The sequence below is a fragment of the Hyla sarda genome, chromosome 1 (genome assembly GCF_029499605.1).
Source record: "Hyla sarda isolate aHylSar1 chromosome 1, aHylSar1.hap1, whole genome shotgun sequence".
Classification (NCBI taxonomy): domain Eukaryota; kingdom Metazoa; phylum Chordata; class Amphibia; order Anura; family Hylidae; genus Hyla; species Hyla sarda.
In genome coordinates, this window is record NC_079189.1 from 598,512,496 (window position 1) to 598,578,586 (window position 66,091).

Consider the following 66,091-nt stretch of genomic DNA (forward strand, 5'->3'; position numbering starts at 1 on the left):
CTCCTCCTCTGTGTACAATGTATATAGACATAGAAGTGCAGGATCTCCTCCTCTGTGTGTACACTGTATAGAGACATAGAAGTACAGGATCTCCTCCTCTGTGTGTACAGTGTATAGAGACATAGAAGTGCAGGATCTCCTCCTCTGTGTGTACAGTGTATAGAGACATAGAAGTACAGGATCTCCTCCTCTGTGTGTACAGTGTATAGAGATATAGAAGTGCATGATCTCCTCCTCTGTGTCTACAGTGTATAGAGACATAGAAGTGCAGGATCTCCTCCTCTGTGTACAGTGTATAGAGACATAGAAATGCAGGATCTCCTCCTCTGTGTCTACAGTGTATATAGACATAGAAGTACAGGATCTCCTCCTCTGTGTCTACAGTGTATGGAGACATAGAAGTACAGGATCTCCTCCTCTTTGTGTAAAGTGTATAGAGACATAGAAGTACAGGATCTCCTCCCCTGTGTGTACAGTGTATAGAGACATAGAAGTGCAGGATCTCCTCCTCTGTGTGTACACTGTATAGAGACATAGAAGTACAGGATCTCCTCCTCTGTGTGTACAGTGTATGGAGACATAGAAGTGCAGGATCTCCTCCTCTTTGTGTAAAGTGTATAGAGACATAGAAGTACAGGATCTCCTCCTCTGTGTCTACAGTGTATAGAGACATAGAAGTGCAGGATCTCCTCCTCTGTGTACAGTGTATAGAGACATAGAAGTACAGGATCTCCTCCTCTGTGTGTACAGTGTATAGAGACATAGAAGTACAGGATCTCCTCCTCTGTGTGTACAGTGTATAGAGACATAGAAGTACAGGATCTCCTCCTCTGTGTGTACAGTGTATAGAGACATAGAAGTGCAGGATCTCCTCCTCTGTGTCTACAGTGTATAGAGACATAGAAGTACAGGATCTCTGTCACGGTTCGGCTGGCTGGAGGTGGATCCTCTGTGCCAGAGAGGGATTGGCGTGGACCGTGTTGGTGGACCGGTTCTAAGTTGCTACTGGTATTCACCAGAGCCTGCCGCAAAGCGGGATGGTCTTGCAGCGGCGGTAGCAACCAGGTCGTATCCACCAGCAACGGCTCAACCTCTCTGACTGCTGAAGATAGGCGCGGTACAAGGGAGTAGACAAGAGCAAGGTCGGACGTAGCAGAAGGTCAGGGCAGGCAGCAAGGGTCGTAGTCAGGGGCAACGGCAGGAGGTCTGGAACACAGGCTAGGAACATACAAGGAAACGCTTTCACTGGCACAATGGCAACAAGATCCGGCAAGGGAGTGCAGGGGAAGTGATGAATAAATAGGGAGTGCACAGGTGAACACACTAATTAAGCCTGCTGCGCCAATCAGTGGTGCAGTGGCCCTTTAAATTGCAGAGACCCGGCGCGCGCGCGCCCTAAGGAGCGGGGCCGCGCGCGCCGGGACAAGACCAACGGGGAGCGAGTCAGGTACGGGAGCCGGGATGCGCATCGCGAGCGGGCGCCTCCCGCATCGCGAATCGCATCCCGGCTGAGAGAGACATTGCAGCGCACCCGGTCAGCAGGTCTGACCGGGGCGCTGCAAATGCGAGGAAGTTGCGAGCGCTCCGGGGAGGAGCGGGGACCCGGAGCGCTCGGCGTAACAATCTCCTCCTCTTTGTGTAAAGTGTATAGAGACATAGAAGTACAGGATCTCCTCCTCTTTGTGTAAAGTGTATAGAGACATAGAAGTGCAGGATCTCCCCCTCTGCGTGTACAGTGTATGTAGACATAGAAGTACGGGATCTCCTCCTCGGTGTGTACAGTGTATAGAGATATAGAAGTACAGGATCTCCTCCTCTGCGTGTACAGTGTATAGAGATATAGAAGTACAGGATCTCCTCCTCTGTGTATACAGTGTATAGAGACATAGAAGTGCAGGATCTCCTCCTCTGTGTGTACAGTGTATAGAGACATAGAAGTGCAGGATCTCCTCCTCTATGTGTACAGTGTATAGGGCCATAGAAGTGCAGGATTTCCTCTTTGTGTACAGTGTATAGAGACATAGAAGTGCAGGATCTCCTCCTCTGTGTGTACAGTGTATAGAGACATAGAAGTGCAGGATCTCCTCCTCTATGTGTACAGTGTATAGGGCCATAGAAGTGCAGGATTTCCTCTTTGTGTACAGTGTATAGAGACATAGAAGTGCAGGATCTCCTCCTCTGTGTGTACAGTGTATAGAGACATAGTAATGCAGGATCTCCTCCTCTGTGTGTACAGTGTATAGAGACATAGAAGTACAGTTTCTCCTCCTCTGTGTATACAGTGTATAGAGACATAGAAATGCAGGATCTCCTCCTCTGTGTGTACGGTGTATATGGACATAGAAGTGCAGGATCTCCTCCTCTGTGTACAGTGTATAGAGACATAGAAGTGCAGGATCTCCTCCTCTGTGTGTACAGTGTATAGAGACATAGAAGTGCAGGATCTCCTCCTCTGTGTATACAGTGTATAGAGACATAGAAATGCAGGATCTCCTCCTCTGTGTGTATGGTGTATATGGACATAGAAGTGCAGGATTTCCTCCTCTGTGTATAGTGTATAGAGACATAGAAGTGCAGGATCTCTTCCCCTGTGTGTACAGTGTATAGAGATATAGAAGTGCAGGATCTCCTCCTCTGTGTGTACAGTGTATAGAGACATAGAAGTGCAGGATCTCCTCCTCTGTGTGTACAGTGTATAGAGACATAGAAGTGCAGGATCTCCTCCTCTGTGTGTACAGTGTATAGAGATATAGAAGTGCAGGATCTCCTCCTCTGTGTGTACAGTGTATAGAGACATAGAAGTGCAGGATCTCTTCCTCTGTGTGCACAGTCTATAGAGACATAGAAGTGCAGGATCTCCGCCTCTGTGTACAGTGTATAGAGACATAGAAGTGCAGGATCTCCTCCTCTGTGTGTACACTGTATAGAGACATAGAAGTGCAGGATCTCCTCCTCTGTGTGTACAGTATATAGAGACATAGAAGTGCAGGATCTCCTCTTCTGTGTATACAGTGTATAGAGACATAGAAATGCAGGATCTCCTCCTCTGTGTGTACGGTGTATAAGGACATAGAAGTGCAGGATCTTCTCCTCTGTGTATAGTGTATAGAGACATAGAAGTGCAGGATCTCTTCCCCTGTGTGTACAGTGTATAGAGATATAGAAGTGCAGGATCTCCTCCTCTGTGTGTACAGTGTATAGAGATATAGAAGTGCAGGATCTCCTCCTTTGTGTGTAAAGTGTATAGAGACATAGAAGTGAAGGTTCTCCTCCTCTGTGTACAGTGTATAGAGATATAGAAGTGGAGGATCTCCTCCTCTGTGTGTACAGTGTATAGAGACATAGAAGTGCAGGATCTCCTCCTCTGTGTGTACAGTGTATAGAGACATAGAAGTGCAGGATCTCCTCCTCAGCGTGTACAGTGTATAGAGATATAGAAGTGCAGGATCTCCTCCTCTGTGTGTACAGTGTATAGAGACATAGAAGTGCAGGATCTCTTCTTCTGTGTGCACAGTCTATAGAAACATAGAAGTGCAGGATCTCCTCCTCTGTGTACAGTCTATAGAGACATAGAAGTGCAGGATCTCCTCCTCTGTGTATACAGTGTATAGAGACATAGAAGTGCAGGATCCCCTCCTCTGTGTGTACAGTGTATATGGACATAGAAGTGCAGGATCTCCTCCTCTGTTTGTACAGTGTATAGAGACATAGAAGTGCAGGATCTCCTCCTCTGTGTATACAGTGTATAGAGACATAGAAGTGCAGGATCCCCTCCTCTGTGTGTACATTGTATAGAGACATAGAAGTGCAGGATCTCCTCCTCTGAGTACATTGTATAGAGACAAAGAAGTGCAGGATCTCCTCCTCTATATGTACAGTGTATAGAGACGAGGAAGTGCAGGATCTTCTTTCTGGCATATGCATACAGTATATAACTTCGACAATTGATTTGCTTTTTGAGCATTCTGCTTTTCCATGAGAATAAGCAGATATCTCAAGTTGTGCTATCTCCCGCAGGTATCATTAGTTTCTATCCTAATCGCTGATGATACGATTTTGGCTTTTACATTTTTTTTAATTAATAACCGGCTCTGAGCAGCATTTTCCCCTTTTTGGCCGCAGTACAAAGGAGAATTGTTCACTAGATGAGAATATAATCTTCAGGCTGAAACCTGAGCAGCTGCGGCCCCAGCGTTCACCTCACACACCCACGAAGGTAAGCTAAGAAAATAGAAACCCTCTACGAGTAATAAAGGGACGGAGCCAGTGGTGAAATAAGATAACCCTGTTATCGCGTAGTTACATCGCGCCTTTCCTGGCATCGCACATGATGAGGGTTCAACATAAACAACCTGGACGCGAGGATTCCTATTATTCTGCTTTATGGCCGTTTCAGCATGGGAAGGGATTTTAGATGAAATACACAATTACAATGTTATCTCCATGCAGGATATTTGGCTGGAAAAAGAAACTGTTGGTATCTTGTTGGAAAGAGGCGTTCCTGGCATGGGGCCGGTAAGGCCTAGCATCCAACTCTGTTCACACCAGAAATATTTAGCTTACATCTGTATAAGGCTGGGTTCACACCACGTTTTGTTAACTACGGTTCCCGTAAACGGCTGGGAGGAGGGGGCGGGGCTTAATCACGGCACCCGCACTCAGCCGTATTCGGGTACCGTATTTAATGCATGTCTATGAGCCGACCGGAGCGAACCGCAGCCTCCGGTCGGCTTTGTTTTCGGCCGTATGCGGTTTCCCGACCGCAGGCAAAAACGTGATCGACCGTGATTAAGCCCCGCCCCCTCCTCCCAGCCGTATACGGGAACCGTATTTAACGAAACGTGGTGTGAACCCAGCCTAAGGCCCACTGATCTATACTGTGCAGTACATATAGACCTCTATTGTAAGAATGTACAGGTGAAACTCAAAAAAATTAGAATATCTTCCATTGTATTTCATTAATGCAACTTAAAAGTAAATGAGGAATGAAGTGCTCCAAAATCTCCTGGACTTAATGAAGCACAGTGGACCAACACCAGCATGGCTCCCAAAATCATAGTAATTGGGGGGGCTTTGGGGTTTTCATGAGCTGTATCATGGCTTGAACTTGAACTATATTGACAAATCACGGCTTGAACTATCTTGCTTTGCATGTAATGAGTCTCTCATATATATATATATATATATATATATATATATATATATATATATGTATTAGTTTCACCTTTTAAGTTGCATTAGTGAAATAAATTAACTTTGCACGATATTCAAATTTTTCGAGTTTCACCTGTACACTAAAAGTGTGTACTTATGCCGTACATTGGACAAATTTACATTCGACTAAAACATCTTTGACCTTTCTCCGAATTCCTATGATGTTCCTTGTAGTGACTGGCAACAAGATGTTGTGGTGAGGGTGTGATGAGGGCAGATGTTATTACCCAAGGGGCAGATGGCATTAACCCCTTATATTTGTGACGCCAGGGTGTGGTTAACCTCGGCACCACCCGAGGTATGCCCGCTGGTTCCTGGGCTAAGCGCAGGGCAAATAATCACTCCGATGCAAAGTTATAGAACAACGACAGCTTTACTGAGGCAGACGGGTGTTATGGTCTTTACATCTCAGTTAGGCCCAAGGAAATGACCAGTGACTTTAGAGACTTGCGGGCTCGCTGGGACTTGTAGAGGACTTGGATAGAATGCTGCAGACCCATGCTGAATTTAGACAGACTTGACTGACTGGATGACTGACTAGACTTCACCCCTTGTGTAGCTTACCAGGCTTTGATGTTCACCTGTGGGGCACTTGGTGATGGAAACGTGGCTGTGTGACTAGGCCTTGGGTCTTCTCAGGACACCAGACACTCTCAGGTCTTGACCGTACCTCAGCAGAGATTAGACCGAACTAGAACTCCCTAAGCTAGCTCCTCCCTTGGTTTATAAGGGAGTGTTTTAGAGGGGTCCCATAGGTCACCTGATCACTGACACCTTCCCTGGTTACTTGGTAACAACATTTAAAGTCATATAACATTATAAACACAATCTCATACATAACATAAGGCACTTATTAACCATTTCAGATATATTCAATAAGGGTGGACTCAGAGGACACTGAAATAGAGTCCGCCACACAGGACAGAAAGTGTACAGGAGTGCAACTCCTGTACTGGGCCACCACAATGTCAACAGTAGATTCTGTATGTCCTGTAAGTTGTGGGTTGTGGCTATAGATTGGGCTAATGTTCCCAACACAACCCAAAGATGATCGATCAGACTGAGATCTGAAGAATTTGGAGGTCAAGTCACCACCTTGATCTCTTTGTCATGTTCCTCATTCCTGGACAATATCTGCAGTGTGATCGTCCTTATTATTCTGGTTAAAGAGCACATTGCTATAAGGGGATCCCACTGTGATGAAGGGGGGGGGGGGACTTGGTCTTCACAATGTTAAGGGAAGTGCCACGTGTCACAGTAACAACCACATGATGCCAGGAGGAGCCAAGGTTTTCTGGAGACCATTGCCCATCACATTTAGTCTAAGCCTGCAGAGCAGAAATCTGCTGAAAAATGCTATATATTAATTATATAATGGCAAGAAATAGTGCTGCTACTCATGTTCACACACAGGTCACCTTAAATAACAGGATTGCTTTAAGGAACTATCCAGAGAGCTGGAAGGAACTTGCTATGGTGAAGTTAACCAAGCTAAACCTAGTCCTCATCTGAGAGCAGAAAAGGAGAAGAGACAGGAGAAGAGCCAACTTTTGGGTAAGTTGCACAAGGGCCTCCTAGCAGCACACTAGAACCTAAGTGGGCTTCCAGCCAGGCCTTGTACTGTGTATCTATCTAGACACAAGCCATCTTGACCTGCATCCTGCCATAGGGAATTTCAGCACTGGTGGGAATATACATATAGCACTTTCAGCTCTGTTCTCAGGAGTGTGAGGAGTCCTGTGGAAGCCCTCGAGCCAAAGTGACCACTGAGACACAGACCCTGACTAGTGTGAAGACTACAAGCCTCAGCCAGCCCACAGACGTCCTCCTTGTTTTTCTATCTATGCTCCCTCTGACCTTGTCGCAGGTAGATTTTGACAACTGTCTGGTACTGCAGCTCAGCTCCACTGATGTGAATGGGGCTAAGCTGCAATCTACATGCAACCTGAATTGCAGTCTAGACAGTGCTCTGTGAGCTAAACAAGCTGGACTCCAGACTGATACATTGTACATAGCTAGTCCTGCTCTCAGCTGAGAAGTGGAAACAATTGTATCCAGTCTAGACAATGCTCTGTGAGCTAAACAAGCTGGGCCCCAAACTGATACATTGTACATAGCTAGTCCTGCTCTCAGCTGAGAAGTGGAAACAATTGTATCCAGTCTAGACAATGCTCTGTGAGCTAAACAAGCTGGGCCCCAAACTGATACATTGTATATAGCTAGTCCTGTTCTCAGCTGAGAAGTGGAGACACTTGTATCCAGTCTAGACAATGCTCTGTGAGCTAAACAGCCTGGACTCCAGACTGATACATTGTACATAGCTAGTCCTGCTCTCAGCTGAGAAGTGGAGACAATTGTATCCAGTCTAGACAATGCTCTGTGAGCTAAACAGCCTGGACTCCAGACTGATACATTGTACATAGCTAGTCCTGCTCTCAGCTGAGAAGTGATACAATTGTATCCAGTCTAGACAATGCTCTGTGAGCTAAACAGCCTGGACTCCAGACTGATACATTGTACATAGCTAGTCCTGCTCTCAGCTGAGAAGTGATACAATTGTATCCAGTCTAGACAATGCTCTGTGAGCTAAACAGCCTGGACTACAGACTGAAGGTGCTGGATTGCCACATTTCCTTCCTGTGTAGTCACAGTGCTATACATATGGTTGTGCCTGGTACTGCAGCTCAGTCCATTTACTTGAATTGGAATAGGCTGCATTACCTGTGTAAACAATGAAGAGAGTCCCGGGGTTAGACCAGTGTTTTCCCAAACAGTGTGCCTCCAGCTGTTGCAAAACTACAACTCCCAGCATGCCCGGACATGCTGGGAGTTGTAGTTTTGCAACAGCTGGAGGCACACTGTTTGGAAAACACTAGGTTAGACCCCACAATGATGGAGTCATGATGGCCGTGCTTAATTTAAATATATAGCTGTTGCCTGCTGGGTGTGTGTTAGGTGTGGCGCTGTTTTGGGAAAAAAGAAGCCATGTTTTTATAATCCTTAACTGAGTCAAAAGCACAACAAGGCAATTCAGGCATTGGTCTTTACCGATTCTTTGGGTGATTTGGGGTGTATGTGGTCGTGCTACCTATTGATCTAGCCAAAAGTATACAAAAAAAAAAAAAGTGCCTGCATGTTCTATTCTCAGGGTGCGTACGGGAGCAGTCATAGATAATATGACAGATTTTGACTCTCTATAGACTCTCAGCAATAAGGCCGCAACTTGGTGAGTGAAATTTTTACAGGAAACAGCTTGCCCAGCGAGGGTGGGGTGGGGTTTTCTTTTGTTTCTATAAACATGTTGGAAAATATTCGCCAGTGCCAAAATCTTCCATTAACCCTGTGAGTGTACGAGCACAGGTCGCTGGGAGGTCATTCGCAGCTCTCACTCCTCTCGTACATTAGGTTTTGGCTTTGTTCCCCTTTTGTCTGTCGAGGTTTGGATAATTACTTTATTAGAAGAAGAGCAGCCATTATATGTCCCTATAAACAATTGTCTGCAGACGATTTGACCTCCTTAAGGGTTAAACATAGGACTCTGTAATATCCAGCGCTCCTTCTCGCCCTACAAAGTAATTTTAACCCCATGAAAGTTTATCTAGAAGCATTCCCATCACTATTATGGGATATTTATCAATACCTGTGCAGAGTAAAGGTTGCCCAGTTGCCCATAGCAATCAATCAGATTGCTTCTTGAATTTTTCAAAGGCCTTGTTAAAAATGAAAGAAGCGATCTGATTGGTTGCTATGGGCAACTGCACCACTCTTCCTCTACACTGGTTTTGATGAATCTCCCCCATTGTCCTGCAAATCCTGTCTGATCTGATCTCCAAATATTTATAGAAAATACATTTTATCTGGAGAGAACCCAAAGGCAACACACAGGACCTGGATATAGCACCCTCTCAGGTGCCTGGATATAGTGTCCTCTCACAGACTTGTACATAACGTTCTTTCAGGTCCCTGGCTATAGCCTCCATTAGGCCCTGCATATAGCGTCTTCTCATTGACCTGGTCATAGCAACCACTCAGGACCTTGGCTATAAGGTCCTCTCATGGCCCAGGATATAAGGTCCTCGCATGACCCTGGATATAAGGTCCTCTCATGGCCCAGGATATAAGGTCCTCTCATGGCCCAGGATATAAGGTCCTCGCATGACCCTGGATATAAGGTCCTCTCATGGCCCAGGATATAAGGTCCTCGCATGACCCTGGATATAAGGTCCTCTCATGGCCCAGGAAATAAGGTCCTCTCATGGCCCAGGAAATAAGGTCCTCTCATGGCCCAGGATATAAGGTCCTCTCATGGCCCAGGATATAAGGTCCTCGCATGACCCTGGATATAAGGTCCTCTCATGGCCCAGGATATAAGGTCCTCGCATGACCCTGGATATAAGGTCCTCGCATGACCCTGAAAAGAAGGTCCTCTCATGACCCTGGATATAAGGTCCTCGCATGACCCTGGATATAAGGTCCTCTCATGGCCCAGGAAATAAGGTCCTCGCATGACCCTGGATATAAGGTCCTCTCATGACCCTGAATAGAAGGTCCTCTCATGACCCTGGATATAAGGTCCTCGCATGACCCTGGATATAAGGTCCTCTCATGGCCCAGGAAATAAGGTCCTCTCATGGCCCAGGATATAAGGTCCTCTCATGGCCCAGGATATAAGGTCCTCGCATGACCCTGGATATAAGGTCCTCTCATGGCCGAGGATATAAGGTCCTCGCATGACCCTGGATATAAGGTCCTCTCATGGCCCAGGATATAAGGTCCTCTCATGACCCTGGATATAAGGTCCTCTCATGGCCCAGGATATAAGGTCCTCGCATGACGCTGGATATAAGGTCCTCTCATGGCCCAGGATATAAGGTCCTCTCATGGCCCAGGATATAAGGTCCTCGCATGACCCTGGATATAAGGTCCTTTCATGGCCCAGGATATAAGGTGCTCGCATGACCCTGGATATAAGGTCCTCTCATGGCCCAGGATAAAGCATCCTTTTATGACCCTGAATATGATGTCTTCTCACAGCCCTGGATATACCATTCTTTCATGGACCTGAACATAGCGTCTGTGTGGTGCACCACGGCTCTGCAATGAGAGGTGTATGGGGCAGATGTTGTAGCCCAGGGGCAGATGGTGTTAACCTCTAAATGTTTGTGACGCCAGGGCGTGGTTTTAACCGAGAACCACCCGAACGGTAGCAACGCTAGTCCTGGTTAGGCAGGGCAAATTAGAGTCCAAGGCCAGGTCAGGGTTAACCGTAGCTTTACTGAGGTTAGACAGGTGGTACAGTCTTTACAGCTAGGCCAGGATCCCAGAGAGATGATCAGTAACACAGGGGACCTCGCAGCTTGCTGGGACTTGCAGTGACTTGGACAGACTTTAGGACAGCCACGCTGACTATAATAGACTTGACTTGACTGAAGATAGTGACAGCAGACATAGATGACTTGACTTACTTACTTGTGGTTGTAATTTAAGCTTGAGGCCTCCAAATGTGCTGGACACTGGCTCTGAGACATCTGCACTGGACTTGACCTCAGGATCTAAGAGCAATGAATGATCAAAGAGAGAGAATGCAGCTCCTCCCTTCCTTATTAAGGGGGTCTGTGCAAGGAGCCCATAGGTAGTGTTGAGCGGCATAGGCCATATTCGAATTCGCGAATATTCGCGAATATATGGACGAATATTCGTCATATATTCGCGAATATTCGCATATTCGTTATACCCTCGTTTTATTTTCGCATATGCGAATATTCGCGTATGCGAAAATTAACATATGTGAAAAGTTGCATATACAAAATTAACGCATACGAAAATTCGCATATGCGAAAGTTAGCATATGCGAACATTAGCATGTGCTAATTTTCGCATATGCGAATTTCCGCACGTCAGTCTTACACAGTAGTATTAGAGCCTTCTTTACACCACATAAGCTGGAAGCAGAGAGGGATGATCACTGTGATGTGTACTGTGAAGAAAAAAAAAAAAACGAATATTCGTAATTACGAATATATAGCGCTATATTCGCGAAATTCGCGAATATGCGATATTCGCGAATAATATTCGAATTGCGAATATTCGCGAGCAACACTACCCATAGGCTAGCTGCGGGTCACCTGGTGCTCTCTGGGTAATAAAACATATGACTTTAACATGTGACAACTATTATCATGTTATCAATAATCATGTGGCCATATGAAAGGTCCTTTACACATAATATAGAATTATACAGATTATAGGAGTACAGTGCAGGTGAACTCTGGGGACGTGCAGGGACTCAAGCTGATAGGACTGTGAGATACATATCCCGTACTGGGACATCACACCGGCATATAACGTCCCAGGATATAGTGTCCTCTCACAAACCTGGACATATTGTCTTCTCAAAAACCTGGATATAGCGTCCTCTCATGGCCCTGAATATAGTGTCCTCTCATGGCTCTGAATATATCGCCCTCTTACTGCCCTGGATGTAGTGTCCTCTCACGGCCCTGGATATAGAGTCCTCTCATGTCCCTGGATATAGTGTGCTCTCACAGCCCTGGATATAGTGTCCTCTCATGGCCCTGGATATAGTGTCCTCTCACAGCCCTGGATATAGTGTCCTCTCATGGCCCTGGATATAGTGTCCTCTCATGGCCCTGGATATAGTGTCCTCTCATGGCCCTGGATATAGTGTCCTCTCATGGCCCTGGATATAGTGTCCTCTCACAGCCCTGGATATAGTGTCCTCTCATGGCCTTGGATATAGTGTCCTCTCACGGCCCTGGATATAGTGTTCTCTCATGGCCCTGGATATAGAGCCCTCTCACGGCCCTGGATATAGTGTCCTCTCACGGCCCTGGATACAGTGTCCTCTCACGGTCTTGGATATAGTGTCCTCTCACGGTCCTGGATATAGCGTCCTCTCACGGCCCTGGATATAGTGTCCTCTCATGGCCCTGGATATAGTGTCCTCTCACGGTCCTGGATATAGTGTCCTCTCACGGTCCTGGATATAGAGTCCTCTCACGGCCCTGGATATAGTGTTCTCTCATGGCCCTGGATATAGTGTCCTCTTATGGCTCTGGATATAGTGTCCTCTCATGGCCCTGGATATAGTGTCCTCTCACAGCCCTGGATATAGTGTCCTCTCATGGCCCTGGATATAGTGTCCTCTCATGGCCCTGGATATAGTGTCCTCTCATGGCCCTGGATATAGTGTCCTCTCATGGCCCTGGATATAGTGTCCTCTCACGGCCCTGGATATAGTATCCTCTCATGGCCCTGGATATAGTGTCCTCTCATGGCCCTGGATATAGTGTCCTCTCATGGCCCTGGATATAGTATCCTCTCATGGCCCTGGATATAACGTCCTCTCATGGCGCTGGATATAGAGTCCTCTCATGGTGCCGGATATAGAGTCCTCTCATGGCCCTGGATATAACGTCCTCTCAAGGCCCTGGATATAGCGTCCTCTCATGACCCTGGATATTGCGTCCTCTCATGGCCCTGGATATAGCGTCCTCTCATGGCCCTTGATATAGCGTCCTCTCATGGCCCTGGATATAGTGTCCTCTCATGGCCCTGGATATAGTGTCCTCTCACGGCCCTGGATATAGTGTCCTCTCACGGCCCTGGATATAGTGTCTCTCGTGGCCCTGGATACAGTGTCATCTTACTGCCCTGGATATAGTGTCTCTCGTGGCCCTGGATACAGTGTCATCTTACTGCCCTGGATATAGTGTCCTCTTACAGCCCAGGCTATATAGCATCTTCTTACGGCCCTGGATATAGAGTCCTCTCATGGCCCTGGATATAGTGTCCTCTCACGGCCCTGGATATAGTGTCCTCTCACGGCCCTGGATATAGTGTCTCTCGTGGCCCTGGATACAGTGTCATCTTACTGCCCTGGATATAGTGTCCTCTTACAGCCCAGGCTATATAGCATCTTCTTACGGCTCTGGATATAGCATCCTCTCATTGCCCTGGATATAGAGTCCTCTCATGGCCCTGGATATAGAGTCCTCTCATGGCCCTGGATATAGAGTCCTCTCATGGCCCTGGATATAGTGTCCTCTCATGGCCCTGGATATAGAGTCCTCTCATGGCCCTGGATATAACATCCTCTCATGGCCCTGGATATAGAGTCCTCTCATGGCCGTGGATATACCGTCTTCCCACAGCCCAGGATATAGCGCCCTCTCAAGGTCTTGCGAAGGGTTCACTCGTGTTAATGTGCCACCGTGCATGTTCCAGTAGAGTGGCGGCTGTGTACCGCGGTTGAGGAATGCATTAGGAACCATTGGGTGTCAGGTGCGCCGTAGGTTACGTTGAAGTTTAACATGACATTGACTCTGGAAACACTGGCCACATTTTCTGCTATTAGGGAAGAACACAAAGACCTCATTCTGCTCCGCACAATAGAAGCACTTAACTATAACAGGTTGCAAATGTGTAACTTGATTTATCGAAACAAGATATTTGTTAGAGAGGGGAGGGTGTGTAAGGTAAAAAAGAACAGGCTATTCCGGTTACAGTAACTGAAGTTATATCAGGGGCTCTGAAAGGGATTCTTCAGGTTTCTGTAAATAAATCTTAATCTTTATATACATGAAAAGTTCTACAACTACTTGGTGTTCTAAGTCTTCAACCATGACATGCTTGCTGTCGTTGAATGAGGCCTGTACATAGCTACTTCTGCTCTCAGTTGTGGAGACAATTGTATCTATTCTACACAATGCTCTGTGAGCTAAATAGCCTGGACTCCAGACTGATACATTGTACATAGCTAGTCCTGCTCTCAGCTGAGAAGTTATACAATTGCATCCAGTCTAGACAATGCTCTGTGAGCTAAACAACCTGGACTCCAGACTAATACATTGTCCATAGCTAGTCCTGCTCTCAGCTGAGAAGTGATACAATTGTATCCAGTCTAGACAATGCTCTGTGAGCTAAACAGCCTGGTCTCCAGACTGATACATTGTACATAGCTAGTCCTGCTCTAGGCTGAAACGTGGAGACAACTGTAAACAGTCTAGACAATGCTCTGTGAGCTAAACATCCTGGACTCCAGACTGATACATTGTACATAGCTAGTCCTGCTCTCAGCTGAGAAGTGGAGACAGTTGTATCCAGTCTAGACAATGCTCTATGAGCTAATGAGCCTGGACTCCAGACTGATACATTGTACATAGCTAGTCCTGCTCATGGCTGAAACATGGAGACAATTGTATCCAGTCTAGACAATGCTCTGTGAGCTAAACAGCCTGGACTCAAGACTGATACATTGTACATAGCCAGTCCTGCTCTCAGCTGAGAAGTGGAGACAATAGTATCCAGTCTAGACAATGCTCTGTGAGCTAAACAGCCTGGACTCCAGACTGATACATTGTACATAGCTAGTCCTCCTCCAGGCTGAAACGTGGAGACAATTGTATCCAATCTAGACAATGCTCTATGAGCTAATGAGCCTGGACTCCAGACTGATACATTGTACATAGCTAGTCCTGCTCTAGGCTGAAATGAGGAGACAATTGTAAACAGTCTACACAATGCTCTGTGAGCTTAACAGCCTGGACTCCAGACTGATACATTGTACATAGCTAGTCCTGCTCCAGGCTGAAACGTGGAGACAATTTTATCCAATATAGACAATGCTCTGTGAGCTAAACAGCCTGGACTCAAGACTGATGCATTGTACATAGCTAGTCCTGCTCATGGCTGAAACGTGAAGACAATTGTTAACAGTCTAGACAATGCTCTGTGAGCTAAACAGCCTGGACTACAGACTGAAGGTGCTAAATTGCCACGTTCCCTTCTTGTGTAGTCATAGTGCCATACATATGGGCGTGGTCATGCCTGGTACTACAGCTCAGTCCATTTACTTGAATTGGAATATGCTGCATTACCTGTGTAAACAATGAAGAGGGTCTTGGGGTAGGACCAGTGTTTTCCAAACAGTGTGCCTCCAGCTGTGCGCCTCCAGCCTTCGGCTGTCTGGGCATGCTGGGAATTGTAGTTTTGGAACAGCTGGAGGCACGCTGTTTGGAAAACACTAGGTTAGACCCCACAACGATGCAGTCATGATGGACGTGCCTAATGTAAATGTATAGCTGCTGCCTGCTGGGATTGCTATAGGCCATGAGTCAGTACATGAACCTGTGTATTGAGTGATTTGTTTTCCATTGCAATTATTCTGATTACATTTTCCATTGCGAATTTCATTTATTCTGGTCTATGACTATGGAAACTGACTGTGAATGTAATGTACTCCTATCCTGAACTCCTGTCCCTGTGTAACCCTATAATTCACCAGAACGAAAACACAGAGAAGTAAAGCAGCAACATCAAATCATCGGTATAGGGCAACTGGAACCTGTCTGTCTACTAGGATTATATACTAGAGTCTTCCCGAAAGTGACGAGAGGACGCTCTGTTGGCTCCTAACCTGAAACAACAATATTAATTATTCAGACTGTGACCATTGGTATTCATGGAGGCGGGAGGCACTAGTTTGCTGGGTGCCTTCCAGTATCAGACTGTGTCCATTGGTATTTCTGATTCTTGAAGTCACCAGCCTGCTGGGGGTCTTCCACTATCAGACTATGACCATTGGTATTCTTGCTACTGGGAGTCACCAGCCTGCTGGGGGTCTTCCAGTATAAGACTATGACCATTGGTGTTTTTGGTGCTGGGAGTCACTAGTCTCATAGGGGGTCTTTGAGTATCAAACTTTGACCATTGGTATTCTTGCTGCTGGGAGTCACTAGCATGCTGGGGGTCTTCCACTATCAGACTATGGCCATTGGTATTCTTGTTGCTGGGAGTCACCAGCCTGTTTGGGGTATTCCACTATCAGACTGTTCCCATTGGTATTTATTGTTCCGGGAGTCACCAATCTGCTGGGGTCTTCCCGTATAAGACTATGACCATTGGTGTTTTTGGTGCTGGGAGTCACTAGTCTCCTAGGGGGCCTTTCAGTATCAGACTATGACCATTGGTATTCTTGCAGCTGGGAGTCACTAGCATGCTGGGGGTCTTCCACTATCATACTATGACCATTGATATTATGCTGCTGGGATTCACTAGCATGCTGGGGGTCTTCCACTATCACACTATGACCATTGGTATTCTTGCTGCTGGGAGTCACTAGCATGTTGGGGGTCTTCCACTATCAGACTGTGCCCATTGGTATTTATTGTGCCGGGAGTCACCAGCCTGCTGGGGGTCTTCCAGTATAAGACTATGACCATTGGTGTTTTTGGTGCTGGGAGTCACTAGTCTCACAAGGGGTCTTTGAGTATCCAACTTTGACCATTGGTATTCTTGCTGCTGGGAGTCACCAGCCTGTTTGGGGTCTTCCACTATCAGACTGTGCCCATTGGTATTTATTGTCCCGGGAGTCAACAATCTGCTGGGGTCTTCCAGTATAAGACTATGACCATTAGTGTTTTTGGTGCTGGGAGTCACTAGTCTCCTAGGGAGCCTTTCAGTATCAGACTATGACCATTGGTATTCTTGCTGCTGGGAGTCACTAGCACGCTGGGGGTCTTCCACTATCATACTATGACCATTGATATTTTTGCTGCTGGGAGTCACTAGCATGCTGGGGGTCTTCCACTATCAGACTATGACCATTGATATTTTTGCTGATGGGAGTCACTAGCATGCTGGGGGTCTTCCACTATCAGACTGTGCCCATTGGTATTTATTGTGCCGGGAGTCATTAGCATGCTGGAGGTCTTACACTATCAGACTGTGCCAATTGGTATTTATTGTGCCGGGAGTCACCAGCCTACTGGGGGTCTTCCAGTATAAGACTATGACCATTGGTGTTTTTGTTGCTGGGAGTCACTAGTCTCCTAGGGGGCCTTTCAGTATCAGACTATGACCATTGTTATTCTTGCTACTGGGAGTCACTAGCATGCTGGGGGTCTTCCACTATCATACTATGACCATTGATATTCTTGCTGCTGGGAGTCACTAGCATGCTGGGGGTCTCCCACTATCAGACTGTGCCCATTGGTATTTCTTGTGCTGGGAGTCACCAATCTGCTGGGGTCTTCCCGTATAAGACTATGACCATTGGTATTCTTGCTGCTGGGAGTCACTAGCATGCTGGGGGTCTTCCATTATCATACTATGACCATTGATATTCTTGCTGCTGGGAGTCACTAGCATGCTGGGGGTCTCCCACTATCAGACTGTGCCCATTGGTATTTCTTGTGCTGGGAGTCACTAGGTTCCTGTGTTTTTTTTCAGTATAAGACTGTGACCATTGGGATTTCTGGTGCTTGAAGTCATCAATCTGCTAATGGTTCTTTCAGTATCAGACTGTGCCCATCAGTATTTCTGGTGCTTGAAGACACAAGTCACCTTGGGTTCTTCCAGTATCAGACTGTGCAGACTTGTGCTGGGAGTCACTAGTCTCCCGGGGGGTCTTCCACTATCAGACAATAACTATTGTGGTGGCCCAGTAGGGGATGGTGTTTCCCCGTACCTTTCCTGTCCTGTCAGGCAGTGTCCCTCAGTGTCCCCAGGGCCCCTGCAGTTGTTTCCCCCATGTAAATATGTTGTGTATTATATTGTGTGTTGTATCTTTAATAAATGTACCATGTGCTTGTTACCCAGGAGGTACTAGTGACCAGCTGACCCCAAAGGTGACCTATGGGCTCCCTGCTAGTCTCCCCCATATAAACCCTGGGTGGAGCTAGCTTCTCTCTCTTGTTCCTGAGGTCCAGTGGAGTCAAGTCTTCTTAGTGTGTGTGTCCACTATCAGACAATAACTATTGTGGTGGCCCAGTAGGGGATGGTGTTTCCCCGTACCTTTCCTGTCCTGTCAGGCAGTGTCCCTCAGTGTCCCCAGGGCCCCTGCAGTTGTTTCCCCCATGTAAATATGTTGTGTATTATATTGTGTGTTGTATCTTTAATAAATGTACCATGTGCTTGTTACCCAGGAGGTACTAGTGACCAGCTGACCCCAAAGGTGACCTATGGGCTCCCTGCTAGTCTCCCCCATATAAACCCTGGGTGGAGCTAGCTTCTCTCTCTTGTTCCTGAGGTCCAGTGGAGTCAAGTCTTCTTAGTGTGTGTGTCCAGAACATTAAAGCCTTAAGTCAAGTCCTGCAGCTACAAGTCAAGTCCTGCAGCCTAGCGTGGCCTGCACTACATTCTCCTGTCTAATCCAAGTCCCAGCAAACCTGCAAGGTCTCTGTGTCACTGGTCCCCTCCTTGGGCCCTGGCTGTACTGCATAGACTGTAACAACTGTCTACCCTCAGTAAAGCTACCGTTGTCTGTAACTTGGCATCTGTGTCTTCATTGCCACCGTGCCTAACCCAGGATCCAGCGGTATACCTTTGGGTGGTTAAGGCTAAACCCTGCCCTGGTGTCACGAACACAAGGGGTTAATACCATCTGCCCCTAGGGTTACAACATCTGCCCTGCACCTCATACCCCGCCGCCATTACCACACTATTCTTATTTATGGTGTTGGGTGTCCCTAGTATCCTGGGGGTCTTTCACTAGCCGATAATGACCATCAGCATTCCTGGTACTGGGAATCACTAGTCTGCTGGGATTCTTCCACTATCCGTGCCCAGTCACTAGGCTCCTCGGTGTCTTCCAGTATCAGATTTATTGCTTGTGATAGCGTTCTCGATGTTATGTCATGATAACTTCTCTATAGATGATTTACTCGAATGCTCGGGGATCAGTTGCAGGACATGGGAATCATATAGGAATCATATGACTACAGCTAAAAAAAAAAAAGATTGTTGTTTTGGAGTCAGATGTCAGGATGATTCACAATAAGGAGATCTCAGCTTAAATTGTTGCTTGTTCTTCTCTATTACTGTGTTAAAGATACCGGGATACGAGTATTCGCAACCTGTGCAGAGAAAAAGTAGACCAGTTACACATACCAACCAATCAACCAATCAGATCATTCATTTCTTTAGAGGGATTTTTGAAAATGCTATCTGATAGCCTGGGGGATGTAGGGTATGGGAGGTATAGCTGTGCGGTAATCAAAGGGTACTTGTTAACCCTTGCTATTCGTGATGCCAGAGTGAGGGCTCATCAGTAATGCTTGTCCTACCGCCACCTTTCCCAAGAGCGATAGGGAGGTAGATAATAATAGATTGTCCACAACCGGAGAGTTTATTGAAACAGGATTAACTTTTACTGAAGATTTTCTGCAAGCTTCAATAACAGAACAGTCTCTATGCATACAACTGCTTCTTTTGGAGATTGACAAAGGTTGGGACTTTAGCAAGTTAGAGTCTTTAGGTATTGTCCGCTGTTCCACTGGATTTAGGGGATTTAATTGCAGTCCAGTAGTCACGCTAGCTTTAGCGGGGTTTATATTAGAACTCACGGCTTGGTTCAGCTGAGGCCGGTAGGTTTTCAGGCCTAACGTGTCTTTGAAAGTTGCGCAGAACTGTCCTGCTTGTCCGGCATCCACGAGAGCAGCAATCCAAGAGAACGATAATTGGCTACAGCTTCCTTATATGGGTAGGGGCTGGACTAGTGCTAATTGGTCCATACTGACGTCAATCACCATTACAAAGGCTTGTGGGTAACACGTGACCCAAGGACCTCCAAAGGTCCTGCAACATACCATAGAGGTTATTAACATGGTCACATGACTGAAGGTCCTGCGATGCTGAACAAGGTAAGTACTATACAGTATTATAGAATATATATTATTATTAACCCCTTAAGGACCCAGCCATTTTACACCTTAGGACCCGGCCATTTTTTGAACATCTGACCACTGTCACTTTAAACATTAATAACTCTGGAATGCTTTTTAGTTATCATTCTGATTCCGAGATTGTTCTTTCATGACATATTCTACTTTAACGTAGTAGTAACATTTTTTGGTAACTTGCATCCTTTCTTGGTGAAAAATCCCAAAATTTGATGAAAAAATTTTAAATTTTGCATTTTTCTAACTTTGAAGCTCTCTGCTTGTAAGGAAAATGGATATTCAAAATAATTTTTTTTATTCACATATACAATATGTCTACTTTATGTTTGCATCATAAAATTGACGTGTTTTTACTTTTGGAAGACACCAGAGGGCTTCAAAGTTCAGCAGCAATTTTCCAAATTTTCACAAAATTTTCAGGGACCAGTTCAGGTTTGAAGTGGATTTGAAGGGTCTTCATATTAGAAATACCTTATAAATGACCCCATTATAAAAACTGCACACCCCAAAGTATTCAAAATGACATTCAGTCAGCGTTTTAACCCTTTTGGTGTTTCACAGGAATAGCAGCAAAGTGAAGGAGAAAATTCACAATCTTCATTTTTTACACTCGCATGTTCTTGTAGACCCAATTTTTGAATTTTTACAAGGGGTGAAAGGAGAAAATGTATACTTATATTTGTAGCCCAATTTCTCTTGAGTAAGCACATACCTGATATGTCTATGTAAAGTGTTCGGCGGGTGCAGTAGAGGGCTCAGAAGCGAAGGAGCGACAAGGGGATTTTGGAGAGTACGTTTTTCTGAAATGGTTTTTGGGGGGCATGTTGCATTTAGGAAGCCCCTATGGTGCCAGAACAGCAAAAAAAAAACACATGCCATACCATTTTGGAAACTAGACCCCTTGAGGAACGTAACAAGGAATTAAGTGAGCCTTAATATTCCACAGGTGTTTCAGGACTTTTTCATATGTAAAAGAAAAAAAAAATGTTTTCACTAAAATGTGTTTCCCCCCCAAATTTCAAATTTTTGCAAGGATTAATAGCAGAAAATACCCCCCAAAATTTGTAACCCCATCTCTTCTGAGTATGAAGGTACCCCATAAGTTGACCTGAAGTGCACTATGGGCGAACTACAATGCTCAGAAGAGAAGGAGTCATATTTGGCTTTTTGAGAGCAAATTTTGCTCGGGGGGCATGTCGCATTTAGGAAGCCCCTATGGTGCCAGAACAGCAACATAACCCCCACATGGCATACCATTTTGGAAACTAGACCCCTTGAGGAACGTAACAAGGGGTACAATGAGCATTTACCCTCCACTGGTGTCTGTCAGATCTTTGGAACAATGGGCTGTACAAAATTTTTTATTTGCACAGCCCACTGTTCCAAAGATCTGTCAGACACCAGTGGGGTGTAAATTCTCACTGCACCCCTCATTACATTCTGTGAGGGGTGTAGTTTCCAAAATGGGGTCACATGTGTTCCTTTTTTTTTTTTTTTTTTTGTGTTAGTCAAAACCGCTGTAACAATCAGCCACCCCTGTGCAAATCACCTCAAATGTACATGGTGCACTCTCCCTTCTGGGCCTTGTTGTGCGCCCCCAGAGCACTTTGCGCCCACATATGGGGTATCTCCGTAGTCGGAAGAAACTGCATTACAAATTTTGGGGCGCTTTTTTCCCTTTTACCTCTTGTCAAAATGAAAAGTATAGGGCAACACCAGCCTGTTAGTGTAAAATATTTATTTTTTTACACTAACATGCTGGTGTAGACAACAACTTCACCTTTTCATAAGGGGTGAAAGGAGAAAAAGCCCCCCAAAATTTGTTAGGCAATTTCTCCCGAGTACGGCGTTACCCCATATGTGGCCCTAAACTGTTTCCTTGAAATGCGACAGGGCTCCAAAGTGAGAGCGCCATGCGCATTTGAGGCCTGAATTAGGGATTTGCATAGGGGTGGACATAGGGCTATTCTACGCCAGTGATTCCCAAACAGGGTGCCTCCAGCTGTTGCAAAACTCCCAGCATGCTTGGACAGTCAACGGCTGTCCGGCAATACTGGGAGTTGTTGTTTTTCAATAGCTGGAGGCTCCATTTTGGAAATAGTGGCGTACCAGATGTTTTTCCTTTTTATTGGGGAGGGGAGGGGGGCTGTGTAGGGGTATGTGTATATGTAATGTTTTTTACTTTTTATTTTATATTGTGTTAGTGTAGTGTAGTGTTTTTAGGGTACAGTCACATGGGCGGGGGATTACAACGAGTTTTCCGCTGCGAGTTTGAGCTGCCGCGCAAAATTTGCTGCATCGCAAACTTGCAGCCTGATACTCACTGTAAGCCCCGGCCCATGTGAATGTACCCTGTACATGGGGGGGGGGTCCTCCAGCTGTTGCAAAACTACAACTCCCAGCATGCACAGTCTCATCAGTGCATGCTGGTAGTTATAGTTTTGCAACAGCTGGAGGCACACGGGTTGGGAAACACTGAGTTAGGAAACAGACAATGTTTCCCAACCAGTGTGCCTCCAGTTGTTGCAAAACCACTACTCCCAAACATTCTCAGGCATGCTGGAAGTAGTAGTTTGGCAACATCTTTAGAGCCAGATGTTGCCAAACTACAATTCCCAGCATGCTTGGAGTTGTAGTTTTGCAACATCTGGAGGTTTACAGTTTGCAGACCACTAATACAGTGGTTCCCAATCTGTGCCCTTCCAGATGTTGCAAAACTACAACTCCCAATATGCCAAAACTGTCCAGGGATGCTGGGAGTTGTAGTTCTGCAACATCTGAAGGGCCAGATGTTACAGAACTACAACTCCCAGCATGCCTGGACAGTAAGGGCATGCTGAGGATGTGTAGTTTTGCAACATCTGGAAGGGCACAGTGGTCTCCAAACTGTGGACCTCCAGATGTTGCAAAACTGCAACTCCCAGCATGACCAGACACCAAAGGCTGTCTGGGCATGCTGGGAGTTGTAGTGTAAGGGGACCAGATGGAGCAGTCCAGATCGCTTTACGGCGGTCTGGACTGCTGCAAAGGTCCCGCACCGCCGCGGAAGATCCACTCACCTGTCGCCACTGCCGCCGTCTATGCCGCCGGGATCCGGGTCTTCAGGGATGAGGCAAGTACCGGGGCCGGACCCCAGCACTCCCCCGTCCCCCGCCACGTCCTCCGGTCTTCCTCCCATTAGCTAACCGAGGAATCGCAGGGGATAGGAGGAGGTGGCAGGCTTACCACCTCGCTCCTATACTTCAGCATGGTCCTGGCTGTCTGTGACAACCGCGATCATGCAAAATTACCGGGTGGTCGGGTCCCAGAGACCCGATCAGCCCGGTATAGGCCGCAGATCGCTGTTGTGATTTTAGCAGCGATTTGCGGCGATCGCCGACATGGGGGGCAGACATGGCCCCCTTCGATGTTTGCCCTGGATGCTTGCTGAACAATTTCAGCAGGCATCCGCTTCCGATCTCCGCCCGGCGAGCGGCGGAGACCGGAATGACTCAGGACATATGCATACGTCCTGGGTCCTTAAGTACCAGGGTCCCAAGACGTATGCATACGTCTTGGGTCCTGAAGAGGTTAAATATATACATGTATTAACATTAGAGAATTAGACTTGAGGAGAGATGTCTAGGGGCTGTCCCACCTGAGGAACCCCACCTGAACGTAGTTACTCTGACTTTGGGGACCTCTACACTAGGTACGGTATGTAATATGGTACCGGGACACCACATAAAGAAGCAATCTGATTGGTTGGCATGGGCAGCTGCGTCCCATTATAGGTTTTGATTATATTCCCCATAGTGCATCTCATTCTAGGATAGTCAAGTAAACACCTGTAGCTGCCATTATAGGGTTTGTCATCTTGTGACTCCAAAATAGCAAATCTGCCGTTCTGGGTGTAGCCTCATCTATACATCTAGACATGTAAATCTAGAGATATTTAGGGAAGGAGCAGCCGGTGACCAGGAGTATTAACCTAAAGTCCTTTAGCTGCAAGTCCTGCATGAATTCTGCAAGCCCATCTTGGATGCCATTGACCAAGGGGGTGCCACTTCCCCTGATAGTGGTGAACCTACCATATAGGCAGTGTACGACACTGGTATGGTCCCAAATGGCCCTGTGGCTTATAATGTAGGCTGTATAGACATCTAGCCACATTATAATAAATATGGCCATTTGGTAGCCTGGCTGTCGGGTGACTGATCGATTGCTAGCCAGGGAATCCAGGACACTTGTCCCCTATCCACAGGCCAGTGAGTGCCACTTTGGTGTCGGCCACAGATAAGCTTCATTCTGTAGCCTTAACCAGGAGCTCAGCCTGAACACTACCCCAGTGCATGTGGTGATGCCAGTCGATATTACCACCTAGACTAGAGCGGAGATGGAAGGAGGAGGCCTGGCTGCTTCCCTGCATGAGAGAGGAGGTATGATTTTTGTTTTTATCGTTTGGAGGGCTAATCTAGGGAGTACCTGCCTATGGGGGGATTGCATTGGTGAACTACTCTGCCTCCTGGGTCATTCTCCTGATTCCTGCCTTGAAGAGGAATTCTGAAGGCAAAAAATTTTTTCAAATCAATTGGTGCCAGAAATGTATACAAATTTGTAAATTACTTCTATGTAAAATTCTTAAAGGGGTTATCTAGGAAAAAAACATTTTTTTTAAATATATATATATATATATATATATATATATATATATCAACTGGCTCCAGAAAGTTAAACAGATTTGTAAACTACTTCTATTAAAAAATCTTAATCCTTTCAGTACTTTTTAGCTGCTGAAGTTGAGTTGTTCTTTTCTGTCTAAGTGCTCTCTAATGACACGTGTCTCGGGTACCACCCAGTTTAGAAGCAAATCCCCATAGCAAACCTCTTCTACTCTGTGCAGTTCCTGAGACAAGCAGAGATGTCAGCAGAGAGCACTGTTGTCAGACAGAAAACAACAACTCAACTTCAGCAGCTGATAATTATTGAAAGAATTAAGATTTTTTAATAGAAGTAATTTACAAATCTGTTTAACTTTCTAGAGCCAGTTGATATAAAAAATTTTTTTTCCTGGAATACCCCTTTAATCCTTCCAGTACTTATCATCTGCTGTATGCTCCTGAGGAAGTTATGTAGTTCTTTCTAGTCTGATCACAGTGTTCTCTGCTGACACCTCTGTCTGTGTCAGAAACTGACCAGAGCAGGAGAGGTTCACTATGGGGATTTTCTCCTACTCTGGAAAGTTCCTGACATGGACAGAGGTGTAATCAGAGAGCACTGTGGTCATACTCGAAAGAACTACACAACTTTCTCTGGAACATACAGCAGCTGATAAGTACTGGAAGGATTAAGATTTTTACATAGAAGTAATTTACAAATCTGTTTAATTTTCTGGCATCAGTTGATTTGAAATATTTTTCTTTCCTCTGGAGTACCCATTAAATGTTTGTGCATTCCACCCCCAGATCAATTTGACCTTTGACAGCTAGTCTACTTCTGTTCTTTATTAGACTATGTTCACACCTCGGAATTTTCACATAAAGATGCAGAATTCCGGCCAAATGATATGGACACAAAATTCCACATTTTTCTGGATATATGCGGATATTCTGCAGAATTTATGCGGAATTCATGCGGAAAATTCTGCATGAATTCTGCATGTTTTCTTTTTGCATTGGAAAAGGTGCTTTACCTTCATTGCTTTTGTAAAATTTTGTGCGGAATCTTCACGAATTCTGTGCAAATTCCGCACAAAATATGCATCCATTCCACATTTTGTCGAGAATAAAAAGCCCCTATTTACGTTAATGAACTTCTGCATCCGAATTCCGCATGAATTTAGAACAGGACCTTTCTTTTTGTGGAATGTGAAATTTCCGCAGTGGAAAGAGTGATGCGGAAAATTTGCAGTGTAAATGAGGCTGTATACACATGCGGAATTTCCATGCGGATTTCCATGCGGAAATCAGTGCAGAAATTCTGGTGTGTGAACATAGCCTGAGGCACAAAATGCATAGACGTCCGCAGTTGACGGAATCCGCATGCTGAAATTCTGAAGTTTGAATGGGAGTGCGGAATCCCATTGAAGTCTATTGGGCTTCAATTTGATGCGGAATCCGCATGCGGGATCCGTGCGGATTCTGCATGCAGAAATTCTGCTGTGTGAATATATCCCTAGGCTATGTTTACACGCTGGATGGCGCTAGGCCCGCACGGTAATGCACCGTCTCATAGACAACTATGCATTCCGTGCAGTCTCCGCACAAAAAATGAATGAGTTCATTCTTTGTGCGGACACGGTAAATGGAATTTCAGTGCCGGAAACATCTGGTAGGGAAATTTCGTCGTGTGCACAGCTTAGCGGAATCATGTTTAATTCAATGGGACTCTGCTGCAGCGGAATCCGGTACGGAAATTCTGAGGTGTGAACCTAGCCTTTGGGTCTCTGATGTCGGCCCAGCCAGAATTTCACTAACTACGCTGACTATACAGAATGAGTGTTAGCTACGGACTGGTGCTTGTACATATCCTTTGCTGCTATTTGTTGTTCTCCACAGGCCAGAATAACCAGAAAATGATGCTATATGGATAGTTGCATGGCTAAAGTGCTACATGGGAGTGCAAAGTTATGTGCACACTTTCTGGATGTTGTCAGGATTTAGGGGGAGACTTATCAAAACCCGTCCAGAGGAAAAGTTGCTGAGTTGCCGGTAGCAACCAATCAGATCGCTTCTTTAATTTTTTGGAAAGCCCTGTGAAAAATGAAAGAAGCGACCTGATTGGTTGCTATAGGCAACTCAGCAAGTTTTCCTCTGGACAGGTTTTAATAACCAAGACAGGTTTTCCATGATCACCAAGAAGTATCTAAAGAACATCTTAAAGGGGTACACCGGGATAAAAAAATCTATCCCCTTTCCTTAGGATAGGGGATAGATTTTACTATCCCAGAGTACCCCTATAAGTAGATTAGATAATCAGGCAAACCAAAAGGATAAGTTCATACCAATCCAATGTCTATGGGCAACTTTAGATTTCAGAAATATCAGGATACTGGAATTTCCCATATGATGGCAAAACGAATGGAGTTTTACCGTAAAATACCGACTGCTGAGACCCTTCTCGCTCCTAATGTACCCAACCAGGCCTCCCCCTGAAATAAAGAGGCAGAACACCAGTTTACACTTTTAAGTGGGTAGGGGTGGGCCACAGCTTTTATTTAAAATTAGCATATCAAACCAGCAATAAGGGACCCAAATTCTCCATCAAAATCCATGCTGTACTGCCCCACCGACTCCGATGTGCAGGTCACCCACCAGACTGACCAAATCTTTGCCTTCTCTAAGCACCCGCTGTGACTTCAGATAAATACACCAACAGCTGTAAATAAAAGAAAACACATAAAACAACATGCATGTTATACAACAGGGAGGGTGAGACAACCTACGGGGCCCAAGAGGGGAGACTGCAGGGAAAAGGCGCCAGGGCTGCTGTAAGGTACATGGGGAGGGGCTAATAGCCTGGGAAAATAAGCCCAAAGGGATTGGACAGGTCCCCCTAATAACCCACCCCCTTCCAGGGGGAAACCAACAGAAAAGGGAGGGGCCTAACTTAAGGGGAACCTTCACTCCCTGCTCACCAGTCAGGGGGCAGGCATCACAGCCTGCTCCTCCAGTATCCTCATTGATTTATCTTATGAAATCCAAGAAGGTTTTTTCTTAAATAATATATGGCCCCACATCCCTTGTAGTTTGCAAGATTGGAGCCAATTCTAATCCTAGCCATATATTGCCCTAGACTCTGTACTCAATAGCATCTAGGTGCTGTAACAGAGGGAGCGTCTTAGTGATTATCTCAACCTGGTTCCTTCTGAGAGCTAAAGAGAGAGAAACTGAGAAGAGTAACACAGCCTGAGGGGAAAAGCTGTACAAGTACCCCATATCATTACTATAGTACTTTTTTAAGCTTCAAGCTGGCCCTAAGACCAAGTGGTTCCCTAGCTACTGAACCTCAAGATATCTGCACTCCACAGTTGGGAATTGCAGCTCCAGGTATGAGTAAAGACTTCAATCTACAGCTAAGAGCCAACCAGCTGAGATCTTCTTCAGGAAGGCGAGACAAAAGGATCGGGGAAAATGTACAAAGACTAGCACAAAGATCGCAAATTCTCTGACATAGACTTCAATTTTGCAAGTTACCATATTTTCAACCGAATCTGGTTAGAGAGTCCATTTGTGGAGGAATCAGTAATTACAGTCAAAAGGGGTATCCAGCCCAAAAAACTTTGGATAGGGGATAAGCGTCTGAGCACAGGGGGTCGGGACCATTCTGGAGATCGCGGAGGGTCCCAGATGCTTATCCTGTGGATAGGGGATTAGTTATCTGTGGGTTTTGCTTCCTTACTGCACCTTACCAACAAGGGCACCCAAAACCCCATCAAGCCAGACAAAATATTGAGTGTGCCCCAGAGAAAACTACAACCACCTTCACTTACATTTCACCCCATCTTTACTCTGGGAGGACCCTGTGGAAGCCGGTCGAGCCATTATGACCAGCATGAGACAGGCCATGAACAGTGTAGAACTACAGATCCCAGCCATCCTACAGTCAGATTCCCTGACTGTACCATCTGCCCTTCATCTGGGTTGGCGTACAATTATGCCCCTATTGGCACTCCAGGAGGACAGGGGATGTTTACTGGGTGCCTATGAATGAATTCCTCTTTGATATCGCAATATCTGGAATAGGATGAACTTAGCTTTACTTGCAGTCTAATAAGGAAACAATGTATCAAACACATCCTGTTTGGTGGAGGCTTCAGCTACATTGTGTCCATGAATGTGTTGTGTTTGTTGTTATGCTGTCACATACACATCAGTCATCTTGTCTATGTTATGCAATATGTAAATGTTATTCGGTAACGTAGAGTAATACTTGGCTCTGTGCCCCAATATGGTCACTGGAAGACTGGATGATGATTGTTCTCTTTGAGCAACTTCTAAGGTTTCCGAGATGGGGCCATCAAGAGGTTTTTGTTACCTGTTTGTGAATGCAGTTCTGGAGCTGAAGAGCAGGGATGGAACAAGCTTTCATAGTTTCCTAAAGGTCAAAGAAAAGACAGCCCAATTTGTGGTGTCCCAGCACCAATGGCTATCCTGTCGTTTCGGACTGCTTTGGGAAGCTTTGCAGCACAATGTGTTGGGCCCACCAAAAGACTTATTGTTGTCCAAATTATGATTGCACTTTATTGAGAAGTAATATATTTTTCTAATAATTCTATTATTGTTATCTATATATATATGTTATTCATGTGTTATTGTACCCTTAAGAGAGAGCAGTGAGCCCAATGTGACCCTGCCTGCCAATGGGAACCCCTAAATTCTTGCCCTTATAGCGTAGTGGGTGAGGAGTTGCCGTAGTACAGTTCTAGTCAGCTGCTGAGCAATGGTGTGGTTAAGGTGTTCTGTGTGTAGATGCCTCAAGGGAAGGCCTAGCTCAAATCTACTTCATCTGGTCATTCTGCAAGGATCACCCGTATGGTGGAAGTTCATGCCCAGGCGGAGAACGCTACAAAACCTTGACAGAATTCTACCTACCAGGATTCTTCTACCCATCTTTTAAGTCAGTATCAATCCATTTGGTGAAAGTACCACAAGTCCCAGCAACTCAACAGGGCTCCCAAGGGGTTATGCTGCACTCTCTCACCTAAAGCCACCTATATGTGTATTACCATCTGCACCCAGCTCAGAAAAGACAGTTATCCGTAACCTGAAATCGGCGTGTTCAATTACTCCCCGTGTCTGGCCCAGGAGAAGCTTTCCCTAACCTCAGACCGTGTATAGGTTAACTGTGCCCTGGTCTCACGAAGTGATAAGGTATTTCTCCCCCGTGGCACCACACATTTAGAGGTGACTTTGGAGACAATAATGGACCTAAAGGTCTAGGAGAGGATAACCCTATTTGGAGGTGACTTCAGAGCCAATTACTTGTCACTAAGGACTATTTCTTGGGATGGCATGCCATAAATGGACATGTCATAAGTAAACCCCAGAATTATCTCTTCTGATGGGTCAAAGGAATCTCAATCGTACACTTCTTTACTCACTTGGTCCCTGAGGTTCAGCATGATCCAGAAACCTGACATGCATCTACTGAGGATTCAAGTCATACAGTATTTGTATGTATAAAACCATGTTGCCCCCTGATGTCCCACGCTGTTCCTCCTACTTTTTTTTTATTTTTAACTTATTTGAGAATGCAGTTCCGGAGCTGAAGAGCAGGGATGGAATAAGCTTTCATGGTGACCAAGGTAGACGTTTGGAAATATGCCCCATATTGGGGTCAGATTGACACCAGGGGCAAGTAACCTAGGCTTTATGTCCGGTACCCCTAGTGTCTGCAATCACCAGCTGCATCCTTCACCTCCACCAATGCCCATGTTCTGACACAATAATGGACCTAAAGGTCTATTAGAAGACAGACCCATTTAGAGGGGAGTTTGGAGCCAATCACTTGTCACCAGGGTCTATTTCTTAGGATGGGATGTGGGCAATGATGCCAAAATTATTGCTATGTCATTATATGTGGATGTGCACATGTTCTTTGTAGATGGAGGGTAGACCCCAGAATCATCTCCTATGGTGGATCCAAGGAACCCCAATCCATGATTCTGACATGCATTTTCTCAGCATTCAAGTCATATTTATGTGTATAGAACGACGTTGCCCCCGATGCCCCACAATGTAACTTCTACTCTTTTTTAATTATTTTTAAAAATGTATTACATCACAGTAATGTCAGGTGAATAACACCAGGATATTGGGCGGTTCCATGCAGGAGATGTCCTTGTAAACAAGTCTCTGGCTCCACATAACTTGCGAGATGTTAACGCTCAGGTAGTCAGTGCACCGACGCTCAGGACACCAGGATGTTTACAGGGATGACACAATGATGATCGCCGAACCGGATTTTCCAGAGGAGAACTGGTCGGGCTCCATTTTGTGGGTTATGACTCGTAATTTTATAGAAGTCCTGTCATTTTTATGATACGTGACGCTCAATGCCAAAATAATTCTTACGGGAAATCATGTAACATATTATTTAGCATATACGGTAATAAGGACACATCCGTTCCATTGGGAATCTGATGGTGCAGGTTGTATGGCATAGTATTATTGTTGTACAGAGGCGCTGTATTATGGAGACTTTTCATCCCCTAAAATGAATGCTTAGGTTGATAGTTTCAGGTATACATTGGACCTGTGGCCATACATACTCACAGTGTCCTATGGTATCAGATGGTGTGAGAGCTACAGTCTACAGGATTGTATGAAACTCAATTGTCAGGATCCGGATGGGTATACTGTGAGGATACTGGTGGTGGATCCTCTGTGTCAGTGAGGTGATGACGTAGGCCGTACCAGGGGAACGGAGTCTAAGGGGTTACTGGTTTTCACCAGAGCCTGCCGCAAAGCGGGATGGACTTGCAGAGGCAGGTAACCCCCAGGTCGTTCCACCCGATAGCGACTCAACCCCAACTGACGGCTGAGACAGGCGCGGTACAAGGGATTAGGCAAGAGCAAGGATCGTAGTCAGGGGCAACGGCAGAGGGTCTGGAACACTGGCTTGGAACATACACAAGGAAACGCTTTCACTGGCACTGAGGCAACAAGATCCGGCAATGCTAGGAAGGGGAAGTGGGTTTTTATAATGAGGGCACAGGTGTGAGTACTGATTGGGCCAGGCGCCAATCAATGGCGCACTGGCCCTTTAAATCTCAGAGAGCCGGCGCGCGCGCGCCCTAGGGAGCCGGGCCGCGCGCCGGGACTGAGCCGACGGAGGACGGGACAGGTGAGGGGATTGGGATGCGAGCCGCGAGCGGGCGCGTCCCGCTACGCGGGTCGCATCCCCGCCGGTGAGACTAATGCAGTGCTCCCGGTCAGCGGGTCTGACCGGGGTGCTGCATGGAGGTGAACTCCGCGAGCGCTCCGGGGAGGAGCAGGGACCCGGAGCGCTCGGCGTAACATCAATGTATGGCTCTGGACTGTAGCTCAATGGTTAAAATTATATAACAACCAGAAAAAAGAAAGGCAAAAAGGGGATTGGCACTGAATATGTCACTGTTATAAAGGCAACAAAAATAGTTTGTGGACAATAGGAGGAGAGGAAGTATGTATATCCCAATTTGGATCCCAAGAGGTGTGTCACGATTCGGCTGGCAAGAGGTGGATCCTCTGTGCCAGAGAGGGATTGGCGTGGACCGTGCTGGTGGACCGGTTCTAAGTTACTACTGGTTTTCACCAGAGCCCGCCGCAAAGCGGGATGGTCTTGCAGCGGCGGTAGTAACCAGGTCGTATCCACTAGCAACGGCTCAACCTCTCTGACTGCTGAAGATAGGCGCGGTACAAGGGAGTAGGCAAGAGCAAGGTCGGACGTAGCAGAAGGTCGGGGCAGGCAGCAAGGATCGTAGTCAGGGGCAACTGCAGGAGGTCTGGAACACAGGCTAGGAACACACAAGGAAACGCTTTCACTGGCACGATGGCAACAAGATCCGGCGAGGGAGTGCAGGGGAAGTGAGGTATACATAGGGAGTGCACAGGTGAAGACACTAATTAGAACAACTGCGCCAATCAGGGGCGCAGTGGCCCTTTAAATCGCAGAGACCCGGCGCGCGCGCGCCCTAGGGAGCGGGGCCACGCGCGCCGGGACAGGACCGACGGAGAGCGAGTCAGGTACGGGAGCCGGGGTGCGCATCGCGAGCGGGCGCCACCCGCATCGCGAATCGCATCCCGGCTGGAGGCGGTATCGCAGCGCACCCGGTCAGTGGATCTGACCGGGGCGCTGCAGTAGCGAGGATGTTGCGAGCGCTCCGGGGAGGAGCGGGGACCCGGAGCGCTCGGCGTAACAAGGTGCTTCACGGAAACAGACAATATTATAAGTACATAGATACCAAGGAATTTGAAAACGGAGCACTCACCCAGTACGTGTCCCTTAGGGACGTACTGGGTGAGTGCTCCGTTTTCAAATTCCTTGGTATCTATGCAATGGTTAAATTTTGTTGTATTCCAAAAAGTTTACATTTAGCCCAAGTCTAATAGATACATTTCCATGAGGAATAACAAGAAGAATGTCAAAACACACAGTAAATGCTCCAGACTTTATATATTTTATGGTTATTACAAGCAGAAAATTTCCGAGTGCGGCCAGCGCCGGCTGAATCAGTCGGCGCTAGAACCGCGTGGACACTGCAGTCTCCAATAGACTGCAATGTGATCCGCACAGATTTCCGCCTGCAGAAAGAGCACCGCCTTTCTTCAGGCGGAAATTTCTAAGCGGATTTTCTTAGCGGATTTTCCGCTTCACAAATTCCGAAGTGTGAATTTGTGAACGGAAACCCATTCACTACACTAGACATTTTGGCAAGCGGAATTTCGGACGGAAATTTTACGATTTCTGTCGGAAATTCCGTAGTCTGAACCTAGCCTAACAGGTATATCAGTGGTGCTCCTATACAAGTCTAGTGATTCACAGGTGACATTGCACATTGGATTTGGTCTCCTACCTTTTTTTCTCTATCAGGCCCAGACCGCCATGACAACTTTCCCGGATCACTGCAGAATTTCCTTATGAAACATTGTTGGCACCAATTCTGCAGCCATATCTGTTCTCTAAAGAAACAAAAATAAACTCAGAAGGCAGACGAGACCCCTAACTTGCCCAGACCCCAGACCAGACCCCCTAAATTTCTCATCCACCAGACTAGATCTCTGACTTCATCAGACCACAGACCTGACTGCTAATTTCTTCAGACCCCAGAGCAGACCTAAGTTCATCATGTAGTTTTCCATTACCAATGCGCCAGCTAAAGAGAAAGTTTTTGCAAAATTTAAAGTGTAACGGGTTAACATTTGTGCATTACTGTATAACAGATGAATGATCTCTTGGTCATATGATTCTCCCAACCAATAATTTTTGCTAAGGATAAATACATTTCGATTATAAAAAAAATGCAATAGAAACAATGATCGTGCACTCACCATCTAAGTATGTAAAGGTGAAACTTTCGCCGGAGGGACGCTCCTTCCTGCACGCTATCTCTGCACCCCGAGAAGCTGTATATGGCTATACAGTAGTTTTAGTAAATTGGACTATCTCCATTTACATGTTCTCTCGTCATTACACTTTCAGGTGCTAAAAGCACCTCAGAGAATACTGAATTCAGTAGATCCTCTGTAAAAGTCATTATTTAAAGGGACAGTGGCCAAATATCCATATCTAAAATTGTTGGGCAGCATGACGAGCAGTAAGTCTATCAGCTCAATATCTGGTACTTTTTTGATTCAAAGGCCAAACTTTATATTTGCCAGACAGAATTTACAAGAATTAAACTAATATCAACAATCCTCGTGTACAGTGAGCTAATACAGACCGAAAGGGGAACAACCAGACAGGTCCCTTTCATCTTCTAACTGGTCCTGGAAAATGGTCACATCCCTTATAATAGTGTAATATCTGCTTCTCTCTATAGTCAGAGAGTCAGTGTAAAATATCGAGGAGCATTGAGACTTCTTGCTAATTTATTAAAAAGGAAATGCTAAAAACTGGCTGTTGAGCTCACAGAGCATTGTCTAGACTGGATACAATTGTATCACTTCTCAGCTAAGAGCAGGACTAGCTATGTACAATGTATCAGCCTGGAGTCCAGGCTGTTCAGCTCACAGAGCATTGTCTAGACTGGATACAATTGTCTCCACTTCGCAGCTGAGAGCAGGACTAGCTATGTACAATGTATCAGTCTGGAGTCCAGGATGTTTAGCTCACAGAGCATTGTCTAGACTGGATACAATTGTCTCCACTTCTCAGCTGAGAGCAGGACTAGCTATGTACAATGTATCAGTCTGGAGTCCAGGATGTTTAGCTCACAGAGCATTGTCTAGACTGGATACAATTGTATCACTTCTCAGCTGAGAGCAGGACTAGCTATGTACAATGTATCAGTCTGGAGTCCAGGATGTTTAGCTCACAGAGCATTGTCTAGACTGGATACAATTGTCTCCACTTCTCAGCTGAGAGCAGGACTAGCTATGTACAATGTATCAGTCTGGAGTCCAGGCTGTTTAGTTCACAGAGCATTGTCTAGACTGGATACAATTGTACATACTTCTTAGCTGAGAGCAGGACTAGATATGTACAATGTATCAGTCTGGGGTCCAGGATGTTTAGCTCACAGAGCATTGTCTAGACTGGATACAATTGTCTCCACTTTTCAGCTGAGAGCAGGACTAGCTATGTACAATGTATCAGTCTGGAGTCCAGGATGTTTAGCTCACAGAGCATTGTCTAGACTGGATACAATTGTATATACTTCTCAGCTGAGAGCAGGACTAGCTATGTACAATGTATCAGTCTGGAGTCCAGGATGTTTAGCTCACAGAGCATTGTCTAGACTGGATACAATTGTATATACTTCTTAGCTGAGAGCAGGACTAGCTATGTACAATGTATCAGTCTGGAGTGCAGGATGTTTAGCTCACAGAGCATTGTCTAGACTGGATACAATTGTATATACTTCTTAGCTGAGAGCAGGACTAGCTATGTACAATGTATCAGTCTGGAGTGCAGGATGTTTAGCTCACAGAGCATTGTCTAGACTGGATACAATTGTCTCCACTTCTCAGCTGAGAGCAGGACTAGCTATGTACAATGTATCAGTCTGGAGTCCAGGCTGTTTAGCTCACAGAGCATTGTCTAGACTGGATACAATTGTCTCCACTTCTCAGCTGAGAGCAGGACTAGCTATGTACAAAGTATCAGTCTGGAGTACAGGCTGTTTAGCTCACAGAGCATTGTCTAGACTGGATACAATTGTATATACTTCTTAGCTGAGAGCAGGACTAGCTATGTACAATGTATCAGTCTGGAGTGCAGGATGTTTGTTCTTCAGGTTTGTGGATCATCAGGATTCCATGTAAAACAGACTAAATATTAAAATGTTAGCCATAGTGGTTTCAGAGGCCACATCTGGGTCATCAGAACATTAAATAATGTAATGGAGGTAAATTCTTTGCTCAGCACTTTCCTTGTTCCATAGATTCCTCTGGAGTCCATTATCTAACCCACATCCCAGACCCATTGTCTCCTGTTTCTTATTTATATCCCGGCTACGAATTAGATTGAAGTCTCCAGAATAGATCGTTCTGCTGTCATTTCATCATCTTGCACATTCTTTTGTTTATTGGTAATGGAGCCCGGTCCGTACACGCAATGATATCTATCAATGATACGACACAAACAGATGAACATATAGGATTAGTAATGTGCAATGCTATAAACGTTAGTTGTGGCCAATAAAATTTTCCTCCATTATTTGGGAAAAGGTTTGGGAACAGGGGTGACCCATGCTGTAAACATGGTACATCCCCACGTTAAAGAAACACTCTGTATATAGTGTAGCATAGTCTATTATTAGAGAATAGTGTAGAGGTTCTTGTGTATGCCTTGTGCTTACCTGTTTTAGCTGATGTCGCAGGCATGGGTTTGCAGCCATTTTAACAGTGAAATGTTTTCCTAATGTTGCCTGTATTTCCTGTGAATCCTCAGGCTTTGCAGAGATAGAGCGTGGAGTCTTATCACTGCACCTGATCATCTAATGAGGCTGCTTGTGCTGAAGATCACAAAGGTGAACTGATTAAACTCATAAGTGGGTTGGTGTCAGTTCACATGCAGTTTTCATGTGTTTTCTTGTAAAAAGTCAGTTTTTTTTAGAGAAATATTGCCATGAGGTGATCATGATTTGACCTATATACACCTGTATATTGCTTTTGCTATCTCTATGGGATCAATCTATATATATAGTAGTTATACAACCCCTCTCCATCTCTATCTGTATACTGCTGCTATCTCTGTGGGATCAGGATGTTTAGCTTCCCCTAAGGCATTTCATTTTTTTGCTGTTTCTTTCTATGTTTGCAGCGATTGTAGAAAATCAGAGCAAAAATAGACTAAATGAAGTAAAAAAAAAAAAAAAAAGGTGTAAAACATGCTGTAAAAATTCAATGTGTGAACGTTGCCTAAAGACTTCATAAATCTTTATAAAACAACTGCAACCCACTTAGGAGTCGAATCAGTTCACCTGAGTGATCTACAGCCCCACTAACCAAATTAGATAACCAGGTGCAGTGATAAGACTCCACCCCCTCTCCCTGCAAAGCCAAAGGATCCATGGGAATTTTAGACAGCATTCAGAAATCATTTCAATGATGGTATTTCAATCAGTATGGCTGAAAATCTATGCCTGCGACATCCATGAAAACAGGTAAGCACAAAGCATACACAAGAACCTGTACATTATTCTCTAATAATAGCCTTGGCTGCACTATATAAGGGAACGTAAAATGCTTCTTTAATGATGTCCCATTCTTAAAAACTATATATTTTTATTTTTTTTCATATCAACTGGCAGCAGAAAGTTAAAAAGATTGGTAAATTACTTCTATTAAGAAATCTTAAAGGAAAACTCTCACTAAACTCCTCCCGCACTAACCAGAGGTATTGGCTGGTAGTTTGGGGGATGCTGATCAATATGGTGCCTACCATACCCGGATCCTTCCCGACATATGCCAGTTATCTTCATTATTCTTGATATACAAATGATCTCCGAACTGGCACGGGCGGGGTTACAAGGCTCCATCAGGCACTGTGATGTCAGCGCCGCTCATCCGCAGCACCGCCCGTCTTATGAATATTCTTCCAGGGAGAGGAGGAACAGTCGGAAGGAGGGGATGAATATTCATAAGCCGGGTGGTGCTGCAGACGAGTGGCGCTGACATCACAGTGCCAGATGGAGTCTTCTAACCCCGCCCGTGCCAGTTAGATCATTTGCATATCAAGAATAATGAAGATAACGGGCGAACGGTGGGACGGATACGGGCATGGTAGGCAGCATTTTGATCAGCGTCCCCCGCACTACCAGCCAGTACCTCTGGTTAGTGCGGGGGGGGGGGGGGGGGGGAGTTTAGTCACAGTTTTCCTTTAATCCTTCCAGTATTTATCAGCTGTTGAAGTTGAGTTGTTCTTTTATGTCTGACAACAGTGCTCTCTGCTAACACCTCTGTCTGTCCCAGGAACTGTCCAGAGCAGGAGAGGTTTGCTATGGGAATTTGCTCCTTCTCTGGACAGTTCCTGAGACAGACAGAGGTGATATGAAAAAAAAAATAATGTTCTTAACTGGAATACCCCTTTAATGACGTTGAGTCCTATAACTATCCCAATGCAATCCAGCAACAAGGCGTGCAGATGACACATGCGTTTTCTCGGTGTAGTCCAACATGTAACTGGATCCCCCTGATCACTTCAGCAATGAAGATGTCCCTACAGAAGACACATCCCGCAGCCTGCCAAAAACCTATCTGGTGAGCAGAGTCGCTCCTCGGCCACAATGTGTTTACTGTATCACGGGCCGCTCTCTCAGGAAGCTCGCCAGGCCCAGATCAGCGCATAACACTGAGAACACAATCAATGTAAACAAATCAATGCATGTGAATGGCCACAAATGTCACATTGCTTATCTAGCCTGGAGTAACACTAAGCAGCTGGCGGCTCTGGACGAGGAGTGAAAACAAAGCCCATAGTATTCCTGCCAACGCCACTCTCAGTTTTCTTTTTCCTTTTTTAAGCAAAATCTAAAAAAGAAAAAAAAAAATTTACAAAACTTATCTTCTGCGCTTCCTCTCAAGATCAACCCACATCCTTCCTCCAGCAGGAAGAGCAGGTGAACAGGACACAGGGCACTTGTCCATGGCTGGTAAACACAGATGAAGGGGCTTGTGCCGGGATGTAGAGACCTCCGAGAATTTATGTGCGGGAAAAAAAAAAAAATATATATATATATATATATATCCCCTTAAGTACGCAGCCCTTTTTCACCTTAAGGACGCAGCCCTTTTTCACCTTAAGGACGCAGCCCTTTTTCACCTTAAGGACGCAGCCCTTTTTCACCTTAAGGACGCAGCCCTTTTTCACCTTAAGGACTGAGCCCTTTTTCGCAATTCTGACCACCGTCACTTTACGAATTAATAACGCGCAAACGTTTTTACCGAATATTCTGATTCTGAGATTGTTTTTTCGTGACATATTCTACTTTATTTTGGTGGTAAATTTTCGGCGTTAATTGCATCCTTTTTTTGGTGAAAAATCCCAAAATTTCATGAAAATTTTGAAAATTTAGCATTTTTCTAACTTTGAAGCTCTCTAATTGTAAGGAAAATGGATATTCCAAATAAATTTTATTTTTCTTCACAAACACAATATGTCCACTTTATGTTGGCATCATAAAATGGACATACTTTTGCTTTTTGAAAAAATTAGAGGGCTTCTAAATAGAGCAGCAATTTTCAAAAATGTCATGAAAATTGCTAAATCTGAAGGGACAGATGTTACAGAACTACAACTCCCAGCATGCCTGGGCAGTCGAGGCATGCTGAGAGTTGTAGTTTGGCAACATCTGGAGGGCTACTGTTTGGGCACCACTGTAACAGTGGTCTCCAAACTGTGACCCTCCAGATGTTGCAAAACCACAACTCCCAGCATGCCCAGACAGCCTTTGGCTGTTTGGGCATGCTGGGAGTTGCAGTTTGGCCCCCCTAGTGGTTGCCACAGTTAAGATCATTTTACTTTCACTTTCAATTCCCCCCCCCCCCCCACCACTGTCGTTTCCCTACCTGAGCAAAGATCCTGCAGGCTCCAGCGAAGATCCCAGGTCCCCAGGCACCTTCTCCTGCAGGTACGGCCTCCATCTTCTTCCCAGAGCCCCTCGACATCCAGGGGCGGGCAGAACGGGGGGTTGCCATGGCAACCCCCTGTCCTGCGCTGCCATTGGTCAGAACTCCATTCTGATTAATGCCAGGGGATAGGAGGAGATCGCAGCTTTGCGACCTCACTCCTATCCTTTAGGCTGATCGGGGCTGTTGCTGACAGCTCCGATCAGCCCTATTTTCCGGATGATCGGGTCATCAGAGACCCGATCAGCCCGGAATTGGAGAAAATCGCATGTCTGAATTGACATGCGATTTTCTCCAATCGCCGACATGGGGGGGTCTCAGGACCCCCCTGGGCGATGTGCCAGGGTGCCTGCTGAATGATTTCAGCAGGCATCCGGCTCCGGTCCCCAACCGGCTAGCGGTGGGGACCGGATTTCCCACGGGCGTATGGATACGCCCTCGGTCCTTAAGGACTCGGAATGCAGGGCATATCCATACGCCCTGTGTCCTGAAGAGGTTAAATATATATATATATATATATTTTTTTTTTTTTTTTGTTCTCCCAATATTTTTCATCTGAACACACAGGAGATTATTTATGAAGCAGATGTATCACTAGAGTTGTATTTACAGATGTCCTCGGGACTGAATTTGATCCCAGTTATGCCAGGTTCCTCATTGGCAGATGAAGTGTAGATCTGTCCACGAGAAATGTGCAGGGACAGCGGGCAGCCTTGTATTCTACACGCCAGAGGGCTATCTAGGGGTACTCTGGTGGAAAAAGCATTTTTTAAATCAACTGGTGCCAGAAAGTTAAACAGATTTGTAAATTACTTCTATTTAAAAAATCTTAATCCTTCCAGTATTTATAAGCTGCTGTGTGCTCCACAGGAAGTTCTTTTCTTTTTTGAATTTCTTTTCAGTCTGACCACAGTGCTCTCTGCTGACACCTCTGTCCATGTCCATCAGGAGTAAATCCCCATACTAAGCTTCTCCTGCCCCGGACAGTTTCTGACATGAACAGAGGAGTCAGCAGAGAGCACTGTGGTCAGACAGAAAAGAAAAAAAAAAAAAAGAAAATAACTTCCTGTGGAGCATACAGCAGCTGATAAGTACTGGAAGGGTTAAGATTTTTATATAGAAGTCATTTACAAATCTGTTTTTCCTTCCTGGCACCAGTTGATTTAAAAAACAAAACAAAACTGTGTTTTCCACCGGAGTACCCCTTTAAAGTTTCTTCTAGGCTGCCAAAGCTGGTTTGGCGATAAATATAATGATCGGCCATGCCAAGTGTTGCAAACTGGTGGAGACATTCCTGGGAAACCCCTGCTTTGTGTAGGTGAGCATTATCCAATGTCCTTCAGATCACTGGTAGGGGTAACTGAGTGTCCTATGCTAAAGCTTCCCAGATCATCACACCAGCAGGGGGCAGTGTGTCGCTCCACAGCAAAGACAGGATTGAAGCAGTCTCCATGAGGCCTCCGTACTCCAACCCGACCATCATCGGATCCCAAATAGAACCTGGATTCCTTGCTAAAGACCATACAGTTCCAGTCCATAGCCGTCCAGGTTTCTTGTACACAAAACCACAGCAATCGAAATGATCCAGAGACAAGGGGGTGTAATAAAGAGGCTGATGAGTGTAATGAGGAGACAGAAAGGTAATGAAGAAACAGGAGTGTAATGAAAGGACAGGGGGTGTAATGAAGAGACAAGGGGTGTAATGAAGAGACAGGTAATGAAGAGACAAGGGGTGTAATGACGAGACAGGTAATAAAGAGACAAGGGGTGTAATGACGAGACAGGTAATGAAGAGACAAGGGGTGTAATGACGAGACAGGTAATGAAGAGACAAGGGGTGTAATGACGAGAGAGGGGAATGCAATGAAAAGACAGGGGTGTGTAATAAAGAGAGATGGAGTGTAAAGAAGAGACGGGTGTGTAATAAAGAGAGGGGAATGCAATGAAGAGACAGGGGTGTGTAATAAAGAGAGGGGAATGCAATGAAGAGACAGGGGTGTGTAATAAAGAGAGATTGAGTGTAAAGAAGAGACAGGGGTGTGTAATAAAGAGAGGGGAATGTAATGAAGAGACAGGGGTGTGTAATAAAGAGAGATTGAGTGTAAAGAAGAGACAGGGGTGTGTAATAAAGAGAGAGGGGAGTGTAATGAAGAGAGAGGGGAGTGTAATGAAGAGATGGGTGTGTAATGAAGAGACAAGGTGTGAAATGAAGAGACAGGGATGTGTAATAAAGAGAGAGGGGAGTGTAATGAAGAGACAGGGATGTGTAATAAAGAGAGAGGGGAGTGTAATGAAGAGACAGGGATGTGTAATAAAGAGAGAGGGGAGTGTAATGAAGAGACAGGGGTGTGTTATTAAGATATGGGGGAGTGTAATAAAGAGTCAGGGGAGTGTAATGAAGAGAAATGATGTAATAAAGAGACAGGGTGTAATAAAGAGACAGAGGAGAGTAATGAAGAGACTGTGTATATTAAAGAGACAGAGGGGTGTAATGAAGAGACAGGGGAGGTGTACTGAAAAGACAGGGGTGTATAATGAAGAGATTGGGGGTGTAATGAAAATACAGGGTACTATAATGAAGAGACAAGTGGATGTAATGAAAGTGTTTGAGGGTTTTCTAAGAGATGCTATACAGGAGTATCTCAGTGAAGATAAATGTATGACTCCATATCATCATGGGTTTATGAGGGATCGATCTCGTCATCTTATCTGATCAACTTTTATGAGGAGGCGAGCTCCAGACTGGACCAGGGGCAATCGCTGGATGTCGTATATCTGGATTTTTCCAAAGTATTTGATATGGTGCCACATAAAAGTTTGGTACATAAAATGAGAATGTTTGGGCCGGGGGAAATGTGTGTAGGTGGCTTAGTTAAAAGAAACAGAGGGTTCCTGACATGAGCAATGGTGTCTGCAGAGAGCACTGTGGTCAGACTGGAAAGAACTACACAACTTCCTGTGGCACATACAGCAGCTGATAAGTACTGGAAGGATTAGGATTTTTAATCTGTTTAATTTTCTGGCACCAGTTGATTTAAAAAATTTTGTTTTCCATCGGAGTACCCCTCTAATTGTTCATACTCTGAGTGGGTGACTGTTACTAGTGGGGACCACAGGGGGCAGTATTGGGCCCTATTCTCCTATAGTGGACTGAAAATCTGTCACAAAAACAGTAAAGCGAAGTATTTACAAAGTTACCCACCTGAAACTTTGTGACAAGAAGGAATTCGACCTCATATATTTCAGTTGTTTGGGAGGAGACACATAGGGATATGGTGGTACAACAACCAGGGGTACAATTCGACCGCAGAGACTCTTGAGGTTTAGCAGACTTCAAGGGGCGGCCGAGCTCTCGGAGGATATTGTTTCATGACAGTTGCCACCCATGAAGACTTCTTTATACGACATTCTCCGAGGTCCCCATCTCCAGTGACCGTACGTGTGTGTACAGCTGTGAGGGGCTATCTATAGCGGCCATATATATCGCTGAGGGTTCAGTCCGTCATCTCATGTCTTCTAGATCTAAAGCCGACAGAAGGAAAGGTAATAAACCAGTCAATAGGTATATACAATGTAATTAAGAACAGTTATACAGTATTATAGATAGTAGATACATTATTTAACCCAGTTTTATCCGACCAACATGCCATTAGCTGTTGCAAAACTACAACTTGCAGCATACCCATACAGACAACAGCGCCCAGGTTTATGTCAGTCCTCTTAATGAGTATCCGTCCTGTAAAAAAAAAAAATAAAAAATAAAATATTTTACTTACCTACACCTCCATTCCTGCGCTGATCCCTCATTCTGGCTGCAGACAGCGCTCTGGTGTTACAGGGGCAGCGGACATCAGGTGACCACCACAGCCAATTAGTGGCCTCTCTACAGGTCGCTCTGTACTCATGACAATTGCGGCTGTCACATGACAATGGAGTGCTGATGAAACACATCAGATGTGAACACCAGAGGCAGGTCAGGGAACAGAGGTGGAGGTAAGTACAACATTTTTATTTTTAAAGGGTACCTCTCATCAAATAAACTTTTGATATATTTTAGATTAATGAATGTTGAATAACTTTCCAATAGCATGTTAATGAAAAATATGCTTCTTTCTATTGTATTTTTCCCGATCAGTCCTGTCAGCAAGCATTTCTGACTCATGCTGGAGTCCTAAACACTCAGAGCTGCCAGCCTGCTTTGTTCACAGCCAAACAGGCTGTGAACAAAGCAGGCTGGCAGCCCTGAGTGTTCTCCTTTGTGAACAAAGCAGACTGGCAGCTCGTAGTGTTTAGGACTCCAGCATGAGTCTGAAATGCTTGCTGCCAGGACTGGTAGGGAGACCCCTAGTGGTCATTTCTTCAAAGTGGAAAATTAAATAGAAAGAAGCTGATTTTTTAATAACATGCAATTGTGAAGTTATTCTGCATACATTAATCTATAATATATCAAAAGTTTTTTTGATGAGAGGTACCCTTTAAAGATGAGAGGATACTTCTGACTCTCCGACAAAGGGGGGGGGGGGTAGAGATGAGGGGAAAGAAGTAACTGACACAAGGAGGGAAGATATTAGGAGACAGTAAAGACTAACACACAGTGGGAGATGAGGAAACAGTAATAACTGACACTTGGGGAGAGGAGGGTACAGTAAAGACTGACATGTGGTAGGCTACTTGAGGCAACGGCGTGTCTATAGCACTGGTGGGGTGCTGTGACTAAAATAGATTTTGTGACGCCAGGGTAGTGTTAACCTCGACACTCCAAGGATGGTAGCTTCCTGAGCTAAGCACTGAGGCAATTACGACCACAGATGCAGGGTTACGGAATCTACTCAATTTTGCTCAGGAACTTGCAAAATATATAGGAACAGTTCAGCGTTTAGCGCAAAGTTCGCTGGAGAATGCTTTAGGGATCACAGTTGCTTCTAAGCACTATGAGACTTGTAGTCCTTGCTGACTGACTAGCTTCTTGCTTGGCAGAGATTTACTTTAGACAGGTCTGAACTTGACTGAAAAACTCACAAAAGACTTTGGAGCTAACAAACACAGACTCTGCTTTGCACTAAGGAATCCTGTATTAGGTCTTACCGCCAGGCGTGGACTTTAGACTTATGGGCCGGAGATGAGGGGACTTTAATAACTGACACACAGGGGGAAGATGAGAGGACGGTAATAACTAACACACAGGGAGGAGATGAGGTGACAGTAATAACTAACACACAGGGGGGAGTTGAGGGGACAGCAAAAACTGACACACAGGGGGAGATGAGGGGACATTAATGACTAACACACAAGGGGGGATATGAGGGGACAATAATGACTACTGTGGTGTCCCGGTACAGGACCTGGTCCTGTCCCTTTGTCTGGAGTCCCCTCAGCCAGATTCCTCCATGCTATTGGGCTCTCCTGAAGGGCCAACCCCTAGTTGCCTCTTAATATGTTAATGTCTAATGTATATATTTAATTAATTGAGGATACCTCTGTATAGGACCTTAGAGTTCATGTGCCTTTAATTTATGTTATGCTATGGTTTAAGGACCTTTGGGTCATGTGATATACCCAGAGTTCCAGAGGTCAGGACTGACAGGTTTTGCTGACCAATGAGCTTTGTCCCTCTCCCTTAGTATATAAGGGGCTGCTGCCACTAGATTCTCTCTCTTGGTCCCTGCAGTTCAAAGCAAGCACATCAATCTATATCTCATCATCAATTCAAGCTAGGCCTGAAGCCTTATCTTCCGCAGCCACTAAACCGTGAGTCATCCAGCTCAAAACTACTGAAATCCTGTGTGACTACTGCAACTCAATTATCTTCAAATCAGTAGCACAGTGGCTAGCAAACCAAACCTTATTGTTCTTAGAAGTCCCAGCAAACCTGTGAGGAACCTGAACTACGGTCCTCTATACAAAGACTGTTCTGTTATCTGCAGTTGCATAAAATATACAGTAAAGCTTCTTCAAGTTTATTTCAGAAAATCTGCTGTGGACATTCCGTTATTTCTCCCTGCCGTTTGTGGGACGGATGGTGGTAGGACAATTACATTGAGGAAACCTCACCCTGGCATCACGACAATTAAGGGTTAAACACCAACATACCCTACACTATTACCTGCACCACCTAGTCACCACAACTCTTTTGGCATCTTACGGACAGGATTCGGGTGTGTGCCTAAAAGAACTTTGCTACCCTGACTAAAGCAATAGTACCCCCCCTATCAAGAAATACCGTATTTATCGGGGTATACCACGCACCGGCCTATAACACGCACCCTCATTTTACCAAGGATATTTGGGTAAAAAAAGTTTTTTACCCAAATATCCATGAAAAAATGAGGGTGCGTGTGTGTGCGTGTATACCCCGATATACCCCCAGGAAAGGCAGGGGGAGAGAGGCCGTCGCTGCCCGCTTCTCTCCCCCTGCCTTTCCTGGGGTCTAGAGCGCTGCTGTCGGCCCTTTTCACCCCCTGGTTATCGGCGCCGCTGCCCGTTCTGTCTCCCTGACTATCGGTGCCGGCGCCGATAGCCAGGGGGAGAGAAGGGGCAGCGGCACCCATTGCCGGCGCCGCTGCCCCGTTGCCTCCCCCCATCCCCGGTGGCATAGTTACCTGAGTCCGGTCCGCGCTGCTCCAGGCCTCCGTTGTGCGTCCCCAGCGTCGTTGCTATGCACGGCGCGGCGCTCTGACATCATGCGCCGCGCCGTTCAGCGCATAGCAATGACGCCGGGGACGCACGACGGAGGCCTGGAGCAGCGCGGACCGGACTCAGGTAATTATGCCACCGGGGATGGGGGGAGGCAACGGGGCAGCGGCGCCGCAATGGGTGCCGCTGCCCCTTCTCTCCCCCTGGCTGTCGGCGCCGCTTCTCTCCCCCTGGCTATCGGCGCCGGCACCGATAGTCAGGGGGACAGAACGGGCAGCGGCGCCGATAACCAGGGGGTGAAAAGGGCCGACAGCAGCGCTCTAGACCCCCAGGAAAGGCAGGGGGAGAGAAGCGGGCAGCGACGGCCTCTCTCCCCCTGCCTTTCCTGGGGGTGTATCGGCGTATAACAAGCACACAGACTTAGCCTAAAAAGTGCGTGTTATACGCCGATAAATACGGTATGTTATATGGACTGTCCGAAAGTTTCGCATGTTGCGATCATAATTGCGTACAAAAGTGTAAGGGACTTTGCTAGTGAGATTCTGCTTGACTGGTGCGCAGGAAAAAGTAAGGGGGGAGGCGAAGATTGTTTCGTTGTGAAAAAGTGCAAAATCCACAGTGAAGCCATGCTGCGCTCCTCACGTCCGTGTGTACTGGAAAGGGTTAAGGATTTACCCGAAAAGCGCGCGAAAATGTCTCGCGCTGCTCTGCGACCCGCCCCTGGGTGTGGGAATCAAGTACACGTGTCGATGCCGAGGTGGAACTTTAATCTTCTGTTGGTGTACGCAGGGGGACCGGAAGTCAGAGCTGCACGGATGACATCCTTCCGGCCGGCAGCCATTTTGTTGAAGCCTCCCATAGAAGAAGCCACACAGCCAGACCTCTTCAGTCTTGAGATGACAGCGAGGTATACAGACATGGCAGAGCCCACCGCGACACGTGAGGAGAGCATCAAGGTGGCGCCGGAGCAGAGGAAAGTTGCTGCGGCCGCAGCGCAACTTTTCCGAAACCTTGCAGCAGGTGGCCCTTGGGGCAGAGGAGGCCTGCAACCTACCCCCATTACCGGAGGACAACGAGTGGCCGGCTACCCCAAAAAGGGCACCACCAGAGACTCAGATACCCTTCACATTGGAGGACTGGGACGCAGATCCCCACGGTATCCGGCCAATGAGGCTGCCTAGCAACACTGAGGAAGAAGAGGGATTTAAAACCCCCATTATGCATTTCAAGTATCTGCAAAAATCCTACCCTGATGTCTCAGCGTCTGAAAATGTGCCCAGGCCAACTCCCCCTGAGGAGGTTTGGCCTGACCAGCGGGCACCAACCTCAGAAGTGCGCAGGCCTACTCCCCCTGAGGAGGTTTGGCCTAACCAGCAGGCACCAACCTTAGCAGTGCCTAGGCCTTCTCCATGCCCGGAGGTTTGGCCTGACCAACAGGCACCAACAGAAGTGCCGCGGCCTACTCCACTTAAGGAGGTGAGGCTGAATCAACCGTCACCAACCGTGGTTCCTGTGGCATCAGCAGCTACCGTTAATTTTGTTGTAAGTGTGAATTCATCTGTGTCCGAATCAATGCTTACAAATGTTTCATGGGATACTGCAATTCACCCTCTAAGAGAGTCCCACCTCGCTCTCCTCATAGGAGAAAGAATCCTGACAGGCGAGGGTTGGGGATACAGAAGAAATCCTTTATAAAGTCTTTGTGAGCTGCTGTTTTTGCTTGTCATTAACTCTCTGGTACCCAGTACCTTTGTTTTTCCAACAGACGATGCTGTTTGTAACCTGTTAAAGAAAAGTGCCTGGCAGGACTGTGCTATGAAAGTTTTTTTGTTCAGCAACGCAACCGCTTAAGCTTTTGCCCGGCCCCTTGGCCGAGAGATTCCTGGTTCAGGGAGATTCGTAAGTGTGTGCCCGGCCTTGGTAGCAGCCGTGTTAAAATATGAACTCATAACACCGGTGGACTGTTGATCCTTGTGTGCCTGTTCAATGTAAATATTCATATAGTAATATATTTTGTGTGCAAAAGTGTACACATTCTTATCAGGTGAAAAGTACCTGACACATCTTTATGTTGTGCTGTTGTGATGTATAAATAAAATGTCTGCTGACATCAAATGTCAACACTGTGTACAGTGTTATTGTACAAAAGTATCAACTCCTGTACACAAAATGCATATTTTTTTTCAGGTGTTATAGGGGTTACTTTAAGAAACCCTCCCAGCTCCTCTGGGAGTACTGTCACATTACTACTACCTCTCACTAGCACCTACTGAAACATTCCTATCAGATACCAAGACTGACTTAATCCAATATATTGTACACAGAGCACATCTCATAACTCTCATTAGTGTACTCCCCAATAAAATTCAGTACACATAATTCCAAAAACTATCTTACAAAAACAACAAAAATATTTCTTTAGGGACTGTAACATGCTATATTTCAGTTCCATACCACTGTTTATGCATTAACATTTGTTTTTCTTTTGTCCTTTACATGTTCGGGATGCTCTTCCTGGCCAGAAGATGCTCCTGTAGCTCACTAAAATGCACGTGTCCAGAAAGGTAACAGTATGTAAGTGTTATCTAGACAGAGTTCTAGGGGTAAGAGTGTAATACCTATAGACCCTAGTAGCTAAGGCATTGGTCAGAAAGCCTCAGGCAAACCAATCCAAAACAAGTGTATAACTTAGGTAATAAATATGTGGTATAATAAATAGTTGGTATATGTCAACAAACAGAAAAAATGGTGAGATCTGTTAAAGTATGTAGTAGCATTACTGTCATTCATTATACATACTTCTAGTCCTAGATTAGTCTATTTGTCAGTCAAGAAAAATAAATAATAACATGTCAGTCAAATGTTATTCGGTATTAAATTTCATGCATAGTCAATAAGTTCATAATACAGTAAAGCAAATGGAGATACTAAAGGATATATAGCTAAATCCATACCATCCTCGTCATGATCTACTCTCCAACACTTCTGTTGTATATCAGTTTTAGAGCCTGTATGGACCTTCTATTATGCACAAGGACTCTTGGTTGTTATTCATCTACAGCCTGATTAAGGACATTCTTAATTATGCCCAGGACTGTGTTGGACTTTATCATTTCATCCCTCTGTCTTTGGGGACCTTTGTTGAGGACGACCTATTTTAAGTAAGGGGGTTTGTGGTGTCCCGGTACAGGACCTGGTCCTGTCCCTTTGTCTGGAGTCCCCTCAGCCAGATTCCTCCATGCTATTGGGCTCTCCTGAAGGGCTAACCCCTAGTTGCCTCTTAATATGTTAATGTCTAAGGTATATATTTAATTATTTGAGGATACCTCTGTATAGGACCTTAGAGGTCACGTGCCTTTAATTTATGTTATGCTATGGTTTAACCCCTTAAGGACACATGACGTTCTCATACGTCTCCATTTCCGAGTCCTTAAGGACACATGACGTATGAGAACGTCATGTGTTTTACCGGCCCCCCGCAACCATCTGGAGCGGAGCCGGTCCCCGATGCCTGCTGAAATCGTTCAGCAGGCATCGGGGCATATCGTCCAGGGGGGTCATTATGACCCCCCATGTCGGCGATGGCCGCAGATCGCTGGACAATTCAATCCAGCGATCTGCGGCGGATTCCGGGTCAATCGGGTCTCCAGTGACCCGGTGACCCGGAATTATTGGCTGATCGGGGCCGTCAGAGACGGCCCCGAACAGCCATAGCCAGCAGGGGTGAGGTGGCACTGGTGCCACCTCACGATCGCCCTGATTCGTCGGCCGGATTACCGGCCGACCAATCAGGGCGCCTGCTGCGGGTGTCACTCCCGCAACCCGCTCCGCCCCTCTTCCGGAGGACGTGAGCGGGTGCGGGACGTGCACCCCGGGTGCTGGGGACCCCGATCCCCGGCGCCCCTGTTGGGATCGGGGCCCCAGGAGCAGCGGCGGCGGCGGAGACGACGAGGGACTGACCTGGTGCAGCGAGGATCGTTGGAGGTGAGTGACAGCCTCCTGCTGTTGCTTAGCAACAGCTCCCAGCATGCAAAAAGGGCATGCTGGGAGCTGTAGTTATGCAACAGCAGGAGGCAGACCACCACAACTCCCAGCATGCCCTTATGGGCATGCTGGGACTTGTAGTTTTGCAACAGCTGGAGGCACATTCTTTCTATGGAAAAGTGTACCTTCAGCTGTTGTGTAACTACAACTCCCAGCTTGCACAATCAGCTAAAGTGCATGCTGGGAGTTGTAGTGGTGCATCTGGTGGTTGCATAACTACAACTCCCAGCATGCCCGTTGGCTGTCGGTGACTGCTGAGAGTTGTAGTTTTGCAACAGCTGAAGGCACACTGAGTTAAGTAGCAAACCAGTGTGTCTCCAGCTGTTGCATAACTACTATCCCCAGCATCCCCAGCCAAAGTAGTATGCCTCCAGCTGTTGCATAACTACAACACCCAGCATGCCCTTCCGCTGTCCGTACATGCTGGAGGTTGTAGCTTTTGCAACAGCTGAAGGCACACTGGTTGCAAAACACTGAGTTTGTTACCAAACTCGGTGTTTCACAACCAGTGTGCCTCCAGCTGTTGCAAAACTACAACTCCCAGCATGCACTGATAGACCGTACATGCTGGGAGTTGTAGTTTTGCAACAGCTGGATGTTCCCCCCCCCCCCCCCCAATGTGAACGTACAGGGTACACTCACATGGGCGGAGGATTACAGTAAGTATCCGGCTGCAAGTTTGAGCTGCGTCAAATTTTCTGCCGTAGCTCATACTGCCAGCGAGAAACTACTGTGAACCCCCCGCCCGTGCGACTGTACCCTAAAAACACTACACTACACTAACACAAAATAAAATAAAAAGTAAAAAACACTACATATACACATACCCCTACACAGCCCCTCTCCCCTCCCCAATAAAAATGAAAAACGTCTGGTACGCCACTGTTTCCAAAACGGAGCCTCCAGCTGTTGCAAAACAACTACTCTCAGTATTACCAGATAGCCGTTGACTGTCCAGGCATGCTGGGAGTTTTACAACAGCTGGAGGCACCCTGTTTGGGAATCACTGGCGTAGAATACCCCTATGTCCACCCCTATGCAAGTCCCTAATCTAGGCCTCAAATGCGCATGGCGCTCTCACTTTGGAGCGCTGTCGTATTTCAAGGCAACAGTTTAGGGCCACATATGGGGTATCGCCGTACTCGGGAGAAATTGGGCTTCAAATTTTGGGGGGTATTTTCTGCTATTACCCTTTTAAAAAATGTAAAATTTTTGGGAAAACAAGCATTTTAGGTAAAAAAAAAATATATTTTTTTACATATGCAAAAGTCGTGAAACACCTGTAGGGTATTAAGGTTCAAATTACCCCTTGTTACGTTCCCCGAGGGGTCTAGTTTCCAAAATGGTATGCCATGTGTTTTTTTTTGCTGTCCTGGCACCATAGGGGCTTCCTAAATGCGGCATGCCCCCAGAGCAAAATTCGCTTTCAAAAAGCCAAATGTGACTCCTTCTCTTCTGAGACCTGTAGTGCGCCAGCAGAGCACTTTTCACCCCCATGCAAGGTGTTTTCTGTATCGGGAGAAATTGGGCTTCAAATTTTGGGGGGTATTTTCTGCTATTACCCTTTTTAAAAATGTAAAATTTTTGGGAAACCAAGCATTTTAGGTAAAAAAAATATATATTTTTTTTACATATGCAAAAGTCGTGAATCACCTGTGGGGTATTAAGGTTCACTTTACCCCTTGTTACGTTCCCTGAGGGGTCTAGTTTCCAAAATGGTATGCCATGTGTTTTTTTTTTGCTGTCCTGGCACCATAGGGGCTTCCTAAATGTGGCATGCCCCCCAAAAACCATTTGTCGCTCCTTCCCTTCTGAGCCCTCTACTGCGCCTGCCGAACAATTAACATAGACATATGAGGTATGTGCTTACTCTAGAGAAATTGGGTTTCAAATACAAGTAAAAATTTTCTCCTTTTTACCCCTTACAAAAATTCAAAAATTGGGTCTACAAGAACATGCGAGTGTAAAAAATGAAGATTTTGAATTTTCTCCTTCACTTTGCTGCTATTCCTGTGAAACACCTAAAGGGTTAATACACTTACTGAATGTTTTTTTGAATACTTTAGGGGGTGTAGTTTTTATAATGGGGTCTTTTATGGGGTATTTCTAATATGAAGACCCTTCAAATCCACTTCAAAACTGAACTGGTCCCTGAAAAATAGTGAGTTTGAAAATTTTGTGAAAAATTTCAAAATTGCTACTGAACTTTGAAGCCCTATGGTGTCTTCCAAAAGTAAAAACTCATAAATTTTATGATGCAAACATAAAGTAGACATATTGTATATGTGAACCCCAAAAAAATATATTTTGAATATCCATTTTCCTTACAAGCAGAGAGCTTCAAAGTTAGAAAAATGCAAAATTTTCATTTTTTTCATCAAATTTGGGGATTTTTCACCAAGAAAGGATGCAAGTTACCATAAAATTTTACCACTAAGTTAAAGTAGAATATGTCACGAAAAAACAATCTCGGAATCAGAATGATAACTAAAAGCATTCCAGAGTTATTAATGTTTAAAGTGACAGTGGTCAGAATTGCAAAAAACGCTCCGGTCCTTAAGGTATAAAATGGCCTGGTCCTTAAGGGGTTAAGGACCTTTGGGTCATGTGATATACCCAGCGTTCCAGAGGTCAGGACTGACAGGTTCTGCTGACCAAAGAGCTTTGTCCCTCTCCCTTAGTATATAAGGGGCTGCTGCCACTAGATTCTCTCTCTTGGTCCCTGCAGTTCAAAGCAAGCACATCAATCTATATCTCATCATCAATTCAAGCTGGGCCTGAAGCCTTATCTTCCGCAGCCACTAAACTGTGAGTCATCCAGCTCAAAACTACTAAAATCCTGTGTAACTACTGCAACTCAATTATCTTCAAATCAGTAGCACAGTGGCTAGCAAACCAAAGCTCATTGTTCTTAGAAGTCCCAAAAAACCTGTGAGGAACCTGAACTACAGTCCTCTATGCAAAGACTGTTCTGTTATCTGCAGTTGCATAAAATATACAGTAAAGCTTCTTCACGTTTACTTCAGAAAATCTGCTGTGGACATTCCGTTATTTCTCCCTGCCGTTTGTGGGACGGTTGGCAGTAGGACAATTACATTGAGGAAACCTCACCCTGGCGTCACGACAATTAAGGGTTAAATACCCACATACCCTACACTATTACCTGCACCACCTGGTCACCACACTAACACACAAGGAGAGATGAGGGGACAGTAATACCTGACACACAGAGGGGAAATGAAGGGACAGTAATGACTGTGACACGCAGGGGGGATGAGGGGATAGAAATAAATGACACACAGGCGGGATTTGAGGGGACAATAATAACTGGCACATGGGGGGAAATGAGGGAATAGTAATAACTGACACACAGGAGGAGATAGGAGGACAGTAATCTATGTGACACAAAGGGGGGAGCTGAGGGGTCAGTAATAACTGACAAAATGGGAGACAACTCACATTTAGAGCTACACAGGAAAAGGAACATGGCACAATGTGAGGATCCATGCTACACGGGAAAACAGCCGAAGGCTGTCCGGGCATTCTGGGATTTGTAGTTCTGCAACAGCTGGAGGCACACCGCCATTTAGGGACATCTACTACTGTTCTTTGTGTCTAACATTTCACTGCTGCAACACTCTTCTTTTTAAGATCTCTCTGCATTACGGCCTCATACCATACAAAAGCAGATATCAGAACCAGAAAAGTTGGCATTGCTCGTGCCCCCTGGGGTCGCATAGGATTTTCTTTTTTATTATCCGGGTTATATATCTAACACCTTTGCTAGTAATCAGTTCAATATTGTGTTTAAAAGCCCTTTAATATTCCGGGGGCCTCCCACACCCCTTCTCTTATCTGCGGCTTGGCCGTCCCCTGACTCATGGCCATCGCACTCTGTTATCGCTGCCTTCCATCTTCCAGATTTCTCCTGCGCTGTGATTCTGGAATGTATTATCTTCTACCCTCCAAATATCCTCGGCCTTCAAAAGTGAGGACCCAGGAGACATTTCTAAGAGGCATTGTAATGTGACCTTATCCTGAAAGGTTTACATTATCATCTATAGCCGCAGGAAACCAAACCTACATCTCAATGTACGTGAGTCAGAAAGTGTAGAATTCACTCTGGACGCTATACGGTAATTTAATATAGTAAAAATTAATTATTTCCAGAATATTTTACTTTCTCCATGTTGCTGACTCATTTCTGTAGAAACCAAGGGGGAGATTTATCAAAACCGGTCCGGAGGAAAAGTTGCTGAGTTCCCCATAGCAACCAATCAGATCGCTTCTTTCATTTTGAAAAGGCCTCTGAAAAAGGAAAGAAGCGATCTGATTGGTTGCTATGGGCAACTCAGCAACTTTTCCTCTGGACAGGTTTTGATAAATTTTCCCCTAATTTCTTACACAACTCACCAAACTTTTTGAATAAGTTCGACTCTCGTCAAACAGGTTCCCCACGAACTGGCAATGCCATAAGCCTCTAAAGCCCTGTAAAACACTGTCAGGAATGTATTCAAGTAGTTATAAAGGGTAGATTTATCAAAAAATCAAAAAAAGTTGCTGAGTTGCCCATAGCAACCAATCAGATCGCTTCTTTCATTTTTAACAAGGCCTCTGCAAAATGAAAGTAGGGATCTGATTGGTTGCTATGGGCAACTCAGCAACTTTTCCAGTGGGCAGGTTTTGATAAATCTCCCCCAAAGTGTTTTTAAGGATTTCGGTAACCCATGGTAACTAACAGCTTCTTTAATGCACTTGTAGATTTTTAAGGCTTATTCACAGTAAAATATAGCGGCATCAAGTATTCCTGGTTGTCGGTAGATGCCTGCCGGTTTTAAAATGCACGCGGAGGTATCGGTGGACACAGCGGCCTTTTCCAAGCATTCCAAAAATGATTCCTTTTTTGGGTGTAGCAATAGGTATTGAGTCTGGCAAGTGAAGATGCAATGGATTTTTCCAAGCATATTCCACATTCACTCTCAACACTTTCAATGCGTATTTATGTTAAACCCAGGTAGAAATACTATATGATAGATTAAACCCAGAAAATATACGTAACTGAGCCTTAGATACCTATTTCACATTCACTATAAATGCTTTTAGGGTTTGGTCACACATAGCGTATAGACAGCATATTTCACGCTGCGCATATAAGCAGACACACATGGCTATTTGGTGGCAGCCCTGTGTGTGCAGTGAAGTTTGGTGGCGGAGTCAACCCACCAATGTGACTGTGATGTGCAGCCCTGCCTCCAAATCTCTCTTTGCATCCAGGGCTGCTCCTGGGAAGCCCTATGAGTCTTCTCATAGGAGAATACGCTGCGGATAGGCTACTTGTGACCCTACCCTTAATGTGTATTTCTGTTAAATTGAGGTAGAAATACTTTATCGTTGATTAAACCAGAAAATAACTTGCCCTTAGATGCCTATTCTGTGTTCACGTTCAACACTTTTAACGCATTTTCATGTTGAACCAAGGTAGAAATGCCATATGTTTGATAAAATTACAAAAATACCTATAAAGTTGTCTTAGATGTCTACACCCCATTCACTCTCAATGCTTTTAATGCATATTTATGTTAAACACTGCTATAAATGCTGTATGTTTAATTAGACACAGAAAAAACACGTAACTTGGCCTTAGATGCCTATTCCACGTTCGCTCTTAACATCGCCATGTTCTGGCCTCTAAAACTTTTTATGTCTACAGAGCTGTTTGGGGGTTTATTAGTAGTGTTGAGCAGCATAGGCCATATTTGAATTCGCGATATTTCGCGAATATATGGCCGAATATTCGTCATATATTCGCTAAATTCTCATATTCGTAATATTCACTAAAATTAGCATAAACGATAATTCGCATATGTGAAAATTAGCATATGCGAACATTAGCATATGCGAAAATTCGTACGCCAGTCTCACACAGTAGTATTAGAGCCTTCTTTACACCACACAAGCTGGAAGCATAGAGGGATGATCACTGTGATGTGTACTGTGGAAAAAAAAAAAAAAAAAGAAGATTCGTAATTACGAATATATAGTGCTATATTCGCGAATATGCGATATTCGCGAATAAAATTCGCATTGCGAATATTCGCGAGCAACACTATTTATTAGTTTTTTGTTAGGGGAGCTGTAATTTTGATTTATACCAATTTGGGGTAGGTGGATTATTTTTGATCACTTTTTATCCATGTTTTTGGAATGCAAGGTGACAGAAAACAGCAACTCTTGCACTTTTTTTTCCATTTATGGTATTTTCTGTGCACAATAAATAATTTTATATATATATATATATATATATATACATATATATATATATATATATTTATATATGTATGTGGTGCCACGGGGGTGTTAGGAGAAATACCTTATCACTTTGTTATGCCAGGACACCGTTATCTTATACACGGTCTGAGGTTGGAGACTGCTTCTCCTGGGCCAGACATGGTGAGTGAATGAACACACCGACGTCAGGTTACGGATAAATGTCTTTACGGAGCTGGGGGCAGATGGTATTTCCCTGACAGTGGGTATTAGGTGAGAAGATGCAGTGTAACCCCTTGGGAGCCCTGTTGCTTTTCTGGGACTTGTGGTGCTTTCACCAAACGGATTTATACTGACTTGTAAGATGGGTAGATGAATCCTGGTAGGTAGGGTTCTGTCAAGGTATTGAAGCCTTCTCCGCAAGTGCATAAACTTCCACTGTACGGGAGATCCTTGCAGAATGACCAGAAGAAGTAGATTTGAGCTAGGCCTTCCCTTGGAGCTCACAACACACAGCACACCTGAACCTCACTGTGGCTCAGCAGCAACTGGGGATGAACTCCCCCCCCACTAAACTACATAGGGGAGACTTTAAGGATTCCCATTGGCAGGCAGGGTCACATGGGGTTCACTGCTTTCTCTTAAGGGTACAGTAACACATGAATAACATATATACAGATAACTATGATAGAATTAATTAGAAAAATATACTACTTCTCACCATAATGCACACATAATCAACTCCTTTGGTGGGCCCAACACCTTGTGCTACAAAGCTGCCCAAAGCAGTCCGAAGCCACAAGACAGCCATTGGTGCTGGGAAACCATACATCAATATATATATATATATATATATATATATATATATATATATATATATACACACACACACACACCTTTTTTTCTTTGACAATACATTGTATGATACAATGGAAGAGGAAAGAAAAGAAGACAAAATCATTGTAGCAGATATGGCTTAAAAGGGCTATCCACAGGTGATGAGTGTCTGATTGGGACCCCCATCATTCACAAGAACAGGGGTCCAATGTCCCCCAACTTAACTGTCACTCCATTCAACAATATGGGCCTAATGGAGATAAGGTCTGCATTCAATCACTGGCCTTAAAAACATATTGGGAATTGTTTGTGGAGGCCCCAGGACAAATGTCCCTTGCACCTTCTCTATTATGGCTGTACACTATTTGAGAGAAGTTTAGGATTCACTCCTGTAACTCTGGTATAAATCCATTATCCAGTTACTACAGACATCAATCTACTCTTCCTCGCTCTTTATTCTTTTATGACCTTCCTCCTGACAAGCAGGAATTGGCAGATAATGTCTCTGGCGGGGAATTCCATGCATTCATTGGGTGACTTATGAAGAAAAAATGGAGTAGGATGGAGAAAAAGATAAAAAAAATAACATAGATATGTGAGGGGCAGTCTAGACAAAGGATAAAATGGGCTATGCCTGAAGGTGGGAACAACGAGATCAACCCTTCTGCAGATACTGGCCCTCATTTACTATTGCAAACCCGACATGTTTTGTGGGGTTGTGCGCCAGATTCTGTCGCATTGCGCCAGAAATTCTTTCTGCGCCAGAATTAGTGCCAGAATTGAAAAAACCCAGACTAACTCTCCATTTTGCCAAGAAAAACCTGGAAAAGGGGGCATGACCGCCGGGAAAAGGGGCGTGGTCTCTGAAAAGGCGCGTGTTCCCGACATTTTTACAAAAACCCAACATATTTACTAAGGTTTCCACAGAAAATGTGGTGGATTTCATCTGAGGAAAACCAGACAGATCTGAGCATGTGTAAAAAAAAAAAGCAAAGTGTAGGGAAAGTGGAAAATGTAGGGAAACCTTAGTAAATACCACGGAAAATAAATTGTCGGGAATTAAAACCCACAAAGAAACCTATACTCCACTCTTAGTAATTGAGGGCCACTGTCGCATACGAATCAGAAGATTCAGCCGAGGGTGGGTGTCCTAGACCCTGGAGTGAGTTATGTATCTACCTCCATTGAGTGACTTTAGATATCACCATACCCAATCATGGATGGCTATATACATGGGATTAAAAAATCACACAATAAAAATAAAATAAACTCCATAAATTTTTAGCTGGAATTAACCAAAATTAACCATCAGAATCACCCGTCCCCTCACATAAAGCCAATGACTTATCTTCCTTCGCTGCTTTGACCTGATACAGAATAATTGGAGGAGAGCAGGGAGCAAGGAGCCATTTCTCAGGACAATGGAGGGAGATGACAGACCCCAGACCCAAAACCTGGTGATGCATGGGTTTCATGCTACCCAATGACTCTGACCTAGTACCGGTGTCATAGGCCGATAAGCTGACCCAACCAGCCACTGTTGATTCCTTAATGCCACTTGTCACTGACTCCATATATAAAAACAGAGCAAAATTTCATTCATGAATCCCAACAACTATCACTGTACCATATCAGTAAAAATTTTACCATAGGCATCGGGGCAGAGTGGCTCATCTCAGCCTAGTTATTAATCATTATTGCATTTTCATTATCAGGCTGCTGTATTTGTGGAACCAATGTTCGGCAGCCCCTTATTTTGTAATCAAATATTGTTTCAGCCTGTGTTTTGATTTGTCCTAGTAATGTTGTCCCCGATGACCCCTGTATCTGATAGGAGAAACACGTCTAGACCATTAACTGTTCATCTGATTTGAGTTTGATTGCTTGGTAGCTGTTAATTGTTTGTGGCAATAGTGCTTGACCTACATGCACTTTGATATTTACTTGATAACCTTCACATTTGTTGCTTTTATTTATTGGTGTGATTCTGAACTAAACTGGATTTCTTAGTGTGTACATTTTAAAGTATAACGATTAAAAGTTAAGTTATATACTTAACACGAGTTCAAATTTAAGTTGAAATTCCCTTGGTTTTTGATGGGAAAATTTCACCCCAAAAGTTTCAAAGGATCATCCACTATTTATACTGTACATATCTGTATGTATCTGTATGTATCTATATATAGAGTATATTGTGATGACTCGCTCTTGCATACAGGTGCGGTTGCTGTATAGATGCACGGAAACAGGGTTTTCAAATCAAAGCTCAGTGTTTTATTCACACTTGGCAAACAGCAAACAGTCTTAAATGCCAAACAAAGGAAAAAGTAACAGAAAGTCCACCTGCGTTCCTTAGGTGTTTGTCCACACCTGAGTTCATGCCATGCGGCATCAAGCAAGTCTTTTCCAGGCCTGCAGGCAGTCTGCTCACCAGCTTCCAAGCTCTCAGGCACGAACTCCACTGTCAGCTCTCTGGCAGTGTGAGCTGCAACTAGCAAAATCCCCCTCAGCTGGTGAGGCAGCAAAAGACGGCCTGGAATGACCCCATCCCTACTCTTGACCATTCCCAGTAAGAGCCGTCCCGGATTGGCCTTCCAGCCATACTACGGACACAGTGTCAGACTGCATCGCAGCACAGACACTGAATAAATACCGGCTCTTACTTCACCAAGGCCAGGAGCCTTGGTGACACATATCGCCCATCAACCACGATGCCTTTCACCTTCTCACAATATATAGATATATATAACTCAATGTATGTGTGTATATATATGTTCCGGCATAACTGCCGAATGGCTTGAGATTAGAGATGAGCGAATTTTTGGAAAATTCAATTCGGCCGATTCACCAAATTTTCCCCCAAAATTTAGTTCGGTACGAATTTATTCGCAGCACATCACTATTAAAAATGGCTATTTCTGGGCTACAGAGAGAGTCTCAATAGGGGTCTAGAACACTTTGCCATGTCGTAAAACGCATAGGGAGTGTGCTGTGTTAGTGAAATAATTGTAAAGGCAGTGGTGACTGTTACAGCAGTGGTGGAGTGGATCTGTTGAACCTGTGTGCAGGATGGCATGGGCCGTACCAGGGAGCAGAGTCTAAGGTGCTGCTGGTTTTCACCAGAACCCGCTGCAAAGCAGGATGGACTTGCAGCGGCAGGCGGCACCCAGGTCGCTACCCCTGATCCAACTTGTCCACACAGGCTGCCGAGGTGTAACATGGTACAGGAAGGATGAGGCAAACTCGTAGTCGGGGACAGGCTGGAAGGTTGGGACAGGGGGCACTGGAGCGTGGTCAGGAAACGGAGCTGAAGGAACTGGTACACGGAATAGCAGAACACACAGGAGGTACACTTTCTCTTAGGCAGCAAGGCACTAAGATCCGGTAAAGGGAAACAGGAAGTGCTGACACTTATAGTGTCAGCGAGCAGCAGTAACCAATTAAGGGCATATTGGCCCTTTAAATCACAGAGAGCCGGCCTAAAGTGCGGGTACACACACGCAATGCGAACCGCGACACTGCCGACAGAGGAGGATGGAGCAGGAGAGCGCTCGCGGATAGCGTGTCTGGCTGGAGAGCTATTTGTGACAATAATACTGTTATTCAGTATGACATGCAGATTACAGGCATCGCTATTAGAATCACTGCTGCAGAGCGTCTGGATGTGGTAGCAGGGTCAGGAGACCATATGGCGTCACAATTGAAGAGAATAAAAAGATTTTTTAGCCATCAAACAATGAAGCTTTATTGAAATGCACAATAAATAGTACAATAATACAAAGGATATAAAGAGTAACTGATCCGTAGACCAAACAGTAACCAAAACATCCAGGTACAAGGTTGTAGTATATCCCATCACATAAGCATAGTATAGGTAACACAATGTGTAATGGTGCTGGTAGCGTGCCCACACAAAAAATTGTAGAATAGAACAGAGACGTCACCAAAGGAAACTTAACCTAGTAAAACATAGTTCCTGTTAAACTTGTCCCCACCCAACAGAGAGGACACAGGATCAATACAGAGAGAAATTATTGCGTATCTCAGGGCAATAAGAGGAAGAAAACCAAGGTTCCCAAACCAAATTAAATTGATCCACTTGATCTTCTCTAATAGCAGATCATTTTTCCTTCAACATGATGGAGTTAACCCTCTCCACTACTCTTGCAAAATGTAGGTCCGATTTCCGCCATTGAGAAGCAATATGAATGCGTGTGGCAAGCAGGATGTACTGAGAAAGTTTAAACAGGCAAAACTGCATCCTAGGTGGTTTATGACTTAAGACGGGATATGTGGTACTCGGCAGGAGAGAATAGATGACAGCATTTCTAGTACTCGTCTCCACAAGCCTGCTACTACTCGACAGCTCCACCAAGTGTGGTACAATGTGCCCCTAGCCCCACATTCACAATAGCACAGCGGAGAAATGAGGGGGTAGATGGTATGGAGGAGTGTTGGCACCCTATAGGAACGGTGCAATATCCGTAGCGAGTTTTCGACTAGGGATACCTGCCAGCTGCCTTTACTAATAGTAGTGCAACTCTCCTTCCACTGTGCAAGCGTGAGTGTTGTATGTATATCTGCCTCCCAATCTAGCATAAATTTAAGTTTGACGTCCCGAGGTGGAGAATTAAAATGTGCATATAAGTGAGAAAGTAAGCCTGGCATATCCGGTGAATACAACATATGTCGTTCAAATGGAGTGGGGAGAATTTGTGTGCCCCGGTGTAGCTGCGTGGCGCAAAACAATAAAACTTGTCTTGCCCTAAAATGTTCCCTTACTGGTATGGTGTGGAGTTGGCACAGCGCGGCTAGGGTAGGCAAGGAGCGGCCAGCCAATAGGTCATTCATACAGAAAAGATTATGTGTCTGCCACCAAAGGAAAGAAGAGGGCACTAATCCTGGAGAAAAAGATGGATTACATAGATAAGGAAGAAGTGGAGAAGGAGCAGATTGCAGAGAGAATTTGAAGCGAACCTGATGCCAAAGAGAGCGTGTATAAAGTGATTTGGGCAGAAGAGGGGAGAAGAGCAGATATAAGGGATGTGGACCAAATATGGGCAGCTAACGAGTAAGGGGAAACTGAAGACTCCTCCAAAGCATCCCACCTAGGAGCTCCCCTCTTTATGTTAATTAGGGCAAGTTGCACTATACGAGCCGCGTAGTAATATTTAAGTAAATTTGGTACGGTGAGACCTCCCACTCTCCTGTGAAGATGCATAGTAGCCCGCCCAATCCTAGGTCGTTTATAGGACCATATATAGGACACATGTATGCATATATATCCTTCTGTAGTGAAAGAATGTCCTTCTTCAGGTATGGGGAGGGTCCTAAATAAATATAACAGGCGTGGCAATAGCACCATTCTAACAACATTTATTCTCCCAACCCAAGAAATATAAGGGTAATTCCATTTTGTAAGATCAGCTCTCAAAGAACGGTATGAGGGAGTATAATTTGCACTATAGAGGGAGGACAGGGTAGGCGTGGGTTGTATTCTTAAGTAGGACAATCCTGTGTAGGAGTCGTGAAAACCAAAGTTCAGAGCGATAAGATGTTTGGTCGTGGTAGGTACATTACAGTAAAGCGCTTCAGACTTAGTAGTATTAATGCGAAGACCCGAAGCTCCAGCAAAGCTGTCCAGTACCTGCATCAAGTTGGGTAGAGAAGTAAGAGGACTGGTAATAGTCAATAGCAAGTCCTCCACAAACAAGTTACATTTATATTCTTTATCACCCACCCCTGCTCCCCTTATATCCAAATTATTGCGTATACGAACCACAAAGGGCTCCATCAGTAAAGCAAAAAGGGCAGGTGAAAGCGGGCATCCCTGACGGGTGCCCCGCCTTATGGAAAGGGGCAAGGGTGTCGTAGAGGGTAATTTGAGGTATGCCTGTGGATTCAAATAAAGGTGTTTCATGATGGTGAGGAAGGGGCCACAGAAGCCAAATTTAGTGAGGACAGCAAACATATATGGTCAAGTGACACTGTCAAAGGCCTTTTCTATATCAAGTGCCAGGGCGACCATCGGGTTGCCAGTAGTGTCAGACCAATTAATGAGATTGATAGTTTTGCGAACATTGTCAGGGGCCTGCCTCCCAGGGATAAAGCCCACTAGTGTGCACTAGTGTGGGGAGAAAACGGTTTAGTCTATGGGCAAGAATTTATGTACGCAATTTAGTGTCTACATTAAGCAATGAAATTGGTCTATGGTTGGTAGGTTGTAGATGGTCCTTATTGGGCTTCGGAATAACAGAAATATGAGCGTCAAGAGATTTCGATGGGAGGGGTTAGAGATATGCATGGAGTTAAATAATGAGGTGAGATGGGGAACTAGCAAGGAAGAAAACTTTTTTATAGTAGGCTGACGAAAAGCCGAGCATGGAAGCCAATAGGCGGTCAGGATTGTTGGCATAACGATATGTGGCATGTGTCCAACGGGCAGCCTTTTCCACCTCACATGAGAGCAAGGCATCTAGTTGTACTCTCATGTCTCTGACAGCTTTATTGAGATAAATTGTTGGTGTGCAAAGGTTAGTCTAGTCAGTTTAGCCTCCAAAGCCAATCTAGCGGCAGACCTATCCTTTTTAATTCCCGAGGCCAGAGAAATAATGTGGCTTTATGAGCCATTCATGTCCAACAAGGCTCAGCTGTGGAGCAAGCATTAGTCAAAAAATAGGAAGACAGATCCGCCTCTAGCTGGGACTTTACACGTGGCATCGTGAGCAGGGACTCATTGGGTCTCCACCAAAAGGCAACTGTTGGGCTACCTACTAAATGAAAAGTCGCCAATACCAAATCATGGTCTGACCAAGAGGAGGGGACATGTCTGGCATATAAAGGTTTGAGAAGAAAAGGGGTGTTAGCAAGAATCCAATCAATGTGTGTATATTTAAAAATATTTTTAATGCTATTTAATTTCATTTTAATTTATTTTAATTTTTAAAAATACTTTTTTGAGGACCCATTCTGGTGAGCATCGAGCTGGCGGTCTGCTGCAAGGCGAGCTACCACCTGTTCCAGCTCCTGCCTCTCAGCACCTATCACTCCAAACTGTTTCATTGAAATGAGCAAACTTTAAATCCTTTTTTGAGGATCCATTGGAAGGCAAGTCTGGTGCCAGCAAGTTGTATCTTAAATTCGAGCTGGCTGCGAGGCCAGCTACTGCCTGTCCCAGCCCCTGCCTCTTTCAGCACGCCCCCATGCTCTGAGTGTCCACTTGAAAAGGGAGGGACTGCAGCACCAGCAACCTGGACAGGAGCACATTCAGCTTCTGCGCCGTTGGATAATTGGGTGCATACTGCTAGAAGTTGCTGCAGTGAAAAAGCTTGTACTTGTATCTTGTATCTTAAAATCTGTTCCAGCCCCTGCCTCTCAGCGCCCCCTAACCCCCCTGACTGTGAAAGTGCGAATGTTTCATTTAATCAGTTATGGTTCATTGTTATGGCTCCAACATGTTTCATTGGATTCTTGTGGTAATTCCACAGGTATTTTATGACTACGACCATAGGGCCTCACAATTGAAAAGATTGAAGACATTTTTTTTATTTAAATTGAAGATTTTGATTAGATTCACAAGTTTAATGTCCCGGGTGCCAGAAGCGTTTTCTTTGAACTAATACTGTATGACCACAAAACCCAATGTAACAAGGAGCCACATGAAGGCACAATGACAGAGCCTAGAGGTGGCAGCAGCCCGATGAGATTAAAGTTTTTCAAATTTAAATTGAAGACTTCAAATAGATGAACCTAAAAAGTTTCATTTAATGTGCCAGTAGCATGAGAAGACCACATGGCAGCACAATGATACAGCCTGGAGGTGGCAGCAGCATGAGGAGACCATAATGTGACAGAATGACCCAGCCTGGAGGTGGCAACAGCCTGACGAGACCATAGGGCCTCACAATTGAAAAGATTAAAGATATTTAGTCAAATTTAAATTGAAGATTTTATAAAGATTTAAAATTTTAAAGTTTCTTTTAATGTGCCAACAGCATGAGAAGACCATATGGCAGCACAATGACAGTGCCTGGATGTGCAGCATCAGCATGAGGAGGCCATATGGTGGCACGATGAAAGAGCCTGGAGGTGGCAGCATCAGCATGAGGAGACCATATGGCGACACAATGACAGAGCCTGGAGGTGGCAGCATCAGCATGAGGAGACCATATAGCGACACAATGAGAGAGCCTGGAGGAGGCAGCATCAGCATGAGGAGACCATATAGCAGCACAATGAGAGAGCCTGGAGGTGGCAGCATCAGCATGAGGAGACCATATGGTGACACAATGACAGAGCCTGGAGGTGGCAGCATCAGCATGAGGAGACCATATAGCAGCACAATGAGAGAGCCTGGAGGTGGCAGCATCAGCATGAGGAGACCATATAGAGACACAATGAGAGAGCCTGGAGGTGGCAGCATCAGCATGAGGAAACCATATGGCGACACAATGACAGAGCCTGGAGGTGGCAGCATCAGCATGAGGAGACCATATAGCGACACAATGAGAGAGCCTGGAGGAGGCAGCATCAGCATGAGGAGACCATATAGCAGCACAATGAGAGAGCCTGGAGGTGGCAGCATCAGCATGAGGAGACCATATGGTGACACAATGACAGAGCCTGGAGGTGGCAGCATCA

General features: G+C 45.2%; 1 long non-coding RNA gene across 1 annotated transcript; it reads right to left on the minus strand.

Moving 5' to 3' along the window:
- Positions 1-35,789: 35,789 nt before the first annotated feature.
- LOC130296203 (uncharacterized) lies at positions 35,790-54,865 on the minus strand. The gene is made up of 3 exons (XR_008849158.1): positions 54,761-54,865; positions 42,873-43,192; positions 35,790-36,162 (listed from the first exon to the last, which is right to left on the minus strand). It is a non-coding gene; the product is annotated as an uncharacterized LOC130296203 (long non-coding RNA).
- Between the last annotated feature and the right edge of the window lie 11,226 nt (positions 54,866-66,091).